The following is a 72,089-nucleotide window of genomic DNA, read 5'->3' on the forward strand; positions in this document are numbered from 1 at the left end:
AAATATATATTTTTTGCTATGCTCTCCAGACCACCTGACAACTGTTCTAATTCTCCTTGTGACTTGTCTATCAACACATCTTTTTTAAACTTCATCATAGTTAAAACAAAATGAAAGTCATGTAAAACTACAGTAATGATGGTATACCAACAAAAAACAAATGTAATGCCCAAAGACAGATGGTAATTTTAAGTGCACACCCAATCATACAGCACACGAGCAGTGTTCACTGAAAACAATGATATGTGTTTACATTGCAATGTGGGGCTAGTTTTTGTAAACATATAAGCATATACCTTCGGGTTACACAATGTAGGCCAATTAACAAACATGATTTATTGTAAACTCTTCAAGATTGTAAACTGCAGCCAAGTAATGCCACCACTGGCTTATCTGAGGCTAAAGTATTATGAAAGAAAATTATACTAAAATCATACTAAAATTATTCTAATTCTAAATATACATTGTATGTACAGTATATCTGATTATTGGGTCTTGATTATAGCATAAGTTCAATATTCTTAATATATGCGCTATAAATATTCACATGCTCATCTGGCAGCACTGGGTGACCAAAGAGCATGCATATCTTACCTGGCCTGCTTTCCGAACACACTGTTTCAAATGGTACAATAGTACAGTAAGTGCACATGACTTCTTTTCATATATATACCGTATATACTTGTAGAACAATACATAATTATATGGAGAATAGATTCCTTACAGTAGTGTGCGTAGATTTTCATACTGCCAGTAGTTTTCCTGGCTGGAAGCAATAGCGTGCGTACAGAATGTGCCGGTCTGCCTGTGACATCATCGGACTGTTGGCTCGGGGCACTGCTGTTCAATAAAGCCACGGGAAGCAGAGGAGAGAGCAATGAGCTCTCAGCCACACTGCACTCCAGACTATAGGGCATACAGGACTCGCACACACTTTCTCTCCACTGCAACCCAACCCAGACAGGCGACATGTGTAAGGGATTAGCGGATCTGCCAGCAACATGCTTGAAAAGGTATGGAGAGTATTTTTTTGTTTATTTTCATAAGTCGTAAAAGTAAACGTAATCAAATACATTAATGTACATTCTTATATATAGTATCGTGCTCAGATTTTCACAATATTAATTATTATTGGCCATTATTTATTATAGGCCACTAGATAAAAAGTATGGCACTAATATAATGAATGCTTGTTACCCTGATGTTATATTTTCACATTGGTAATACTACATGATGTTTTGTAAAATACATAACAAATATATAATTTAGTTCAAGATGTGACATGAGACATAGATGCATGACTGACACCTGGAAAGACACTGTGCACTTGTTATCTCATATAATAATCATAACGTACACATCGCAGTGGTGGGTGTTGTAGTGTAGTTGTAGTGTGCTGATGTACTTTCTCTCACTCAGTGCCAAAGACATGAAACACTGGATTGGAAACCGGTTACAAAAGCCAGACAAAAGTGTCCTCAATGCCAAGAACAGGGCACAGAAGATGGCCCCTTATACAAAGAGGTGAATGCCCTTGTTCCACAGAGGAATTAAAAATAACTTGTGGTAGATGTTTCTTTTGTAAACCCAACACATTCTGCTTGTGTTTATGTAGGGACATGAGTGTGCTTGGCTTTAAAGATTAATTGTAATTAAATACCTGATCAATTATCAAATTATGAGATGGGTTGAACTGATTCTTGTCATCATACATTTTTATGCTCTTTTGTCTTATTTTCTCAGATACATCCTGATCATTTTAATACCCAGTGTTTGAGTGCACCATACAGATAAACTAAAAAATACTTGTTTGATTTGATCTCTAAATACATTTTTTTATTATGTTATCAGACCTGACCTGACCAAGGTACGTAAGTGGGGTGAATCTTTGGACATGCTGATTAATGATGAAGGTGAGTAAATACTCCAGGAACCAGCTAGGGTGTTTATTATCACTGTTTGGTTACTTTGTTCGGTACTTTTAGCCATACAACACATTAATATAGAGCAGGGATCATCAACTATGGCCCTCAAATGCAAATCCTGCCATGGTTTTCTTTTCTCCTGGGGAATTAGTACTGCTGATTGGCTAGACTGTCTTTGCACCTGACTGTCAGGAAAAGGGAGGTGGAAAACCAGGATTTCGCAGCCCTTGAGGATCGCAAGTTGTTGAACCCTGATATAGAGAAAGATGTATACTGTAGGATTTATGGTTGCAATGCACTGCCAAAATATTCTCATGTGACAATTACAGATAATAAACGATTTCAATGCTTTATAACTAAGGTGGGTAAATTAAATAGTAATGTTTGGACAAGCAGACATTCTAAACTTGGAGGACTGTCCAAATGTAAGAATAAAACAATATTTTAAAGTTGGACTCATCTAGAAATGATTAGGAGGGAGCACGTCATACTTGCCTGCTAATAATACTAATAATATTACTGATAATAATTATAATAAAAATAATAGCAACAAGAAAGGTAGCTTAGATTTGATTAGACTAAACAGGGGACAATCCCCCTTGGAATAATGCAGGCTTACATGCCTTGCTCAGGGCCCAACAACTGTGCTGAGCGTATCGTGGCTACACTGGGGCTTGAACTACCAACCTTCTGGGTCCCAGTCATGCACCTTAGCCATTAGGCCACAGGCTGTCTGATAACGGATAAGCCACCCAGGGTCACTTATATGCGATTTGATGTAGTCATGCCAGACAACGGATACCCTTCCTTCCCTGGGATACACTATAGGCGATTGTGCATTGTGTTATGGGGCCAATGGCCAGTCATATGGCACAGTGCAGATGTGATATCAGCCCATGGAGCCCATCGACGCTCCTAAACAGTGCCTTAACAGGAAGAGCCACTCAGCAGTCCCATGGCCGTTTGCTTAAATCTAGGCCTTTGCCTGCTGTGGCTTTTTTATTAATCTGATTATTTTTGTAATTACATTCAAATTCAAATTCCATAGGTAATGAAATACTTTTAAGATGCATGCATGTTGGACATTGAGATAAGACTTGGCCTTCGCTGAGACTCATTGAGAGACTGAGACTCATGACGGCCGTAGAGAGTCTCAAAAGGCCCCGGACGTGCGGGACGTGTCCACTTGCATCACTGGGTGGCCCCGGAGCACCTTCCCCCCGACCCCATACACCAGATTTACTCTGGCAGTCGCTCAAGCATCATTCATGTGGGGATGCTGTTTGAGCGCAATGACCCTCCTGAAGTTCCAGCACATTCCATGGCTCCCAGCCACAGATGTTAGCGCTTGCTCCCATTGTTGACAAGAGAGGATCACGTATAACGCTCATTCTCTCAATACAGCTCCCCACCAGCTAATCAATCAATTTTTCATCACTGGCAGAAGGGCTGGGGAAGCAGAGATGATTTATTGAATTAATCATAATTAATCAGAATGATGAAAAAGAACCTTGTGAAAACAAGCCGTTGGGAACCAAAGTACTATGGCAGTCAAAATGTTTCACTTACTGTAGAAAACATACTGAAAACTTACTTGGCAGTCAAGATATAGTTAGTGCATATTGATACAGACATATGCTAATTTTCTACCATGGGAGCTAACCTAAGTTTCACCCCCATTCAGCTGGTTTGAAGGCTTTTTCACATTTCCTGAAGTCTGAATTCAGCCAAGAGAACATTGAGTTCTGGACGGAATGTGAGGAATACAGGAGAATGACTTCCAAGAAAAATCTGTCCGATAAGGCAAAGGAGATCTACTCTGTGTATGTGGATGTTGAGTCTCCTAAACAGGTAAAATATAACAATGCAAAAAAGAAAAATTCAAACCATTATTTCAACATTTATTTAGTCATAAGAAATAAATGACTAGCCACCGTTTTCAGTCATATTAAAGCTGTTGCTGTGCCATCCATTAGGTAAATCTGGACTCTGCTACAAGGGAGAAGACTGGAAAGAACATGGCGGATGTCAGCCTGTCCTGCTTCGAGGACGCCCAGAGGATGATCTTCCTGCTGATGGAGAAAGACTCCTACAAACGCTTCCTCAAGTCAAGGCTGTTCCTGGAGCTTGTCCAAGGCTCGCGGGTGCCCATCAGTCACTGCGCTATGGAGGAGAGCAGCAAGCAGAACATGTCCATCTTGCTCGGCGCGTAGAGGCTCGGCATGTACTCACAGGCCATCGACAGCCATGCCGCAGACATAGGGTCACTACACCATCAGGCAACTCAATAAAGGGCATGCCAGTTTATGAGACCAGTCTTGACAAGGATTTCATTAATCCCAGTGACAGGGAATCCCATGACAGGAAATGGGAAGGTGTGAGCTTTGCAGAGGGGCTTGTGGGAAATTCCTACACCATAGCTGGAATGCCTGGTGATTTTCTGTGAGAGGTGCACCACACATCAGCTATTAAGAGTGGTTTATGCTACTTAAACTTGCACTAAATAAATGGACAGGGACTCCATTTTGTTTCTGTCCCCTTAATATTTTGGCCCAAAACAAAGGGCTCAAAGTACTCAACCTTCAAACGAACCATGTGCACAAAAAGAGGTTCAGAATCAACATGTAAAAACTAAACAAGCCGCTTTGGAAGATATGTTTAGTCATCTTTGTCATGTGTTTGAGAGGGAAAATACATAGTTTACTTTGTATTGTTCTGTGAGTGCTTATAAGCCACAGCTCAGGTATCGGATTGTACAATATCAATAATATGTACGGTATGATCAGCTGCAGTTTTTACATGTGTATCTTGTGAATGTTTTACATGATTACCATTTACATGCATGTTTGATTGTGTACCTCAATACAATATTCAATGATCTTGTGCAGCCCTCCATTTCTGTAACTTTAACAATCTATGTTATGATGACATACTGCACTTTCTTTGAATTATCATATGCACATTTCACTTTTGTAGCCGAAACTTTAAAATAGACAAATACAGTAGGCTTATACAGTGTGGAGTACTGCCTACAGTATAGCATAGTAGGCAGTATGACATACAGATACTATACTATACTATACTATACTATACTATACTATACTATACTATACTATACTGTATATTTATCAAGGTTTCTTTCTTTACATGAAAGAGATGTGACTATTTTGCTTTCTCTGTTAAATGTGTTGGCTCTCAGTTGTGATAGTAAAATGATTTATTGTAAATATACTTGGCGACCTTGGTAAGAGACCCTACAATGTGGAGCGAAGGTGCTACAGGCCATTTCCCATTAAAAATAAACTATCTACAAATGACAACAATGACCATGACCATTTATTTTTCCATTAAGCTGTTTCAAAGGAGGAATTTGATACATATGAAATATGTGTGAAAATGTCAGCAGCCTTCTTGAACTCCAGGATCATATGGTGGTGAATGTTTACATTCTCATGAGCACATAAGGTTAAAGGGTATGTTTTGATGGTGAAGCAACTTTTTGCTTGAAAACATGGTTGCTACTGTACGATCTATTCATTGTGGTTTAGCTCAATGAAGAGAACCCGATTTCCACTGTTTAGATGAATGTTTAGTAACAAGTTAATGACTTGAGAATGAGAGTAACCTATTCCGACAAAGCTACCCAGTAATGTGTAGAGCAAATCTGCTTTAGCAATACATTCATATCTCTGAGGCTCTACCATATATCCAAAGAGCTATCAACCGCATCAGCTGGGTTACTCAAGGCAAATCCCTCTGCCGGCATGTATAGTAAACCAAATATTTTCAGATTACTTTTTGTGATAAAGCTGTTTCAAATAAAGCTGACATATTGGTCTCTATTTTGTTAAGTAACTGAATTAAAGTGTTGCAAGATCTAAAGCAAATAATATGTTTGTATTTTTTAATCCAAAGCAATTTACAGTTGACCTCTCAGGATTTATGTGGTTTCAACTGTTAACTATTTTGGTCTCTAGTCCTGTTCATGCCTTGCAACTTGAGATTTCAAAAACAGTTTACTGAAGTAGAATAAACATCCCAGATACACTTCACATTTAATGGCACGTACATTCCCAGGATCTCTACTTCTGTTTTACATGTGCATCAGCCAGGGCTGCTCCATGGGGGTCTTTACATTTATACAAATTAATATATTGATCTTTTTCTGTTTCTCATACGCTAGTATGCCTTTTATTCAGTCTATTCTCATGGAATATATGTACCTTTGCACTTTGTAGAATGAAAAAAGACTTAAAAGAAATTTCTAATCCTACAAAAGTGCTCAGAAGTCTATGTATCCCATGAGACTAGGTGGCTTTTACTGGAATTTGTTTAAAAAATATGTCGATGCAAGTATCAATCTTATGATGTTTGTCAGTCCTTGTTAAATTTACTTTGTGGTGAGGTCTAAGTGTCTCAAGTAATGCGTGATGACTCATTCCTCTTTCTAGTCCTGGGAACGACTGTTGCATATCAGTACTAGACAGGGGTTACACTGCAGTTCTATCACAGCATTGTAATGCTTATAACACCTGTTATAAAACAAATCCCATGAACAAATCCCAAGTTAATTCAAAGCTGCAAGCTATCTATTAGACTAGGGTATGGACCTGAAAGTTAATTTGCAAGACAAGCTGAAATCAAAATTCACTTTCTCCTCAATTCTTCCAATTCTTCATTACCATATAAACGTGTCTTAAAGTATACATTCCAAAAAATGTATACAATTGTAATAGTCATATATTTTCACATCCTGGAAAACAAAATCTTACAAGATTGTCTACCAGTGTGTACATATGACTTATTACGTTAAATGTGTTTCAATTTTAGCAAATAATACATATTGAACTCTCTTTGTTTAAGTCACTTTGGTACACCTCTCTGGATATTTATTTTGGTTTCTAGTTCTGTTCCTGCCTTGCAACTTGAGAACTGTTTGCAAAAACAGTTCATTGAAGCAGAATAAACATCCCAGATGCACGTCACACTTAATGGCACATACATTCCCAGAAACTCTTGTTCCACCCTACTGATAAAAACAAACAGCTCAAGCTAGGTTTTGAAACAGCTGATAGGTGGCCGACCAGTTCAGACCAGCTCCATTGTCAACATGGTTTGAATGCAGCAACATTTGGTTGACACGCGATTGGAGAGCGTTCATACCTTTTGCTAAAGACAAAGACCACACTCACGGCCGCTACGTACCGCTTTGCTGCAGTTTTGAAATCAAATATCCAAGGGTGGTTTAGACTTTAAATGACTGAAGAAGAGGTACTTATTCTTAGAAGACGGCCGTGACAACTCCACCGGTTTAGAGTAGTGGTTCAATCTAATGGTGTCACCTTCTGCGTTCAAAAAAAGACATTTATACAATAATATATGGCACTGCTTGCCGTAAATACAACACACTTTATTGAAACTAATCAAGCATGAGGGTCCAGTGGGTTTGGGGAAAGGCAATCTTAATTTCTAAATACATTTTTCTTCATTACTCCTACGTTCTGTTGTTAAATGACGCTACTCTACCTCAGAAGTTCTGGAGAATTTCTCATCATGTTAAATTCCTTAAATTACCACCACCATTAGCAGACAATTCCTTTTAAAACCGCAGCAAAGATTGAGACTGGGCTTTCAGTCATTGTTAAATGTGAGGTCTCAAGAGTCCCAGGTTTTTACGATGCATGCATAGAGGGAGTGATGACTCATTCCTCATTCTTGTCCTGGGAAGGACTGCTGTGTAACAGTAGCAGAAAGCTTCTTAATGCTTATAACAACCGTCAATGAACACAATGTATGGAGAAAATGTAACAAAACATGTTAATAACTGGATAGCTAACATAGCTATCTTGTGACTAAGTGTGACAGAGTATTATGAAATCAGTCACAGGTTGAAATAGTCTGGCATGACTAAAACTATATTATCTTGGTATAAAAGGCATGCTTCAGGGTTTCGTGCAAATGTTAGCCATTCATAGCCCTCCGCGAATGTATCTGCGCGTCATATGCTCGACCCCTAAAGACACTCGCTTGACTGCACATTATCACCATAAATCATTTTTGACGATAAACAATTTATTGTTGTAAAATAAAACGCACGGGTGTGCCACAGGGTCTGCTGTGTTGTTACTTGACACTTAATCAATCAATTAAACCTGTCCATTACAGAATTAGCTCACCTCACCTGCTTTCTTTGGTCTGAATTGGCTGCTGATATTCAGGTGAAAACACAAACCACTGCTTTATCTGATATTTTTATACAGATCACCTTAACATGTTCTTAGGGTTGCCAGATTGGTGGGCTTACCCTAAATACACTGCACTTTCATTGAATCAGCAAGCTGAGCTTCAAAGGAAGAAAATGTGTGAGAATAAATATATTAGATGGGGGATTTGCAGGACTGTGTAAACAGGGGGAATAGAGAGTTCACATCATGCCACAGAGCTGAGCTTTAATGCTTGGGCTAGTAACTTTCACACAGACAGCTTAGGCAAAATAAAAACCTAATGACCTGGTAAAATGGCTATTTTAAACCCTGATATGTCATGACTGGATATGCTTCGCAAATACATGCTCTGGTAATTGAGGCGGTTTAAGGTGAAAATATCTGTAATGGTTCCGGTATTGATGCAATAAAACTGCTGAAAGGTAAGGTATATGTGCATTCAGTTAATGATTAGCCCTTGTTTACTGGGAGTAAATTTGAAGAGCAATGACATCTTTTTTGTTGTTTTGGATCTGTACACCAGTACTGTACATTGTGGGCATTGTACACAATTTGTGGGCATTTTCATCTATATTGGGTGAATTGCAGCCATTTTTATAAATCCTTCCCCCATTTTAGGGGGACCAAAAGTAATTGGACAAATGAACAGGCCTATACCTACATCCTGGCGAGTGTTCTTGATTTGCTGACAGGGTTGAGGGATTTGTTGAGGGTCTTTTTAACCATTGGAAGTAGTTTTCAGTCATCCATTAAGTGGTCTTCTGTGCTCTACTAGGTTGTTTGATATTGGTTACCTCAGCTCTGTGTGTATGCTCCCTAAGATCAATGTACAAACCACCCAATGTTTTGCCTATGTAACTGATCAATTTTTCAGCATCATGATAGGCTGCTTAACAAGCACTGACACTTTGTTCCTCATGCTAAGAGATAACAGTAAGAGATACCATATGCAAATGCCATTTGGTAGCTTAGTTGTGCAAGAACTAATGATGCAATTACACACAGCTGGCCAAGAAAGAACTAAGCAGCCAATTGTCCAGTTACTTTTGGTGCCTTAAAATTGGGGCTCTCAAACCAAAACAAAAACAATGTCACTGTCCAAATAATTATGGACTGTACTGTATGAAAGAAATGTTGTACAAAACGCAAATAGACTGACAGCCGTGCCACCAGTAGGCTGCTCAGTGGACACAATGAATTTTTAAAAACATTAATTTGGTGTCCAGTTTGGGGTTGAACATATTTCATTCCCACCCAAATTTGGAATGGCCAACTATCTTCAACAGCAGACACTTTTATGCCCGGACCTGCCATCAAAGAATGCAGACGTCCCCAGTTCATGAACATGGTGTCATGAGTCTGCTTTTCAACTTCATACACTTACTCTTACTCTTCAAGGGTTCAAGTTGCATCTATATGGTCACGCTAGGACTTGGAACTGTACTGTCCTCTAGGGTCCTCAACGCACTTGTCCCTGGGTTTGATTTGCACTTCACTGTACATCGCTCTGGATAAGAGCGTCTGCTAAACACCTGTAATGTAATATAATGTAATGTAATGTATACGGCTGATCAGAGGAAGACCTGGCAGTCCACTTGCACCCAATTGATCAGCTAGGCTCAGTAGAGTGACTCCTGTCAGGCTGGACCTTTCCAAATTGTAGGCGAGACAATTCCCAATTAAACATCCTCCTATGGAGCAACCGGCCACTGGTACGGTCCGGATTCGATCCAAGATCCTGGTGGTCATCCAAACAAAATATGTTTAAAAGGTATTTTTCCCCATTTTACTGAGGACCCCACGGGAACCATTCACAGACAGCACTGTGGGAACTCCTGATTTATAAAAACTGGCTTGATGATTAAAGGCCGACTCTCGTTTATTTGTGTTTGTTTACAGAAGCAGAATGCACATTTCTGGTAAATTAAACCAATAAAAAAGCATCCATTTCTGCCAAAGTCGTACATTAGCCAGTTGAGTGCCACAAATTTCAGATTATTTGGGATATTAGTTGCCATGTAGAACTATGTGGCCTAATGTGGGAAAAATCCACTAGTGTGGGGACAAGTGGACACAAAGCAGAGAACTGTAGAGTAGAGCCATCCTTCCTTCTCAAGCATAGCTGATGTACAAAGAACTTCCTCGCACAGAATGTCTGTTCTGCGCCCAGCTATGCCCTATGCGTTTGTAGCAGCTGAGGTGAACTTTCCATAAACATTTACTATGATGTCAATTTGATTTGTGAAGTTAGCAGTAAAGGCACGGGTTTTCCGTTTGGCTGTAGAAAACACAGTCCTTCTTCTGCATGTTTACTTTGAACGATGATGAAGCTTCACATGGAAGAAGAAGCTATGAAGAGGCATACTATTTTCAATTGACTTACTAAGTGCATTCAAACGTGTTTTGGAGCTCTATTTCTCCTTTCCAGTCTTTAATTTACAATGAAACATCACTCTGCTCCAGCATGCATTCTACCCGTGCTCAATGCTAGGAAGAGACAACACAGAGATTACATATATGTTAATCACTCATGGGAATGAATAAACAGCACCAGCAATTCAGGCAGTTCTTGTTGCATTGGCAACACATGTCACAACAATCAGTGCTGAATTGAACATGAGGATGGAGTCTTTTGTAGTGCATCAAGGAATGTGTTTATGTGGCAAATTTTTGCGCGTGTGAGACACTCATATCTGTGTCACCATCCACTGCAAATATGACAGATGGTGAGCGGGAAACGTGCCGACTCGTGTGTTTGTTTTTAAATCCTTGGTGACTTCGGAGCGGAAAAAGATGAAAATTAGTTTTCCACTTGGGGTGGGTGGGGTTGGGGTTGGTGGGGAAGGAGAGTTTCATTGCAAATTAGATATTAAAAATGAACGTCTTTGGAAACAAACAGTCTTGAATCTTGCGTGACGTGTAACTGGATGTGCAGGAAGTAACAAGGCCCCTTCACGCCTCTTTGTGTCCTTAGCCGAGGAGTTTAAAGGAGCATTCACCCGGGACGACCACCCGGTAGGAACAGACGCTGTCTCCAAGTAGTTTACTACTCGCTCCATTTCGTGTCCTCTCAGGTCTGTCTCCACTTGAGGAGAAGTAAAGGCAAAGTCACATGGCCCTTCAAATTTGATAAGAGTTTTAGAGCATTTGTAATCTGTGCAAAAATATTATTTGTTTAAATTGGAAGGGTTATATTAGGCATTTGTTTCCCAACGATTGGTTGGGACCCATTGGGGTAACAAAATACACATGACAAGTATAACTTGACAAATAATCAGTGAAATTCAACACTGTTACAGTTTGAAGTGCTTCACCTGTTATGCACAAATCTACATCTGACACATTTAAAAGCACACATTTTTATTGCATATTTGAATAAGTGACAGTTTAATATGGGTCGCAGACATATTCATTCAGTGGGTGGTGGGCTCAAAGCCTGGGGAAGCACTGTTGTAAGGCACAGCTAAAACATGGCTGAGGGGCTGTAACCTTATTTGGTGTCTGTATTTAGGATTCAGAATGTCACCTGCACCATAAAACAGGCCCTTAATCCGCAGCTTGCCAGGCATGTGCAAATCCGTCCGCTGAGAACGACGGACTTCACATGCGATTCGTAACATCGCATTTACCAGCAGCCATGATTCATTGAATAAACAAGGAGGGAATGTTTACTTTGGCAGTGCAGAGATGCTATGAAAGTTGACCCCTGTGACTGGTGCGTGATGTCAATGCAACTTACTCTCTCACAGTTCTTTGACATTCTCATCCCCGCTTCTCTGCCAGTTCACAAAGGTAGTGGAATATGAAAGTGTATACGTATGTAAACAGGTGTGTGCATTTTGATTATTTGCACTGAGACTATTATGTTTCATATGTAGTGTATGCAATAAATCTCTAAGGAATCTCAAGATTTGAGTGAAAAAGCAACAAGATCTCAGGTCACTGTGTCTGCTCTGCGTGTGATGAATAACCTTTAGCTTGGATCAATTAAGCATCTGAAGATAAGGTCAATCATTCCGCTAAGGAAATAGGTCAAACAGGAAAAAAAAGGGTTTTCTGTAGACAGCTGTAAGCTTTCACTCTTTGTGATCATATCCATAGGACATCAATCAGACCGCTGCCCTGATTTCTGGAGCTGATTTGACGGCCATAACACGCGCGATGGCTTTGGTTCCAATTCTCAAAGGTAAAAAGTACATAATAATTGTCCTTAAACTTCTAGCGGGAATAAGATATTCATCCGTTCTCTTCCTGAATTATGGTTGTACATTTTTGGTGACATCCTACCAATGTTTTGGATGGCAAAATCTCACGATTTGTTTTTATTTTCGTTTACCCCATTCAACTTTGACATTCACACCAGGTCTTCCGGCTTGTCTTTCTTGTTTGACATTCATGTGGGAAAAGAGAGATGAATGACCGTTTAATGTGGGGTTGGGGGGTGGTTCCATTCGACCGCAGTACTGTATTTGTGATGCACAGTAGGTTTTTGTGTTACTGTGTTGATGTCAATAATGATGCCAGCCATGGAGAATACAATGATGCACGTCAGACTCATTGCTGGCCACAGAAAGAAAATGACAAAATAACTGCTACAGTTTAATGGCAGCCAAAGATAAGCACTGCCTATCTCTTTATTCCCGTACCACCGGAAACAATTCTAAATCAAACTGTTGCAAATAACTTAACATAGATACTCAAAATTATTTGAGAGTATTTACATAAAAAAATAAATACATCTTGAAGAAAGTCATGTATCAATTCATCTTTATATTGTGGACTACAAGAAATACATGCACATAATGTGTATAATATACTTCTTAGCACTGGCTCTACAAGTCCTTGTTCAAGACAGAGTATTATGAAACACAACTGATTGTACCTTTTAACTGATATTACTTTGACTTGCAAATACAATTGTCATTTACCTTGTTTTTGTCAGCATAGACATTCCAAAATACCACAGAACAATTTATTTGTGCATGGGGATTATTGGTTTGACTGGAAAATAGTAAATATTGCTATTTTATCCACAGGGTAATAAAATTTAATTTAATTTGATTGATTCCTGATTATTTAGATTTCTGACCGGCAGAATTTTTTAAGAAATTCCTTTAATGGGACAAAAATTAGAACTGAGAACAGTGCTTATACGTATATATGTGTATATAATGCTTTATGTGATTAGAACATAATAATAAAATGAATAGTGTTTTATTGAAAATGAAAGCATATGAAGACTTATAATGGAAAATATGAAATAGTTCTGGCTTTCATAGTGTTACAGCATTGCTAAAATCTAGCGGGAAGGGGAAAATTCTATTTTCCTACAGTGAAGGGATTTCACCATGTATATAATCTCTTAGTTCAGTAAGATACTTATTATTACTGTATTAGTAATAATAATAATAATAATAATAATAATAATAATAATAATAATAATAATATTATTATTATTATTATTATTATTATTATTTCTAGTGTACTGGTATTTATTGTCATGAAATAACATACATTTGAGGGTCTTTTTGAGATTATGTGAAGCAGTATTCAAATAATAAAAAATGTCTATGAAATAATAAGAAATGTCTGTGCATTCAGGCAGCTCCTGTGTGCTATATGTATGAAAAAAAAATAATGACAGGAGCTGAATTAGAAAGAAGAAAAATAATCAGGGTCAACACAGTTATAATCTGTATTCAATGTACTACCAAAGTTTAGCTTTGAAAGGCGAAAAATGGCTTTTCTAAATTGAGGCAGGTACATAGAAAATGTTTACTTTGATTGTAGTAAAGGTAAAACTTTCCTCTCAGAAACATTGTATACATTTATATTAAGTTCCACTTATTGCTACTCTTTCCTTTGCACTTACTCTGCAGTGGTAACAATGATAAGAAACCATTACTGCAACCCTCAACTATTTCCACTGATATCATCTCAGCAGGGTCTACTGTGAATTATTGTGTATTTTCTTTCCAGCTTGTGTGTTTATCGCTTATCTATAAAGAATTGCTGGCATCTTGCCCAACAAGGTAGCGCAATGGTTATAGGATTAAACTTAACAGGCCATCTTTTAGGGTCTTGCAAATTTCCAGGGCTGGTCCCCCCTCTCCCCTAATTTGGATCTGTAATACCCTATGTATGAGGTCATTATTTGGGGTAAGTTCAACACAAGGTTGACACAACACTTTAAGAACAAGTACCATTTAAGTGCATTTTTGAAAGGCAAAAAAAAAAAAATTAAATTAATTAAAATTAGCAGGAATAAAAACATGGTGACTTATTCATAGACATTATTCTTTCAAATGTGGTAAAAAAAACCAACAAGTTTAGAAGATACTTCTGAGGAATTTGCATCATTAAAATTCTGACAATATATTCTGCCAAATTAACATTTTCTCATAAATGAAGGAGGGAAAGATTCTTAGATGTTTACAATTCCACTCAAGTCTTAAGGGAGGCTTTTAAACTTTGCTTAAAATGCAGTCAGTTATGTAACCTCATTTTATCAGTTTTATGTTTACTTGTAAATGGACAAAATCCTCCGGCAAGGACTTTCAGAGTACTCATTTTAGTAAGCCAATGAAGGTAAATTTAATGATTTTTTCAGGGGCTCAGCCAGTACCCTCTGTTGGGCTTCGTTGTTACTTGACCAGTTCTTGGTATATGTCTGATCTCAGAAACCGACCGAAGGAATCCTTTTCCATCAGGGCATAGACGCGTTTCTGAGCCAGGTCAAAAGTTGTAGGCAAGCCTGAAACCAGGTTCCTCAGAGTCATGTCCTTGGTGAAATGATCGATGTTCACCTGTCAGTGGGAAAGAAGTGGTTAGAGCAGACTGCACAAAACATTTTGTGCTATGGCATAAAAAAAGATACACACTGAATGTAGTTGCTTTTGAAAGCTACAAAGCATTTCCTGGTCCGTGTCGCAGCTCTAGATTTGATTTGACTGTGCCCCATTGCCACCTAGCAAGTGTGCTGTTTTCCATCAAAGCATGACTGCTGTGTTTTCATATCTATGTTTTCATCTATCATCGCCAGTATATGAGCAAAATCAGAAAATAATATTGTACAAATATTTACTGAGCTCACAAATAGACTCCCTTAAAGGAAAATCCATATTTTTGTAAGCAATGAGATATTTTACTTTACATTGCTCTGGAACAAGATGATTAGCCTGATTAGGTTAATGAGACTATAAATCCACTCTTGTGATTATATGATGGACAACATAACTGGAAAACAGATTTGGGGGCATAATTTAGCCCTTCCTTTAAAAACATATATCCAATATTTGTCTAGATATGTATTAGGAATTATAGCCTGTGCAGACTGTACTTTGGTTACCATACCAAAATTTTAAGGCTATTGTGAGAGTTCAGTTCAGTCCTTGGGAAGATACCTCCCCGATTTGCAGTATTCAGAACAACTACAGGGCAACCGGTAGCATAGTAGTTTAGGTACATGACTGGGACCTGCGAGGGCAGTGGTCCGATCCCTGGTGTAGCCACAATAAGATCTGTGCTGCCGTTGGGCCCTTGACCCAGGCCCTTAACCCAGCATTGCTCCAGGGGAGGATTGTCTCCTGCTTAGTCAACTGCCTGCCACTCTGGATAAGAGCGTCTGCTGAATGCCATTAATGTAATGTAATGCATTTTGTCTAAATTGACACCACGTACCATACAGTGGAATTTTTACAGTACCATTTTTAAAAGTAACATAGGCAGCCAAGCCAACTAGAAGCATCCTCCCTAAGCATTCATCTTGAGCTGGTCTCTGGGCTGCCAGTCACAGACGTTCCACTGGCACGTCCAGGAATTGATTCAACACTTTGGACTACACCACAACAAAAAGGAGCAATGTTTTAGCCGTAGCTGCTATTTGCGAGGCCCACATGAAGCCAGCCTTGAGCACAAACCTCTTTGGGAGCCTCTGTCTGAATGAAGTCCTCATAGATCTTTTTAGCTTTTGAGGCCATTTTCACAGAAGACTTGGTCTTCTTGAAGTCCTCACAAGCCATCCAGAACTGAACGTTCTCCTCGCTGAACTCAGACCTCAGGAAGCTCCGGAACGCAGCCAAGCCATCTTGAGTAGAAAATAATGGCATATACTTAATGACATCTATTCCCTTTGCAACTAAGCAAGCACATGTCATACTGTATTATTAATTTAGTTCTTAATTTTTTTGAAAACCCTCCAAGAGTTAAAACAAACTTTCAACAACCAACTAAATTACTAATATATACATTATTAGAAGGGTATTTCCTACACTCTATGGTCTTTCCTATGGAGTAATTAATTATAAAATATATTATTGATTACGTGTAATTGTCACTGTTGAAGTATAATGTGTGCAATCATGTCTATAAATCTTTAGGATTTGGATAAACATGGTAAGGCCTTCATCCAGGGGGGTGTACTTTGAAGGAGGGTAAACATACCCAGGGTTTACAAAACCTATTTTATTTAGCCATATCACAATGTGGTTATCCACTATAAAGTGCTTTTATATGTTTCAATCCAATAGCCTGAACATAACCAGGTTAGCCATGCAGTGTATGTTGCCATGACACTATACCCCGATTTAAAATAAGTTGTGATAAGGAAAATCCCAGGGTTAGACCTTAAGTTAGCCTGCTAACCCCACAATCTCGCTTTCCAGTACACCCCCAAGTGTATTAACCAAAGACACAGATAAGCTTACTCTTGTAATGCATTGAGAGAAATGGAGACCTTGTGGTCTACTATATCATTAATATCTGTTTTGGTTTCTCTCAGAGAAATTTCTCTCTAGACTTCGGCTTAATGTCTTGAGGTCTTTAGTGGTTAGTCAGATGTCAAGGTCAGAGCAGGGGGATCGAGGACAGAACTGCTAAGATAACGGCCGTGTGGTTGTACTCCCATAAATTAGACCCAGAAAGTCTGCAAAACAAGAATCACAGACACATACTATATACACACACATGCACAGTATGAACATGTGTGTACACATACAGACAGGAGAGCAGGACTTACAGCTGTTTATGAGCACTTTGTCCAAGGATTCACGCCACTGCAGTGCTTCATCAGGGGATGGCCTTTAAAAGAAGTCACAGCCGTCAGTTCAGCTCTGTGTATTATTATGTGGAAGAGGTATGGGGAGTATTCTTATCTCCAACAGTGATAGATTAAGTTGACGGGAAGGCCTGCTGGACTTAAATTCATATTTGTCCCTGACTGCATAATAACTTAATTTAAGTGGCGTTTCTCCTTCATACACTGCAATATATCTAGCACTAGAAATTTGTGCCTGGCAACAACATGTCCCTTTAGTGATCAATAAACTGCTTATCTATCTACTTATTAGGGCCAAAATGTGGATCATTCATTCACTCATTTGTTTAACATTACTACATAATTTATGAAGAAACTGCACCAACAACACAAAAAAAAATGCCATTGTCAATACCATTGATTTTATGACTCATAATACAAATTCTGGCGAAATTCTACATTCCCTGTCAGGTTTACTTTGGACTGGACATTGTGACAAAATGTAACTCAGTTCTAGGTCAAAGCCATTCAGCTATTTAATTGATCGTTTTGAGATGCTTTATCCTGTTTTGCCTTCGGGAGACATTCACGGTGATACAACAGTGTAATTCTGTTGCTGTGGACACATATTTCTCTTGCGCTGCATACGCGGTTTCAAGTCATTAGCATCAACATGCTGGGTCGATTTTCTCTGACAGAGTGCCCTTGACAAGGTCTTGGCCTTTTATTGATGTTTAAATTATGTGTGCCTGGGAAATAGCGTACATAGCCCGCTTATGTAAGCATTACGCAAGTTGATGCAATAGAGAGTATTAGACCGCATGTTTAAGGTCAGTCTGATCATGTTGTTCTAGTGGGACAATTAACCAGCTAACCAGTGCTGTCAAAACAGCGCTAAACTTCTCACACAAACAAAGCATGCAGCTAGTGTTCAATGACTGAAGTTCAATCCAATACCCTCTGGTTTACCACGTGTTTGCCTTTATTTATTAAGAAACATATTCCGAAACATGACATCTCAAATCAAAATAGATTAGTTGCATGGCTGTTCCAGAAACATAGCTTGAGCTGGCCAAACCATGTCAGGCTGGGAGCTGGTCTGAACTGACCAACCAGCTACCAGCTATTTCAAAACCTGTTTTTTTTCTTTTTCAACAGGGCAGCTGAAATGGGTTTTTCTTGACAATTATTACAAGTATTTTTGGTCGCTTAGCCAATTAGAAAACAGGTATTTTGACACTGCAAATGTTTTGGCAATGTCCCTGACTGATGACTTCATTTTTCACATTGTATTTGCAGAAACACCTGCTTTACTGACATTGACACTTCTTTGTTCGTTATGTTGAGAGACAACAGCTGCAGCCTCCAAATGCAAATACCAAACCTTGAATCAACTCTAAACCTTTTGTTAGCTTTCTAGTGCATGAACTAATGATGCAATGACACACTGCTGACCAAGAAAAACTGAGCCGCCAATTGTCCAATTACTTTTGGTCCCCTAAAATGGAGGGACTATGTAGAGTATAAAAAGGGCTGAAATCCCTGCAATGACCCAATATGGACCTAAATATCCTCAAATTGAAGCTGAATTTTAACCTCATATCCACTGCTTCAAATGCAACAAACATTGTGTCACTGTCCAAATACTTATGGACTGTGCTATAGTGGACTGGATAAATTTAATTAGGAATCCTGATAACTTGAAATGAAAAGTTAGCATAATATGTTTTTTTTTAAATTCATGTAATACCTGATTGTACACAGCAAAGTTACGATTTCCTGTACTTGGTTATATAAATGCCAAAACAATTCACGTTCAAACTGACACCTCTGCATGGATGAGATGAGCATTTTATACTTACTGTAGCTGATATTGTTATGGGAATTAATTGACATTAAAACGGTTGTGATTACCATTTTCCACCTATCACCTACCAACAATGCATGCTCAGATATCTAATTAGCACATCTTTTTTTACCAGGCTTGCTTTCATGTAGAGAGGGTAATTACAGATTGATAGGGTTAGTTTTAACACTAGTCTTAAATATAGATCCAGTGTACCAGCACACTCTCATGGGAAACTGAATAGATTCTACTTCTTAGTTGGGGGTTGTTGAAATAAATGTAAGATTGTGCTGGGAAGGGAGAAAAATGGCTTGTCCAGAGAAGGAACACAGTGTGATTAGACTGAGTCTGGCCTTGCTTTTGGATGTGTTTCATACTTACTTCTGTAACTTATCCGGTTTCTTCTCTGGTTTTTCAGGGTAGGGGATGATGAGGTCAATGGCATGTTCTGGCTTCTGGAGCAGAGTTCCCAATTTAGTCTTGATCTCTTTAGCTCTTCAAGAGACATTGGGGTGTGGGGTCAAGAACACAATGAAGCTGATTTAGAAAATGGTGACACATTTTCATGAGCATGAGCATGAGCATGAATAAAGCAATTATCTAACCTTTTCTGGTTTCTGGCCTGTTATAACTCACTGAATTGTTCTATTTATCTTACTGATGTGTAGGTCATTTATTGTACTGCACAATAGTTCCACGGTCTGCATGCAGTATATGACTATGAATAGAAGAAAATTGCATATTGTTTTTTGTATTGTAATTCTGAGAAAAATGATGCATTAAACAAGATTTAACACCACTTTCCACAACAATGGCTGCTTCAAGGACGTACTGTATGTTAAACACACACAAAGTATTATGATAGCTACAATAAAACACACTATTTTTTCTTTCTTATCAATATAATTAGATACATATTTATATGTATTACAAACAGTCATTATCATTGATCATACAGTATAGCATAATGACCTCTTTCAAAAAACAAAACAAATGTATTCACTGAGCCATAATGCCATGTTAGATCCTCTTTGGTAACAGTATTGATTCAGTAACAGCATAATATAATGTACTGTTTTCATCTCCCGGGCTACCATTCAGTAAATCATTGTGGTGATACTGGTGCACACAGTCATGACATGGGTAAACACTTTAAACCACAACATCTCTGTCTCCCACCACTCTCACTGTTTTTTGACGATACCTGTAATTTTGCCGGACTGGTTTCACAGATCTGCTTTATATTATTTCAGTGCTGCTGACCCCAATAACATGATTTCTTGTTCCAGTTTTCACACCTTCTGGGTTGAGAGTCCTGTTTTTTTTTCAGTGCCTTCTCGTGTTATAGCCACTGAGATACAGCCCCAGGGAAAATATTTATTTGATAGAATTTAAAATGTGGGTCACTTCTATACTGTAATTAACACAGTATATTGTTGTGCGTAAAGTCATTAAAACATGTCTTTAGCCTACAATATAATGAATAACGTGTGCTACCAGTGGTAAGTCACTATAATGGAGTAACATGTTTTTGTCACAATAAAATACTATATAAAAATGGATTTGAGTAAATTGCTGCTATTATAAAAATGTTGTAAATTAAATCAAAATAATTAATGTGTGTATTTTTGTGTGTGTGTTAACAAATTCCATTAATGTACCTGAAATGTCCTGGTAATGCGGAAAGTCTCGATTAATGCATTTACCGGTTTTTGTCTCTAGCTCAAGCTTGGGTCGATTTCGTCACTCACACCATTCATGAATGAGAATCATCAAAATATCCATTATCAGCATAAGGGACTGCAGACTGCGTGGGAGACGGGAAACTTTACTCTGCTGAGTAAGTTTAAGAAAAGCTGCTGCATACGCTCGCCATAAGTTCTCTCCCAGAAAGTGGCTCTCCGGAGCGCAACTGTCCTTTTGCGCTGTGCTACATTCGACTGCTTTGTCTGCGTTCGAACCATTTCCCGAGAGAGAGCCGTAAACCACAACTGTCAGGTGTTGTGCTTCGTAGTTTTGATAACAGCGATGGATATCGAATTAATTTTTGACACTAATTAAAGCTCAACATTCATGTTGTCTTAATGCAAATCAATGTGTAACTGAGGAAGGACAGCTTGCTTTCTTGATTTCGGATTCTGCTTTCTTGAGCGCAAACATGTTTAGCCAATTTATTACACATACATTTTATGAACCTAAATAAAAAAGACAACAGTATGTTTTGTTGCATTTACAAAAGTAGTAATGTCCTTCGAAAATGTTTAGATTTAACACTCAATTTTCCACATGCTATGCCCAGCAGCAGGCAATGTACAACTCCAGGAGAACAACATCAGGCATCCTTTGAAGAGTGAAGGGGAAGAATGCGGGACCGAGAGAGGTCGAAACACCCGCGTAATTCCAGCCAAACCAAAAGCCTTCCGAGGAAGGAATAAAAAGGAAACATCTCTCACCTTTCCAGACATGTCTGGGGCAGTGCAGCCAATCCTCTGCACATTTTCTGTAGCCTTCACTCTTTAATATGGAAACCTTTAGTCCCCTACCACCAGAATGGGATACGTAACTTTCATGTATTGCTTTTTTCTCTGGGCACTTGCTGTTATATAGAGATCTGTTTCTGGCCTGGGGCCAGGAGCTCAGCCAATCAGAAGTTGAACTGCAACCACAGGCAAGGGAGTGCGTAGATACTTTTGGCGAGATGCAGGCTGTGCATAATATTTCTGACATCACCATGTAGCTCACATTTTTGGATAAATGACAGAAGTAGACGCACAGTCAGAGCATTGCCCCCTTGACTACACAAACCAGAGACTACCATGTAGTTAGCCAATGACATATTTCACAGGGACTCAGCCTTTCTCTATCTTTGCATGTATGGACATATTATGAGTTATGCATGATAAAATATGTGAATAGCAATCATATCATGAGCTTAGAATAAACTTTCACTTGAGAGTCTAAAGACTGTATATACGTACGTATATACTTGAACAGTGGGACACAAAAGCGATCTAAAAAAGATTTGCTTGTTCAAAAGAAAGTACTAGATGGGACAAAACAGGACTACAAGTAACTAATCCGGTTTTAAATCCATATATCTCTGAAATGCTTCAGCCAGTTGAGAATGGCATCAATGAAGACTGAGCATAATTCAAAATTGACTGAAAATGATCCAGTGCCATTATGGCTTTGCCCCGGGTTATCAGCCACAGTTAATCAATGATATCTGTTGATCTGATCTCTTTTATATCGACATTGCACTCAGAGGACCAGGGGCTTGTGCTGTGCTGTGCTGATTATTTCTGTGAAGCAGAATAACTCCAAAGGAGAAAAAAAGGTAAGTAAGACCAGATGGATGCAGTCAGAATACCTGGGGGCAGAATTAATTTCAATTTGCTAATTGCTTGCAGAAAGGGGTGGGGATTAAGTTGCAACACCCTGGCCAGTAAAGTCTACCGTGCATGTTTACTGTTCTGGCTTGCCAGCACAACTGTGTTATTAAATACCTGTATTATTTTCAATAATATTTATGAACATATATTTATTTTAATTTTATTTTTTTTTTTAAACCAAGATGGATTTCACGCAGGAAGTCCTGAGTCAGTGAAACTATGGGAAACAAATGAGTTGCCCACATATATTCCTGTAAAAAAGAAAAGATCTTGTAAAATCATCTGCCTCTCATAAAGGTTCTTGGGATGCACAGTTAAAAATTTTCCAAAGAGCAGAGACACTATAAAAATGTCAGCTTTTATTGCCTTCACTTGAAAAAACTCTTGCTGAACCTAGCCCATATTTTATTTAACCATGCTGCAGTTTACCCCAAATATGGAAAACCAAGTTTTGGCCAGCTTAGAGATAAAAAATGATGATATAGTACATTGTTAACAAACTATTTTAGTGTCATGAATTCTCTTTTGATATGTGCCACAAAGTGCTAGACCGACAGACTTAGGAGGCAATAAGTTATTGTACAGTAGGAGGGAATTTTCTGTCTAGGTCACTGCTATAGCACAGTGAAGGTCATAGAGATGTATTGGCAGATACAGATAAAAACAAAGAAACTCCTTACTCAGGCAACAGATTAGCAGAGCGAAGAAGCTGAGACTCTCCACTGTCATGTAGATTTGTCCCAAGAAATTATGATTGCCTCAAACTATGCATGATATAATCATTTTCATATCTTAGTCAACAATAGGATGTAGGTGTTACCAAATATGGTAATAATGTATTATTTGTTCTCTGGTGGAGGACAACCAAAGCAGAAAAGCACTATTGCGTAATGGCTGTCACTGGTACATCTGCTCTGCACATGTGCAAATAGTACCTATTAGATGCAAATCAACATTACAACAATGAAGGATCAAGCTGAGCTTGTGTGTCACCTCTTGCCTTCACTTCACCTTACGCTTCATAACCATAAAATGTACATCTATTATGAACTGCATGAGCATACTGTAGTTCTTGTGATTCCATTATCTGATTCAATCAGATGCTGGACCATAGCCATTACATTCTATATTTAGTAATTAATAAGAAAATACTGTTTTTCATGTGAATAGTAGTGCTGTACTGGGTTTGCTTGGACTTCCCTTTTATAACAAATTGCATTGTTGAAGCGATTTATTTTAGTATTTCCTCATGTCACATTTAGATGCCAAAATAAGTCTTTATCATGCCTGTAATAATGGCACAGGCTAGAGATTTTGTCTCCCTCGTTTCTTGGTTTTTGTTCCCAAGCTAAATGATACAGTATGTCTGCCCAAGAAGCCCATAACCATGAGTCAGAAACAAAACAAACAAAAAAAAGAACAAACAACAACAAAAAAATATTACAAAAAACTTGTTATGAAAGAAATATTTTTTTCATTTAAACAAAATTTTGAACACACCATTGCACAAAAGCTTTGAAATACATTTCAAAACACAAAATCACCCCTGGAAAGAATGGAATCTAAACTCTGCAATGTGTCTGCTTTTGCAAGTGTGCAGACTTGATATTACATGCCAAAATGATCTTCTCTGAACATATGGACATAATCTGAGCATATGATCTTGAGTGGATATTATACTTTTCAATTTTATGTATGCATCTCAAGGAGGAAGCTATGGAGCAGGAGTCCGTATATGAGAGCCCTGACTTCAGTTATTGACTGTCAGGGTATTTCTGGTTCAGATCAAAGCTGATCCTGCTTCTTCTTTTGTTGTGTTCCAGCTTGTTCCAAACTTGCTTAAGATGGATGCCTTCCTGGATATCCCAAAATTGTTACTTCCCTTGATTCCTATCCAACACCATGAATTTGACAACCACACGTGGTGAAGATAATATTCGGAAGTGGAAATGCTAGCGATGCAATCTAATGTTCCTACTCAGGGTAATCAGTGGTGCATGTTATTATTGAGAAGTCAGAGCCACATGCCATAGCAATGACCTGCCCCTTTAAAATGACCCCTGGGAAATGTCCAACGTCTCAGTGGTCACAAATGATTGCTATCATAGTCAAATTTTATTGGCTTGCATGTTGTGAGTTCCGAACAGTTTAAATAACTGGCAGTTAATGCATGGCTGCTGGTATTGGCAGGGAGACAGGCTGGGGCACTGTAGACATAACACAGGACAAAGAACAAGATTTAGCACAAGGCAAAATAAGGAAGAGTTCATCTGTTTGTACAGGTGGTGGGGATGCAAGATGAGGAGTGCTTTCATGATCTGATGACAGGTGATGAAGATAAAGAACTGAACAGTTACAACAGTGTATTGCACTGTATATCATGTACTGCTTAAAGCCCTTCATACATATCATGGTTCTGGATAATTCAACCCATTTCACAGACATTTGGTAATGATTATCGGCATATGCAGTCGAATGGTTCTGGCATTATATAATGTTGCATGTGGCCATGGTATGTGTGGGCGTGCGTGCGTGCATGCAGGTGTGTGTTCATGATATTTGATGTTCTTATTTGATGTTTCATTATGTAACCATGGCACAAGGAAAAGAGTAAAGAAAGAGGTTGGAAGTTAGCCGACTGATTTTTTTCATCCTCCACCAGCAATGCCACCTATGCATTAGAGGTGTACACAGCTGAGGCAAACAGATCACATGGGCCCGTTCACTAAGAGGTGGGGGTACTGAGCAACAAGGCACGGAATACCTGGTGCTGCTGTGGTGTTATGCACAGTCTTTTTGTACTGTAGATCTTGCAGTTAGCACTGAGCAGACCTGGGAGATCATTTAATGGTATTTACTGTATAAGCACCTGAAACACCACGCCAAGGTATGAAGATATGATTTAATATTGCATGCATCAGCCATAATCATAGCAAACTAAGAATGTCTGGAACACTATAGTCTGGCAGAACACTTTAATATACACAAAGTAATAAAGAAAAGTAATCAGTAAAGCAGAAACATGCATCGTTTGTGGTTTGAAAACCAACTCAGAAAAAGGGAAAGAAATGTAAGCACACATATCATCCAGGCTTGCTGTGTGAAAATCAAACGTTTCGACTAGCTGTAAAACTGCAAACTGCGTCTCAGTGTGGAGTCTGAACTTTTTACCCCAGAGAATGTTCTCTGCGTCATGCACGACACTCATTATGATACTAACATTTTCATGAATTTTTCCAAAAACTGCACAGCTTCCAATTTCCTGAGGTCACTGTGACAAGCGTGAAAGGAAATCCACTTTGAAGTATAATGATAACACATGTGCCGTTCAGATTTTGGGGCTGCTGCTAGTCTGTAAAACAGTGTGATACTTGGATCAATAGTTGATACATAGTTTTAGATAAAAGCACAACTAGCGGATGAGGAACATGACATCACCACCTAGACATGCAAGTAATGCATCATTTCAGTAAATTAAATCTGTTTCCATTTTCACCTTGGAAACATGTCTGTGTTGTCAACAGCCCCGAAACACAACAAATACCAGTTACTAGGGTCCAATTAATTAATTTCCCTTAGGTCCTTTGAAATCAGATCAAAAGTAATTATCTTGTATTTAGAGGGGAGCTTAAAGTACCATCAAAATTGTTATCCCATTAGCTGACAAGGCAGCTTTGCATGACCACAGAATGCGAGAGGAACTCTGCATTGAATCCATTGAAACAAAGGTTATAACAATGTCACCTGACAACCATAACAAGTTCCATGTATGGTTGAGGGGTTGTCTCACACTGAGGGTAGCAAGTAAGGGGGCTAATAATCAGTCAGGGACAATGAAATTAATTAATTGGTGCTAGATAGATATGTGTATTATTCAAAATACCACTTTTAAAATAAGGGTGGCTGATCAACTCAAACGTAGCACCGGCAATCAGATACTCCAATCTCTGATAACGGATGTGAGAAAGCTGTGAACGGGAAGAAGCCAGTGGGAAATTAATTTGACTTTCCCACAGTGTTGAAATCGCTTACATAAATCAGTTTATTTATAGAGGCCATCTGCAAGGCTCCTGTTTAATAGCGGAAGAATGCATTACATGAAAAACTGTTTGCTTTAATTAAAATTTGGTTTCATTATACAACCGTTGATTTTTATATTTATTTATCAGTGAAAATGAATGGGTCAAAGTATAGGATGATGTTATTCTGAATAGACATAAATCCAATGTAAAAACTGAGCACTATAGGATGAAAGCAATCAGAACTATATATAACCATAATGTGCAGATGGGAAATAAGACAAAGATTAGGACAGACTCATATATGTACATTGAATTTAGATACTATTCTTTCAAGGGAAAAATACTTCACAGATACCCATGGTGTCTCCGGACACTACACCCATAGAACAACAAGGTAATGCCAATGTACATACTCTGTCACGCTCCATCTGTGACATAGTTTGCCTATTGGGAGGTGTTATGGCTACGCCCCTTACCACGGAATCAGATTTGCATCAAAGTTATGAAAGAAGTTATTTGACTCAACAAGCCCTTTCAGACTGAGCTCAAATAAATAAATATGGCTGAGGAAAATATTGATTTCAAGACTAAAATGTGAGTGAGTTTGGAACAAAATATTAAGTACTTTTCTATACCTATGCAAACTATCATCTTTGTTTGATACCTGCTGCAATGCTTTATTTGATACTTGACTTGACACAATCTGATTCTATAGCAGAGCAGCAATAAGCTGCAGTAAGCGATATAGTTGCAACATTCCCAATGAACAAACTACCTCCATGCTAGGTCACTACATCCGCCCTATGTCACTTTTCTCAATGTGCTGTCTGGGTAGTTTGGGAACCCCTGAAACAAATATCTGAGTACATTGAAAGATATTGTCTGGAGTAGCAATTTTGCTATTTGCTATATTTGTCTTGAAACCTCAATTGGTTCAATCAGCCAGTTGTCTATTTGTCAAGGCCCGCCCCTCTCCTACACTCCTGAGTTACTGTTGCTACAGTAGGACAAAACTAATCTCATTAGACTGGGTTTGTCAGGTGCCAGGATTGAAGAACCAATCAGAATGTAGAATTAGGCAGAATAGATGTTATTAAATGACGGGCGGGTCAGGCAGGCAGGGATCGAATGCAATGAAGATAATGAAGTTTGTGTTTGAAATAACAAGTGAAAGTCCAAACATGGGAAGGCAGTCCAAACAGGCTAAGGTACTGCATATAATCCAATAATCAAAATCCAAAAGGCCAAGCAATGTTCAGTAACAGGTAATCAGACACAGAACAGAAGGCAAATCCAAAAACCAGAAGTCAGGGTACACAACGGGAGTCGAAAAACAGAGCAGGCAGGCAGAAAAACACTGGAAAGCATGGTCAAGACATATAACAATCTGTCAAAGAAACTAGGCAAACAGACGAGTATAAATACATAGACAAATGAACTGAAATGACAAACAGGTGTCGGTGCAAGGAAACAGGTAATGAGTAAACTGTTTTTCATGTAGGATGGAGACCGGATCTTCATTGTGTCTGCTGGTATTTGTGGTTTCCTTTCAATCAGCAGCCAATTAAGGCCTTGAGAACAAGGTGTGTGGACTCTTTAGCCAGTTAAAGACTTAGAAATGTATCTCTCGTGCTGAAACACACCAAAAACCAGCAGACTCTGCAGCAATCCAGGACTGGAGTTTGACACCCCTGGCATAGAAAGACACTTCACACAAGGGAAAAGAGGCAGAGATATCTCCTGCGTTCCCATACCTAATAAAGTGTAACTCTTAGCATTTAAACTGAGCTGCTGATTTCGTGATAGTCATCCTCAAGGTTTCCATTACTATAAAAGCTGCTAATTCCTCTCTGCCCATTGAGAATGTGAAAAACGCGGCAAGGGCCTGCTGATTAAAGGTCACGTACGGAACTTGATTGAGGGGAAAATGTGCAATGAGGGAAAGCAGCCAGACTATGTTGTGTAAAACATAAATAGGCATCAGATGTGCGTTGTGTGCCAACCACTTTTGAACCTGGAGTCCATCCGCATTTGTCTTGGCTGAACACTCGTATTTAAGTCTTTATTTTCCTCTGGTAAACACTGCCAACATCTGTGAGGTCTTTGACAAGTAGCTTGATTGTTACAACATGAGGAACAACCTAAAATAAATAAATAAGTAGTACTGAAAAAAATGTATTCATAGACAATGCATCCATATTTTTCAACCATTTACACTCAAACATCATGGCAGCAAACAATTAGTATTGTCTTAAGTTATTTGAGTTGGTTTTGTGGACGAGAAATGGCCTCACTTCAGTAATATGTGTCTGTGTGAACATTGCACAATGTGCAGATTGTGACTGCAGTTTCAGCATAGCCCACAGCCCTAGCTGATCGACATACAATCCAGTTGTGCTCAATAGTGGGTGTGTTATCTAAATACAAATGTATAACATAACCAACAATGTTTGAGCATTGCATCATTGTTTTCTTCCTCGGTAACTGAACCATATACATGACAGTTTGCTTGTTCGGCAAATTAATACTATCCTTTGACACCTTTTTGATGTGAGAGCAGAACACTTTTGGCTAGTGTGACTGTCTGCAATAAGGAGACTCAAAATCAGTTTCATAGTACCAGACGATGTATAAACATTGTCCAGATCCGATGGGGATGTACATTTTCCCAAGGGTAATTGTAAGCCTAGAACCCTTGTTTTTCTGGCTGGCAAGTGTAGTGACCATGCCAATAATAATCGGTCTTACAGAGGATAGTAGAAACATGGTACACTGTGGTTTCTGTTTATTGAAAATAAAATTAGAACATTTGCAGGAGTGAGTTAAAAAACACTACTTCAGTCGCGGCCAGTCATCTGGACATTTAGACCTCAGCACAGGTATGTAACCAAATTTGAATTCACTCTACATAAATCAGAACTCCACAAATCATACTGTATATATCAGTTGGTGTGTGACACCTATTTAATTCATGAATGGCTGCCATGTCATATACTCTATAACTATAGAATTTACTGTGGAAAAACTTTAGGCTACACTGACCAATCACTATATTTTTGGTTTTTCTAAAGGACTGAGAGAAAAAGACATAATGGTGGAAGGGTTTGAATGTTCAATGAGGCACAGGAAGCAACAATAATCAACTTGGGTTTTAGCAAATAATGCAATTAGACTCAGAGAGACTCAAAGCCACATCATAAGGGAACACATAATTTTCAGCAACATCTGGCAAGTCAGCATGTCTACATTGGCCTGTCTACAAGTGCACAAGAAGCAGCTCTACAGGGTGCCAGAAAGAATTCAGAAAGAATCAAAGATCTGAGACATGAATATGTGGATGTAAGTACAAGATCGACTTCAGTACACTGCACACAGTGCAGCATTTTTTCCCAGTGAACTTGACCACACCATATTGACAGATTTTTTGTTTTTTTTTGTATTGGAAATGGATGCTAATGTGATCCCACATGAGTTTATTCTCATCGATGAGGTTGGCTTCAACCTCACAAAGACTCCAAGGTTAAGATTGCTAAGATATACAAAAAAGTTTATTTTATTATTGCCATTGCTTTGTCTTTTCTTTGTAATTATAGAGTTGGAGGTGAGCACTGGTGTACATCCGTGTGTGTGTGCGTACGTGTACATGCGTGTGCATGGCTCCCCACCCAAGTAAATGGCCACCACCTGCCATTGCTACAGATTAGACATGTATGTTATACACTGTGATCCATACTAAATAAAAAAACTAAGCAGCACTACCCATTTCCAAATAAATAAAAAAAACTCACATAAAAAAAACAAAAAACAAAAAAAAAACACCTCTCATTAATGGTATCATAGATACAATCATAATAAGATTTACTTCCACAATAATATCAAGTTCAAAGAACTGAGAGGAAAATGTACTTACTCTTCACATATCTTGCGATAAGTGCCAATTCTGATAATAAATGTGTTTGAAACAAAAACAACTCAAGACCAGATTTTGGCAATTTGATGCATGCTATTTGCTTCGAAATAAGTTCCTTGATATTAATGTGAAATCATTTAAACCGACCAAGACAAGGCTGCTTGCCAATACAAACAGTTGTGCAGCTGCTTGCATATCAGGAAGGCAGAGATATTGCCAGAGCCTGTCATACATTTCAAGCAGCCATTTACATCACAACCCATGTGAATTGGGACCCTGGGATTACAGTCCTTGCGCTACAAGCAGACGCATGAAATATTTGCATCGCTGCCAAGAAGTGCCTGGAAATTATACTCATATTATCTTCTCACCATTTTTTCTGGTTTTTGTTTAAGTTAACGTATCAACTATAACAAACCATTCCTTTTAATGTTATACCCGACATACAGTATATCCATGTGCCTGCACCATAGTTTATGTGAATACTTGATTGTTATTGTATTATTTTACTTATGCTAATCCTATTATATCATGCTGTGATAACAGATATTCTTCATAATTACATATCATGCTATCTTGTTTGACCAGCAATAAAGAAAACACCTGACAAGTTACCTAGTGTTACAGTAGCGACACTAGAATATCTGGTATTTTACAGTATTGTCTGTGCCCTCTGCAGACAACATCAGTTAGCTCATGTTATGTAATTTTAGGTAATACTTCCTCACTATGTTGGGGATATTGTGGAACATTGAAGCACACTTAGTTAGATAATTCATGTTGACAAGCTAACATGTCACTTCATTATTATCTTGCCATTGATTTCTACTTACCTGAACATAAGCTTATATAAACATATACTCACTGAGCACCTTATTAGGTAGACCTGCTATGGTACACCAGCTTGTTAATGCAAATATTTAATCAGGCAATCGTGTGGCAGCAACTAACTGCATAAAAGCATACAGACATGGTTAAGAGGTTCAGCTGTTTCTCAGGCCAAATGTCAAAATGGGGAAGAAATGTGATCTAAGTTACTTTGACCATGGAATGATGCCAGACAGGGTGACGTGACTATCTCAGAATTTTCGTGTTGACTGTTGGGATTTCCGTGCACAACAGTTTCCAGAATTAGCAGAGAAAAACATCAGCGAGCAGTAGTTCTATGGGCAAAAACGCCTTGTTAATGAGAGAGGTCAGTGGAAAATGTCCAGACTGGTCAAAGCTAACAGGAAGGTGATAATAACAGAAATAACCATGCATTACAACAGTGGTATGCAGAAGAGCATCTCTGAGCAAACAACGCGTCAAACCTCTTAAATGGATAGGCTATAACAGAAGAAGGTCAATAAAATCAATAAGTCTAAAAGATAAGTCTAAGAAATACCTAATGAAGTGCTCACTGAGTGTATTTGCCGTCTTCTCATGTCAGTTTCAAATATCTCCATTTTTATATTGTATAAGTTGCTGCCAAAAAAAACTTCCTCAGTGATGAGAAGAGCCATGAAACATTTGGCAAGCAGTCACAGTGAACCCTGTTAAAATCAGACAGAGAAAGATTGTATGCCTTCTTTCTCTTTGTAGTTTTGGTGTGATCACAGATCACTTTCTTGAAATGGTTCATTATCTGTGTGATGTACAGCATCACGATTACTCCGCTCTGTGTATTTGGAAACTGGAAAGCGCCAGGTGGAAATGCTTATGAAAATGAAAGAGTGCAGCGTCTGTACAATAATTTATCTGGACATATTGGCTGCTTCTCATAGCAAAACAACAATTCAGCCAAGAAGGTCTTGAAATGTTTGACTCTTAATTTACTGTGGATACCTGGAGTCTACAGAGTGGCCCAGCCGCAGTAGATTGCTCTCAAAATCCAGCGTATCCACTGTTGGCAAAGACGAAAGGCTGCCATGAACTTACCCCAAAAGATCTGGACTTAGTTGTAATGGGGATTGGGATGGACAAATGTATTAATCCTAGTATAATTCATTTGCCATTTGCACCCAGCCATAGGAACGTTCATTCAACTATCATTCAAAAACCCAAAGATAAATTCGAACTTGATTGTCACTCGATGGATGCGCTGCATCCGTGTCTTTGCCGTGCAAGGTCACAGGCTCACACAGTTTTCCCCTTCCGCAAAGGGCAAGTGGCGGGAAGGTTCCCACGCTTCCAGCGTCAGCTTGGTCTTCTCCCTCCTGTCTCAGATGGATGGGACCAGCATGACACAAGAACTAACAAATTCTGAGGACTCATGACCCTCCACCCCCTACTGGGACGTCCTCAGCTAGTTGTGATAACATACTGCTGGCGCTACATAGCCAATGTTAATGGAAACTATTTTCTATGAAAAAATAAATACAAGGGGATGTTGTCTTCGATACGAAATGTGAGAGAAAAAACCTAATCGGAAATGATTACCTCCAAATTATTCTCTTGGAAGGCTTCACGAACCCAACTCCTAGGAGTATTGGAATACTGCAAAAAGTTCTGAGAACATTGTTCAGCAATACCCCCGGAACAGGAGAATACTAAAAACCACAACGTTTCAAAGAATTCGAGAAAATAATATGAAGAAACGAATTGATGGGATAAAGTATTTGTAAGAAGTCCTGGCCATCAGAGAGAAAACTGAAGCAAAAAACAAAAAGGCAATGTTTTCAAAGAGTAACTCATGGAAAAAGGGATTGATGCATGAAGGTATTGGGGCAAATATCTCAATCTTATCAGAGACAATATCTCAGTGCTCCGGTGTACAGTGTCTGTACAGTATGTGTGTGTGTGCATGCACCTGTGGGACTCATGTATTTGTCCACCTCTCATAGTCACATTAAAATGTTTGAAAAATAATAAAGATAAATGGCAGGCATTTATATAGCGCCTTTATCCAAAGCGCTGTACAATTGATGCTTCTCCATTCACCCATTCATACACACACTCACGGCGATTGGCTGCCATGCAAGGCCCCGACCAGCTCGTCAGGAGCATTTGGGGGTTAGGTGTCTTGCTCAGGGACACTTCGACACAGCCCGGGCGGGGGATCAAACCGCCAACCCTCCGACTGCCAGACAACTGCTCTTACTGCCTGAGCCATGTCGCCCATATAAACAACAACAACAACAGGATGAATAATCTTTAAAAACAATGAACAAATCAAAATCAATGGCTAATTTTATACCTCCAGGTATAAAATTGTCCACCCAGACTCATGGCATACCTGTACCATTTCCAGAAGCACAATTACATTCTCACAGGTACACTCTGCTGCAGTTTTAAAATCAAATGTAAGCTAAAGGGAAGCTAAGACTTTAACTGATGGGTGAAGAGGCTCTTTTTCTTGAGAGAAGGGCAGAACCTAACCACTGATTTTGTGTAGTGGATCATGCACCAGCTTCTCCTGTTTGCAATCCTGGTTAGAAGACCACATTTGTACAATAACATATCAGACTGCTTGGCGTATATGCAATTATTGGTTCCTTCAATAATGACAAGTCGTCCAGGTCCAGAGGCAGCAAAGCATCCCCACACCATTATTCTACCACCACCATCTTTGACTGCTGGTATGATGTTATTACTGTGAAATTCTCTGTTTGCTTTACACCTTTACTCCTCTCAGATTGTTTTGCTAATTGATGTATCTCTTGGTAAGCAGTGGCTCCCATCTTACTACTCATTTTTTTGTCCTGCTTCTTTCTTACTTCAAATCATGAACACTGACCTTAGTCGAGGCTAGAAGGGACATCCTGGATGATTGGTCACTCCACCCTTGGAGACATTGTGGTAGGCTGGCCCTTCCTGGGAAGATTCACCACTGTTCCAAGTATTCTCCATTTGGAGCTAATGGATCGCACTGTGGTTTGGAGGAGTCCCAGCGCCTTAGCAATGACTAAAGAGTAGTCTAGTCAAAGTCAAATAGAGGCCTAATACTACCAAATTGAGATGATGTGAAAAAGCAGTTTCATGCTCAGAAAACGACCAATTTGCCTAGTTCTTTTTCACTTAACTGTACATGCTTCACTTTCAGAAGTGGGCCTTTTGGCACTAAAACGTTTTTTGAAGAAACTGAAGGAACTAAGATACATGAAATGAAGAAGTGTGAGCAAACGCCGCTTAATTATTCAAAGTAATTACTCAAGCTAAGCTTCCACAGCTCTGTCTTAACCCCCTGAAGTAGTATCTATTCCAACATAAATTAAATTAATAATAATAAAAGTTAATGTTAAACATGTTTCATCAACCTTAATTCATGAAGACTGTGGCCAGCACAGAATCTGTGCACCACTGCATTTATTTAAACATAAATAGAAGATGTTCATATGAAATGATTCAGTTGGATGTGGCTACAACACAGCCATTAAAACTAGATCAGGAACAGTCATTGCCCCTTCCAAAATGAGGCTTTATACCTTGAAAGCCAGCAATCCCATAGTGCTGTGTTCCATTGTGTTTGTACACAAAGTCCTCAGCCTTTCAAAGGGGGGATAACAAAGGAAGTATTCAATTGGAAACAGGAACAAAATCCATTTATCCACTCATTTTCTAAACCACTTCGTCAGGGTCTTGGAGGGGCTGGACCCTATCCCAGGCAGACACTGGGTGAAAGGCAGGAATACACAGAGGACAGGTCATCAATCCATCGCAGGGCACACACGCTAATCACTCATTTTCACCCCAAGGAGAATTTAGGCTCTTCAATTTACCTAGCCTGCATGTCTTTGGGCTGTGGAAGGAAACTAGCAGAGAAGGAACATGCAAATTCACACAGAAAGGTGCTGAGGGTGCTGGCATTCAAACTTGGTACCTTCTTGCTGAGAGGTGACAGTGCTACTTTCTCTGAATGAGTTCATGTCTTTTCCTTTGGAGATTCCATTCGAAATAACAGAAATGATTATTTCTCCCTTTTGAGAAATAAGAACAAACTGGCTTCAGATCAAATCTAGGCCTTAAGTTATTGAGACTACGATTTTCATTCTGATTTTTGTCAATAATTTGGGATTGGAGGCTAGCTTCTAGCCAACTTCAATTTGTGCCATCATGTAATATCTGACATGGCAAAGAAACATGGCTGTCACCCAACCATGAAGACCATAAACAGCTCATCCTGGTTTTTGCAAAGACCAAGAATGCTCCCTGCTGACTAGTTTTGGAAGCTGCACTTTTCTATGGGCTAATACTCATTTTCATGTTCCCCAAGAGCATTCTCAATAGATTCAGTAGTGAGAGTGAAATTTTGTGAATGCAATGGACAATGAAAATGAAAGCCTCTTCACAACAAAACTCTATATCTGCTCCGTGAATCACTGAAAAAAAACTTGATATCCCCTACTCTTTTGGGATTGACATTCACAATGCATATAAATGAATGTGAATGGAAAGTTATACACTCAGTGACCACTTAGTTGGTAAACCTGTACACCAGCTTGTTAATGCAAATATTTAACAGGGTGGTCTGAGTATCTCAGAAACTGCTGGTCTCCAGGGATTTTCACACACAACTGTCTCTAGAGTTTGAAGAAGGGCATATCTGCATGTGTTTATGCATTTAGTTGCTGCCATGTGATTGGCTGATTCAATCATTTCATTAACAAGCTGGTGTACAGGACTACCTAATATAGTGCTCACTGAGTGTATGTATGCAAGCTTTCGCAAAGCCACAATTTCATAGGATGTTGTAAATTAATGCAGTTTGAGGATTTTTTCACAAGATGGCACTGTTCTCCTTGCAGGTTCCTTTGCAGAATTGGAGTGGGGTGCTTCTAAACATTGCAATTGCAAGGTTCTATAAAATTACCACCCTGTAGCAGAGGACCCCCATAAACTATTATTCCCTTTATCCAGGCTTAACACACTCATACCATAGATGTATGTTTCCTTTGAACATGGGGGGACCACAAACAGTAGATCTTCTTTCTGCTGATAATGGAGGAGGACACTGATAATATACTATCCAATCAATCCTTTGTGTTTGCACTCAGTAACAATACTAGACATTTTTAACCCTTGTGTAGTCTTAACATTCTGTATACTCCCCTTTTCCTAAGGGTAAAAAACGACCGCCTTCACTAAACCCCATGAATAAAGCAGCTTAATTAAATTGTAAACCCCAAATCTATTTTGCATGAAGAAAGAACCTGTCACTCATCGCAGACTCACACAAACTTCAAGTAGACAAAATCATTTAGGGGGTTTTCTATGCTGTTAAACATAGTGGCGGGTCATTTTCAACCATTAAGACAACACAAGGGTTAACAGGCTAGGTATTAGGTAACTTGATTGTTTTGAGAGGGCTAGACACTATGGTGAGCAGGATGATTGGATTTTCAGACTATCTGGTAGTGTTTTTTTCTGGATACAACTGCTATCTGACAAATAAGGTCCAATATCTTGGGTCGGAGAAGCATATTTAATATTTTAGCTGAGTTCCTGAAAGAAACATGATCTTAAAGCTGCTGTGTGATAGGCCAGACGCAACCAAGGTCCTTCCCTGTGACTTGCCTACTGTTTTAACAGGTGACCAGGGATGATTAACATTCCCCCAGAAGCTCCAATGGCTAGCAGAGATATTGAAGTTTATTAAGCCTCTGATGCCAAAAAGTACTTTTTCCGGTTGTGCATGAAAAGCCCGGGAGATCAGAAGTTTCTGAGATACTCAAACTACCCCGTCTGGCACCAACAATCATTCCACGGTCAAAGTCACTTAAAATAGAGAACATTCAATAACATCCATAATGGATGATCCGTTTTATCTGAATACCGTTTTTTACATATTCCCCCCACTTAAACAGTAATTGTCTTCTCAGCTATTTCTGATTAGTCAGATGTATTACAGTAAATCGCTTCCGTATTGAGTCGCTTCCGAATGTTATTGTCATTGTCAACATGAGGACCAGAGTTGTGCCAATGACAGTCAAGGAAGTCTGTTTGGAACGTCATACTGTTAATGAAATGACAGGTGTGAAGTATATGTAAGCCAAAGCTAAGGGAAATGATTAGACAAGATAAGCCCACAGCACGATGCAGCGTCCAATCCAGCGTGTGTCCTTCACGCAGCAATAACAGGAACACTGATTCCCGCAAACACGCGGTTCCTGTAATCGCCGTCCTCCCCCGCAGCTTCACCGGGGAGTAAAATAAATAAATAAATTAGCGCGGTGCTCAGACTAGGTGCGTGGAGGCTGTGTGGGTTGCGAGCACTCGTATGACTCACTCCGGCCCCTGCCTTCGCCCATGAACAGCTGCTGTTTTCTCTGGAGGTGAGAGCAGAGAGAGCGCTGATTAGTGGTCCCCATGGAGATGCCTCACCAAAGCACTCCCGTTCCCTCTCCTCCGCGGCGTCCCTTTCCAGGAAAAACACCTCGCATGACTGAATACAAATTTACAGATATGTACGTCGCCACAGCTGCTGCCTAAATGCTGAGGCTGTTGTGTGTTCAAATAATGTCAATCCATAAAACGCATTGGTTAGGCTCACATCTTCTATCTTGCCCAGCATTAAACCTGGGAAATGAAAAAGAGTCATGATGTGTGTGTGTGTGTGCTTGTCTGTGTAAGTACAGTATGTGTGGAGATGATACAGGCCTATTTTATATGACTTCAGGTATTACTGTATATTGTAAGTCTGTCGCCTGTATGTATGTTTTGTGTTTAAGTAGTATACACACGTATGCACACATACACTTTCCAGAAGCATGTTCTGTATTTTCTGTACAACCCTATACTGATTTCAGACCATGAATAGTTTAATATATTGTAGAACTGCTCATCATTATGTTAAACTGGCCAAGTCACATGACAGTGATTTCACAATGATATAATTATGGGTAAACAATCACATTTTACAGTACATGTAGGTGATATTCTCAAAATCTCCCCATCTGAAAATATATATGCCACAAACTGAACTGAAGAAACATTAAAAAGTCAAGAGAAGAGGGACAAATTATTTTGTTTATTTTATTTAAATACAATTCTTTTACTTTCGTATAAAAATATAAAAATATTAATCAATATGACATTTAAGTTGATATCAACACAGTAACAAAGAAACAATAAATAATAAATAAATAAGTTAACGAATAAATAAATGCGTACATAAATATGTTGTCGTCATAAAAGTGTGGAAAATAGAATTATTCCATGTGTAAAGTATTTGATATTACAAGCATCCTTCCAGTGAATTATGTGCAAATGCAGTGCTTCTCCAGTGTGTCAAAAAATGCTACAGGAACCAGTTATTCTCCAGTGACAGTCTCGGCATCCAATCTCCGGGGAGTTTTCTGTCTGCGCCTGTCTAGTCCGATAAAAGTTCTTTAGTCTTCAGTCTCCACCGATCGCAACCCTTTGGGACATTGGCCTGGCTGAACCGCAGAGGAGAGGACTTTTACTTTCTGGTCTTCTCGTCGCCGCCCACGCGCTGTGCCATTTTGCGGCTCAGGGACCTGGTGAGCTCGCAGTACATGGCCGACCGCATGAACCGGGGGTAGCAGTCCTTCTCCATGAGGGTATAGACTTTGGACTGCGCCTGGTCGAAGCAGGACGGGCTGGGCTGATCCACATTGTGTTTGGTGACCGCTCTCGTCTCGTGATCGATGTTGACCTGTGACAGGGAAAAAAAAAGACCATTTCAATAATCTGTATACGGACCTGTGTGACGCCATCTTTTCGGCAGAGGACGTAAGAACTGTCGATGATGAGAAAAGTCAGGCCCCATGATCAATGTCAGCCCAAGATAGATGGCTGGTTATTTTGGTGTCTAGGGAGCATCTACTAGTGTGTTAAGCTGAGTCATAAATGCCCTTCAAGCCTCTCCCAGACCATTAAAATCATGTTTATTGTGTCCTAGCATACATATTTCTGTCACCGAGAATGTTAAATAAAGGGAATATGTATTTGAATGATAATCTTATTGTATTTAAGGAGTGAAAATTACCTCTCTGGGTGCATCACTACCAATGAATTCCTCATAGATCTTCTTTGCTTTGGCAGATAGCTTTGATGTGGATGTAGTGTTTCTGTAGTCCTCACAGGCCAGGTAGAAAGCAAGGTTTTCTTCACTGTACTCTGAGACCAGAAAGGCCCTGAAAGCACACAGCCCATCTGTTTCAAAAGAGAGAACGGAACATTAGTCATTAAGCAAATGAAGGAATCACTGTACAATAGCAACGCCTATGACTCATTGTATCGTCATTAGTGCATTTTGCAACCAATTTGCAGACAAAACTGTCATGATAGAGTGGGTTCCTTGTCAACCCAGAGACATGTGTTAGGAATCAGTCTTACCTATATCAATCAACGATTTAAATATTAAATATGATTATATAGATTTGATATATATATATACATATAAGTCCCCATGTCTAGAAGCCGTACCACATACTTGTTTACTGTCAGCAGAGGTCTTAGGATTTGAAATACAGGATTTGATTTATTTATATTAGTCAAAATGCAGGACCATGAGAATGCGCTAGCCTGCATCCGACATGGCCAAGTTTCAACCCAGAATTCGGGCAAGAGGTCTCATAACCCCCAAAGACATTTGAATGTCTGAATATGCTGGGTACACTTACGTTTGTTTGCCAGGAGCCTGTCAAATGATTCTCTCCACTTCATGCATTCTTCTGGAGTGACCCTGCTGCTGAAGAAAGCAGAAAATTAGTTTTATTACCACAACTGCTGTAAAGCTTATGGTTAGTTAACTGTGCCATAAGACATAACAATAACTATGAATAAGGTTATTGACGAGTGGACATTAGAACTGTGTTAATGAATATGTGTGTTATATAACTATGTGCGTTATATGATTATCTCTTTAAGTTTTACCAAACAGCTCATAGAAGTGTCTCCCAGTCTTACCTTAATTTATCCATTTTGTGTGATAGATCTGGCTTCTGGAAAATGCAGCCAAAACGAGCCTTCAGTTCTTTTGCCCTGGGGAGAAGAATCACATTCAACATTTATTCAATTGCACTTATATTTACTGATGTTATAACATAGAATAGTAAAAATTCCAAAACTGTCTTACACTGCTTAAACTTTAAGACACCATCTTCTGTACTTTTGTCAATTAAAATCATTTGAACCGAAACTGCACTTCTGCTCAATATAAAATATATAGAAAGCATTACTATGAATAGAGGAAGTATTAATAGTCTTAGTATCTGCTAGCCAGTAGTACAGGTGAATGCATAAACCAGTGAAGACTGACATACCTCTCCAGACATGTGGTTGGCAGTGATTCTAGTCCTCTGCACATTGTGATTTCAGCGGAGTGAATGGCTGTATAATATATCCCTCAGACTGTTTCGGCTGTTTGGAGTCTGAGCAGAGTGTGGCGGGGGTCTGAGAACAGAGGCTTTATATAGGTCAGCTGGCTCCACGTCAGCTCCTGCCTCAGCCAATCTCTCCGCTGCTGTGGGTGGAGAGCTTTTATTTTTCTTTTGATAATTTTCAATGTTACTTTCCCTCCCTCCTCTTCCTGCCCCATCACCCCCCCGGCAATCCCCCTGTCACATGTTTGTCCGTTGCCTTACTTATGCCGTGATTTATTCTTTGCATGCTTTTCAGTTCTCTGTTAACAGATCCCAGATCTGTCAACCAATGTCGGTAAACGAGTGAGATAAGCAAAATCATTACTTAGTCTTGTATATGATTCCTTTTGTATTAGGTTCATCTGACACTACAAATGTAAATACTAACATTGCAACATGTTTTACACAGTTACAGTGTATTCCACAGAAATCTTTAGTTTAGGTACTCCCCAATACTAGCAGTACTAGCAGTACTACAGTAAATTACTTCATATTACATTACATTCCTCTGAACACCGCACAGAGGATGGAGATCAGAGCCATGCTGATGTCAGTCTCCGCATAGACCCCTGCATCTCTGTGCCCCTCGGGAAATTCATCCCCGATGACAAGAAAGAAGGAGATCAGTGAATTAACCAGAGCAAGGTTGGAAAACCACAGAAGCCACAGCGAGCCTGGGAAAATCCCACATGCTGTAACCTGAATTTGAACCTTGATACAGTAACTGCATTTCCTTATTTCCCTGAATTAAGCTTGCACAGCTGACCTACACTAATGACTTGATTAATTACAGTAGTCTGTGGGAACCCTTGTTCAAAAAGCATTTTACAATTAATATCTAAGTGAACAGAAGCAAACCTGACCTCTGAATGGTACCACCTTAAAGATGACACATTTCTTCAAATTTTAAAGCAAGACTACTTTTATTTTAATTTTTTCCAGTTTCAAAATAATAAAAAAAGTTAGGAAAAGCTTGGGAACCCTGTCAGTTAGTACATTGTAACTCCTCCTCAGGCAACTATAACAGCTTGTAAACGCTTTCTGTAACAGCAATGAAAATCACTGTCAGTATGTATGCATGTCAAGTCGCGTATATCAAAACTGAATTTTTATCTCATATGATATAATACGACACAATAGGTTTTTTCTAGAATTTGAAGTTGACAAATGTCATGTGCTTCCAGGATCCAGGCAGGGGTGCAGCACAAAATTCTGGGCCCTTTAGACCATTTTTAGCCCTTTTGTTTACTATTTTCATGTTTTTCATTGGTCTATTAACCCTATATAGAGTATTAATCCTCCAAGGTTAAGATTGTTGTTTAAAAAACATTTATTTTAATATTGGCATTGCTTTGTCTTTCCTTTGTACCTATAGAGGTTGGAGGTGAGTACTGGTGTGTGTGTGTCAGTGTGTGTAGACGTGTGTGTGTGTATGGTGCCACACCCAGGTAAATGGCCACCAGCCGCTCCTGGGTACAAAGCAGCATCTCTCTGATGGTTTAGAATATGGAGGTATTGGCATACAATGTAGCATCATTAAGAGGGGATGTTTGAATAACATACATGGGGCGACATGGCTCAGGCAGTAAGAGCAGTCGTCTGGCAGTCAGAGGGTTGCCGGTCCGATCCCCCGCCCGGGCTGTGTCGAAGTGTACCTGAGCAAGACAACTAACCCCCAAATGCTCCTGACAAGCTGGTCGGTGCCTTGCATGGCAGCCAATCGCTGTCGGTGTGTGAGTGTGTGTATGAATGGGTGAATGTGAAGCATCAATTGTAAAGCGCTTTGGATAACAGTATTTAAGCATTTTTTTTTCTGCAGTTACTCTTTGGACTATATTTAAATGTGTATGCTTTTAATTGCGTGCATCTTGGATAAAGTATTCCACTTCCCTACTTTTATTTTGGGAAACAGTACAGAGTGAAAGTCAATGAAGCACAAACCTCATTAACTATAATGTGGCTGAATTTTGCTCAGAGTTTGCTCCTGCTGAGAAATCTCCAAATAGTAAGTGAATGGAGTAGAGCATAATGGTATAAATCAGTGAGTGAGATACTGCTACAAAAAACATATATTTAGCTGACGTGAGGATGGGTAGAATGTGTAGAGGATGGGTAGAACGTGACAGGAAAGTGAACCATTTCAATAATTTATTTTTGATTTCCCTTTGTACCATGAATTTAACTTTTATTCAAATAGTAAAATGCAAATAGCACATTTTAAATGAACCACTCATTTACTCTTACTTCAGTAATTGTTTACATTTACTCAAGTAAGGTATTGCTAAATAATACTTTGACTTAAGTATTTTCAGTACTATTTCCACCCCTGAAAATGACACATACCTCCATATACTCCAGAGCCTTGGAGGTGCTGAGAGTCTGACTCATTTGACAGCTCCTCAGATAAAGGGAACCCAATAGAAACACTTTACAGTGTGCTCTCAAGTCAACAAATCAACTGAAAAGAGATTGAAAGGTAGACCACCAATAGGTTTCTGTCAGAAAACATACTAGCATTCAGTTCATTAATTGACAAACCATATTCCTTGTTTGAATATTAATTCCTTCCCCATATTTGCTTGAAATGGAATCGATTCTATAGCCCTGGTTTCAGTTCAGAGCCGCTTCAGGATATGGACTGGCTTGCAAGCCAAGCAATATTTAGACCCACTGAAATCAAGCCAAAAATAAATTGGGTCAGAATTATCTTTAATCGAATCAAATGCAAATATATGACAAGTATGTCTTCCTCAGAAAGGAGGAAGGAGGCTTTTAAAATATAATTTATCTTAGTTAATTTCATATGAAAGCACAATATTTCCAGAATGATACTGTCATTAAGCATTGTCTGATAGCTATTGATATGCTGGGGAGATAAAATCAATAATGTGGCCCAGTTAATTATGTTAAATGAATTACCCCTCCTGCTTCTATCCGTGAAGGAAACAATTTGACTTACATAAAAGATACATAAAAGATGAGTCTAAGGATTCATGAATTTTCACATACTGTCTTCATCATGAAATAGAACTGTATGTGTGCTAAATATTATAATGTTTCCAAATCTGACCTTTTCATTTTTGCATCTCATGTACTGAATCAGAGCTACAAATTGAAATATAATTGGATGCGATTCAGTAAATATTTTTTACAAAACGGCTTTCCCAACATTTTGTTCAGAAATGTGCCATTTCTCATCATAAAATATGCCCTCAAACCACAATCGAAATTGTTCAGAGACTGCAATGACGTACTTGTGGTAATGCAAGAGAGGCGAATGTTGGCCTTGGAGCTCGAAACTACAGGAAGTAAATGCATGGGCAGCCAGCAGAAAAGCGTTAAAACTTCGAGGGATATCATCTTTGGTGGCAAGGTTTACAATATCCCTTCATGTGTGAGCACCATCACACAATCTACCTAAATATTTCAATGGATCACATCTAATAAGCTTGAACCAGCACAGCCTGACATTTTCAGAGCATAAACACAAATACTTATGCAGTCAGTACCCTTGGACTTGGACTGTCTGGATAATGCACAGTTCCCTAGCAACACGATTGAACATTCCCTGCAAGGCAGCAGGGCCCCATTCTTTTCAGTGTCAGATATAATGCCTTTGAAATGCATGATGGGAACTCTGCAGATTGACCGCAGATTGATTGCAAATTGAGGAGAATATTTATTTCATCAATAGTTTGGGATTTTTGAAAATGACACAAAAAAACGTTTTCTGTTCTTATTTGGGGAAGCAACCAGTGACAGGGTATAGTTGAAATATACACCGTTGGAAAACGTATTTCTGAAAACTAAGCAGTACTAGATCCTGTCTGTTTGAAAGGATGTGGAAAGGATGAAATTATTGGTATTTTAACTTGGCCGTATCAATTCTTGAGAACTGAGCCAGCAGTTTCCTGAGCAGGCAAAACCTAATTTTAGAAAGCTTTTAAAAATTATAGCACTGTTGAAAGTTTTCTGAAGTTAGAAGTCATGGGTCATTTTTTCAAAACTTAATGGAAGTATGTGAATGCCTAGTTGCCTGATTCTTTCTTACATTCATGAATGTAACAGCCGTTTTGAAATACTACGGACTACGAACTGTACTATTGTGAGAAAAGCATTTTCCATATAAATTCAAAAGTAAACCACACAAACCATGGAGAAAATGCATTCCAGATGCCACAGTGAAGAAGCATAGCTAGGCTTGCCAATGGTTTCAGTATCTCAGAACGGCCTCCTATATACACTAGATCAAAGTAAAACATTTTGCTTAGAACTTGGAAAACGTATTCATATTAATGTAAAGATAAATTTCACTTTAGCTAAATTGTAGTATTATTATTACATTATACTGATATATATTTTTTAAAGTTACAGATCAACTGAGCCTCAGATAGGGTGGGAACTATGAAGTGACCACAATGATCAAAATGTAACCCCACTGTTATTATCTATTCCAAATAACAGAGGGGTAATGAATAGAAAATCTTGCAGTTACGGGAGATATTTATATTAGAAATGAGAAAAGATGCAAAAAAAGGCTTTCTGTATGACCAATAATTAATGCCTGTTCTAAAGGTGGCATTCTGATGAAATAGAAGTATTGAAATGTGGGAATTCAGACTTGCCTAAAATGATTTAGAGGTGCAGTGAAATGGTAGAATTGGTGGGATGTCATAAAGCATGTAGTAAGTTTAATGTATTTTCAATTTTTTCAAATGTCATATACAGTATACAGCACACACACACACGCACGCGCACGCGCACACACACATCACACACACACACACACACACACACACACACACACACACACACACATGCTGTATAAATTGTTGTAATCTTGTTGCTTTTTTTTATAGCAATTATTAAAGTAAATTTGAAATGTTTTCTTACTGCCTTAGGGAAGAGAGGTGCAGGGTGTTGGAAGGGGAGTTGTTGCGGTACTATATTTTTGTCTGCTGTCTGTAAAAAAAATTGTGATCACAAAACAAAAAACAGATTCATTAAGGCAGGGGTGTCAAACTCCAGTCCTGGAGGGCCACAGAGTCTACAGGTGTTTGTGGTTTCCTTTCAATCAGCAGCCAATTAAGGCCTTGAGAACAACGTGTGTGGCCAATGAAAGAGTTCAAAATGTTTATCTCATGCTGAAACACACCAAAAACCATCAGACCACAGTGGCCCTCCAGGACTGGAGTTTGACACCTGTGCATTCGGGGACTTGTGTCAGAGGAGGCTTCAGATGGTCTCAGACCTACAGCCATGGCACATCTGCACTACTCAGTTACTACCACCGACCGGGAATTTCCCCTCCCTCCCTGGAGGCTGAGGGATCGAGTTGCATAATCTGATGATGGCGACACAGTTTCCTCACCCAAAGGACTGGCCTGGATGTCAGCTGACTCAACGGTTACATGATTTAGAAAAATACCCAACATTGCCTTGATTGTAGTGCTATCAATGTGTGTTGTTCACCTACTTTCTCCTCCTCGGAAGTAGGGCACATTGGACACTGACAAAATTACCGTGCCGTAGATAGGACTATTACCCAGTGGTTTTGTTACTTACATATGTAACCTTTCTGCACAATTTTAAGTCCTCAGCTACATACAAACTATGTGATCTAACATTGATTCATGTTGGATACACACATTTGCTGCATAACTGGTGCTATTTTTACTACTAGTATTTATTAGACTTATTTTTTAGGCTTATTAAGTCTTCTGCTGCTGTAGCCTTCCCACATAGAGTTATGATACATTGTGTGTTCAGAGATGCTCTTCTGCATCCCACTGCTGTAATGCCTGGTTATTTGCATTACTGTCAACTTCCTATCAGCTTTGACCAGTCTGGCCCTTCTTCTCTGACCTCTCTCATTAACATTGCATTTCTGCCCACAGAACTGCTGCTCTCTGGATGCTTTTTTTTCTCATACCACTCTGCAAACTCTAGAGCAGTGGTGTCCAACCCTGATCCTGGAAAACTACTGGGTCTGCTGTTTTTTGTTTTAACCTTAACATCAGCACTCTGTTGAAACCTGGGTAACCAGGTGAAGTAAGTTAACTGTGTAATAAACTGCTCTAATGGATTCATTACGTGCAGAGTAACAACAAAAACCAGCAGACCGTACAGCTCACCAGGACCAGGGTTGGAAACCACTGCTCTAGAGAAAATCCCAGGAAATCAGCAGTTTTTGAGACTCTCTGAAACCCTGTCTGGCACAAAAAATCATTCCATGGTCAAAGTCACTTAGATCACATTTCTTCCCCATTCTGACATTTGGACTGGAAAACAGCTGAACCTCTTGACCATGTCTTGCTTTTTTTGCATTTAGTTGCTGCCACATGATTGGCTGATTAAATATTTGCATTAACAAGCTGGTGTACAGGTCTACCTAATAAAGCAATCCCTGAGTGTATATTAAAAAATGGCAGTGGGGCAAGAACTGAACCAGGGACTAATCCAATCATAAGAGGGCATTAAATGCAGGGGAAATTAGATGAAGTGAATCAGCAGGGTAAGATGACAATCGGGCATGGATGATAACAGAACCATTTATATCAGAGAGCCAAGTGGCCTACATCAAAGGTTGTAGGGAAATCAATAAACTGAGAGAAGACAGAAGCAGTAGGAATTGAGGACAGAGAATTGGTAAGGTAGAAGAGGATTTCCCTTCAATGCTATTTGTATGCAAAGTGGGTGATAAGTGGGGAGGAAAAATATTTAAAGTACAATTTGTCCATGCTTTTGTCTGGCATGGATACGTGAACACAGAAACTGGTGTTTTCAAGAGCAATGTTTTATTATTTTTTTGCAAATTAGACCTTGAAGACACTGTCATTTTTGCATTATGTAATCAAAACATTGAGCAGTTCCATTAGTTCATTATGAAAGCCTATGCATTTTACATTTTTTAATAGTTACATTTTATGGCAACACAATACAATCAGCAAACATCATTATGTCTCTGAAGGGACTAGGGAACTAGGTCACAGAAATATGTTCTGGTCCATTTCCAAGAACCAGTTTAGTTAATATTCATCAAAATAATTTGAGTTCATGCCAATTTCAGTTCACACTTGTGTGAAAGATGATGGTCCAATTAGTCACACAACAATCAAACAACCTTATAGGCACTCTTGAACTTTGATGTATCTTACATAATAGTGATTTATCTTATTCAATGTCCCTCATCTCCATTAGCTTTGCCTCTGTCCCCATGTTTAATATACTTACTTCCAGTTGCAACCTGCACTACCACACATGCATGTACAGACACGCATGCATACACATGCACACACGCGTGCCTACATGCATGTGCCAGTATCATCATTTATTTACATGTTAAGAAACCAGTTACTGCTTCCCTCAAGAGTTTTCAAAACTTGTTACAAACTGAAACAAATTAAAAACATAAATAAACAAACAGGAGAATCGTGGCTTGACATTTTCCTTTGGGCCACATACTCGAGAAGTCATCAGGACAGGTGTGCGTGGGTGCCAGAAGTTTCACCCGGACCGGAAGTTGTGTCTCCACCCGTGGAGAAGATGAAGGCCAGATGAATCACTAGGCTTTTGATCATTCATAGCTCTGAAGGACTGTCGATAAAAGTCTCACTTTCTAAAGGCCAATGGTGTGATAGCACAGCAGATGCCCTCTTTTCATGTCATACTGCACTTACGTGAAAGAGCTGTGTGCTCTTTGTAGGAACTGCTTACCATCTGGTAAGCAATTTGAACACTACATCGGCTTTAATGCGGGTCTGTTTTGGTCCGTTTGAGGTTTATAAGCTGTTATTGAAACCCTTTGGGGACACTGCTTTCATGACTTAATGTACTTCTGTAGCTGTGATTGAAGTTATGTGCGAATCTCCTCAGCTTTGGGATGTGGGTACTACTTAGGTCATCACATGCCTTACTATGACAACACTTTAAATGGCCTTTAGATCAAAAAGAACGGCACACATATATAAATCCATGAGTATTTGAACAGTGACACATTTTTGTTGTTGTTTTAGCTCTGGATTCGGAATGAAACAAAGAATATGAGGTTTAGTGCAGACTGTTAGCTTTAATTTGTGTGCATTTAAATCCATAGTGGATGAACCATGTATAAATGTCAGCCATTATTATACGTAGTCCCCACATACTACAACTTTACGGAACCACACAAGCTTGTGTTGTGCAAGCTGGGCTGAAGCCTAAATGCTGTCACTCTGAGTGATGATTTCCAGTGTGACTATTTTTCCAGCGGAAAAGAAAAAGAAGGATGATCTTCATCAGATATCTGGACCTCTGAATTTCCCCTCTACTAAAATACGGGAACTGACGGAAGGGGCGGGGGGGCGGGGGGGGGGGGCGGGGATGTTTATTCAGTGACACTTGTGACATTGCGGACATTCCTATGACTTTTCTTCTTGATGGACATGTGGGATTTTTAGGAAAGAAAATATCCCTGAAGGACACAGCTTTGAGAATTCATTTTCCAAAAGGGTCTGACCGTAACTTTTGGCATCCTTTTCTGTGGTCATGTGCTTCTGTGGTCATGCAATCTGAGCTTAACAGTGCTGGCCATGGCTGAATGACTAAGCATTTAATGGTCTTCACATCGGAATCAGTATGAAAATACATTCACAATCTGTATGCTGTACGTCAGAGCCGCACCGTCAGGCTCTAGCACCCCCCAAACTCATTGGTCTCAGAAAGTAATTGTGTGATGCTATTTTTTCCTATACTACACATAGCCGATTGCACAAATAGTCTGTAAAACCAGAGCGTCACATTACTGGTTTGCGTCTGGCAGCCGGATGGTGCTGTCTACCACTCATGTTTGACAAAATATCGATGCAGTTGTATTATCTTTGGTTTACGCATTACGCATTTGATAACGCATCCAAAGTAGACAAACTGCACCAAATCTTGCAATCAGAAATTGTAGGCTTAAAACTATTTTTAAATAAATCAAATTTTTATTTATTTTATTTCTGTCCCCTTTTTAAATGTCACCTGAACACCAAAATCGATTAGCAACTGCATTCATGGTAGCTAAGTGTTTGTTCATGTTTAAATAGACTGTGCCCTCCTCTGTAATGTCCGTATTGTCCGTGGTCCCAAACTCACCATGTAATTAATAAAAATGTAAATAAAATGAAACGTTGTACACCACAGAAAAGTATGTGAACCAGAAAACATCTTGACCTTGGCATTTCTTAGAATAATCTAAGCTAGTCAGCAGGTTCATTGAAATGCAAATAGGCTATATCCATGTAAACGGGAGATTCCACTACAACTATCTGTCAACAACAGTTTACCAATGGAAATATTGGATGTAGCTATTTGATTTTAGCGTTAGCTAAATGATAGTGGCTCTATTTTACCAAAGAATATGTGGTGAGTCTGATCAATAGCATACTCCAGCGACACTGAAGCAGATATATTTAGCACATCTATAAAGACTCCAATGTCCGATATACTTTATAATATAATTCAGACAGCCTATAGGGGCGGGGGACAGCCTGTAGCCTAGTGGCTAAGGTGCTTGACTGGGACCTGGAAGGTTGGTGGATCAAGTCACAGTGTCGCCACAATAAGATCAGTGCAACTGTTTGATTGGGCCTTTAACCTCACAGTGGCCCTTGCTTAGTCTAGTCAACTGTCACTTTGGATAAAAGTTTGGACTAAATTAATATAATGTAAAGAGTAAATTGTAGCAAACTGGTGACATGAGATAGATGTGATGAAGCTCAATTCAGCATAAAAGTTAAGTGCAGTGGTCATACACGATTTTAGAATGATATGGTGCTCATCCTTTCAATGGTGTTGGATTCAGGGACAATTGTAAATAAGACAAAATACGAGAAATCCAACTTGCTACTTGTACTGATGGTATAATAGTTGATAACAATTAATCAAATTCTATAGTTTTAATAAATCAATTTCTGACAGAAATGTTGATCATTGTGTCATCAGAACTCTGTCTTTTTTTCAATTAAGTGATTGAGTAAAAGGTGTTAATGTGAAATAAGTGTGATAAATGTGATAGCTTTATGACCCAAACATAGAATGGGAAAAAAACTGTTTTGTACTTGATAGTGCCTCAAGCCAAGTGGATCTATTTTTATAGTGCCTTTTCTCTCTGCCAAATACACAATGTCATGAAACATTAGCATCAGCCAAGTATGGAACCTGACTCTGAGGCTGTGTTTACTTGTTTATTGGAGCGTACACATATCCCTGTAATATTTGTCTCCTTACAACCAAGGGCAACTGAATACGGAATACTTCAAAATTTGGCTTTACATTTTTTTTATTAACAGTGGCATGCTTCCAATAATCCAGAGAATGTCAAAAATGACATTTTTCAAGCCTGAAAATAAAAGTGTTTTAGTTTGACATAAGTTCACTGAGAAGGAAAATGTGCAGCACAATTTACACCTTCATTTGCAGTACTATTGCCTTTTAATGAATGCACATACCACGAATGCCTGCTGTCATGCTCACCGTTTGTAAACCTGTATATATTATGTGAAATGTGAAAGCCAAGTGACTTTCACTGTTGCACACATGGCTTAATCATAGCATATGCCATTGGTTCAGGTTAGAGTAGTTGTCTGGCAGTCGGAGAGTTGCTGGTTCGATCCTACCCTGGGTGTGTCATGGGTGAATGAGAAGCATCAATTGTACAGCGCTTTGGAAGAAGGTGTTATATAACTGGCAACTGTTCACCATACATTTACAGTAGTGGGTTATGGAATATAAAAAGATGCTGTAAATGTAGAGAAAGTTTATGCACTGTATTTAAGTTATTTAATAAATATGCACCTATGCAACTAATCTGAGTGGAATCAAAATGCACAAAATTAAATGGTCAGTTGTTGAAAATATGTAATATTTGCAGAAAGGAAATCAATGTTAATGAACAATAAATTACGTTTTTGGTTATTGATGCTTGGCTGATCTAACTTTCCCTTCAATCTGGTCTAATTAATACTCTTGAGTATTAGACATTGTTGTTTTGTTACACTGGTGTGTTTGAGGCTCATTCTTCTGAAAGAATGCTGTGTGCTTTCTTGGTTCATCCTTTAAATGAGAACTGATTTGACTAATTAGAATGTTCTTAATATATTTGGGATATTCATTATTTGCAGAACTGCGTATTTGTATATATTAAATGTTTTCTTTTTTATGCTGTTGTGTTAATGTGACTTTTGTGTGCAAATCATCCAAGTGTCAAATTCAAACCAATCAGCAGCTTGTTACTTTTTGTTGAATCGCAAGAATTGCAATTATAGTCAAGTAATCAATAACCATAACTAAGGCAAGGTATTTGCCATGGAAAATATGGTAGTCACAGCAAAGTTGTTGAAAATCATGGAAAATCAGAAACAAATGGAAGAAATGAGAGAAAAAATGTTATCCATTGAATTAGTAACCTGAAGTCTTGTACACAGCAGTGGGAAACAATGGAAGTAACATGCACACAACAGTAACAAGTGCTTGAACTTTCGAAAAATCTATGGCCAGTAACCAGCTGCTCGGAACAAATAGCCTATGAGTAAGACACATTCATATGCTGGTGCGTTTACTGGCTTAAACCTGTTCATCTCGGAAAGAAAGAGCATGTTCTTTACCATTACTCAACAGAATGTTTACTAAAAATAAATAATAATGAACCCTTTCCACTAATTTCCACCTATTTGAGACTTCCAGGACTTTTGAAGAGCCTGTTAAATAGCATAGATATTTAATGGTAATAGTGAAAAAGAAGTAATAACATTTTTTCCGAGAAGATCACAGGGAGTCACTGACGTGCATGTGCTTCCATGAAATGGGAAGCCATGCCATCACCCCCATCCTTGCATGTCATCTTCATAAGAAATGCAATGCAGCAGTGACAATGGACCGGCCACAAACAGTATGTTGTCTTTGTGCATTTCTGTAATTGGGAACATTGCCCAAAGTGCACCCCGTGCTCTTCTCCAACAGTGAACTCAAACGTCGTTCATGGGAAATCATTACCATCAATTTTCCACAAATTCATCCCTCAGATTAAAAATAAATGAATTTATTTGGAATCATTCATTTCATGAGAAGAACAGGCTGGTTTGTCACAATAGTCCTTCTGGTTAGAAAGAAACGACTCAAATACGACACACTGTAGGTCATTGAGCGACACAGGGCAAATTACGTCTTCCATTATTTTACAAATGCCATTTCTTCCATGAGTGTTTTTCTCGAGAGCCCTGCATTTTCTCATTAAAATGACAGTATACAGTTCATAAAAATAATTTACCAGAAGCAGGTCTCAATTCAAAGTAATATATAAATTAAATTAATATATAATATATAAATGGAATTGATCAATTTACAGTTAATTGCCGGATTAACAATATGTGTCAAAGTAGCATTTAATTTCTTAATGCACCTATGAAGTTAACATGAAAAGCAGGCATTGAGGTTTTTAAAATGTGGATAAATTTCATATTATTTTGCATTATGCTCAAACGGAAGTGTCATTGCTAGTTTCAGAGAGATGCAATTGTCTTTTTTTCTATCCAAATAGCAAATGATTGTGCGCCTATTTGGGCAGTTTGGTCTTTAAATAAGGTGGGGTGTGTTTATGTGCCTTACTGTCACCAGTCTGACTCTTCTTCATTGACCTCTCTCATTAACAAGGCGTTTTTGCTCAATGGATGCTTTTTTCTTTTTCCCACAATTCTTTGGAAACTCTAGAGACTGTTGAGGGCCTGAGACTGCCTGAAAATCCCTGGAAATCAGTAGTTTCTGAGACATTCAAATCACCCTGCCTGGCATCAACAATCATTCCATGGTCAAAGTCACTTAGATTCTGACAATTGGTCTGAAAAACAGCTGAACCTCTTGACCATGTCTGCATGCTTGGCATACCTAATAAAGTGCTCAGTGAGTATACATGTTCTTCATATAGGATCTTTGAATCGCGAATCTATTCTTAGAGGTCTCATGTCAAAAATCATGCACATTCACTGACTAGCTCTTTCACAGAGATGACCTTTAGTTTTCACGAGACCCATTCCGAATATCAGTCCTCTACATGTGATGGCAAAGGGCATGAAAGGATAGAATCCCTATTTATTATAAAATGGCAAATTCATGTATATTATGCGGTTGCTACTTATGAATAAAGATGTTTTTTGGAAAGAAGTTACCTTACTGAAACAAATATTTTTTCTGTGTACAAGTGCAACCTAAATGATATGGCAAAAAACATCTATCCCTAATTCAGAGGAGACATTTACAGTAGGTTTGGAATCTAATCTGCTTGGCCTTTTTGTTAAATCATTCAGTATCACTTGCACCTTGTACAAGGAGAGTATGTCAAAGCAACATGCATGTTCATGACATTTTCATTAAGTATCATTTTAGCTGCTGTGGTCACATAAATGATATTGAAGTGATTGTTAATGATAATGAAATAAATATAGATTCCTACATTTAAAATCTTTTTTTTATTTAATATCATGCCGAATGCAGGCAAATGTTTTGGTGCCTACAGCAAGGGCACGTGCCATGCTATTTATAAAACCCTTTTAGGAATCCATTTATTCAGAAAAACGTCAGGAGAGACTTCTCTCCCATGATTCACATGCTAAATGGACTTGGTGCTTTAAATATAAATGCGTTGTATTTCAGCCATAATATGTTCAGAGAGTGTGTTTGGAGTGCATTTAAGTCCATTCCAAGTCGACGTAACCACCTTTTAACAACATGGTAAAAAGAAAAGCGTGTTATTTTGTTTGCTCGAACATTGCGCTGTGCTGTGCACCCAATCAAATTTGTTTTCTTTCGTTTTACTCTCATTTTCCTTCTTTCCTTTCCTTTTTTTTGACAGGCCCATTTATTTGAAGCTCTAGTGAGTCCTGTCGAGAGAAAAACAATATTTCATTGGAAGTTGTTTAGTATGGCAAAAATGTGGAAATCCTCAGATTTTTTTTATCAGAATCTTGAAAAGTGAGTGAATCATAAATGATAAAGCTTACTGTGCTTACTAGTTGGCACTATTACGGCATGTGGAAAAAGTATGTTGATTTTTTTTTGGTATAGATTGTTGTCAGCGAGATTTGTCAACAGCAACTCTTGATGATTAAACCCCAGCAACTGAAGGTTAGTATTTTACATTAGTTTGGTACTGAAATGAACTAGCAATTTACGCAACACCAAGAAGCAGTTAAAGACGACATTCGCCAAGGTATAGTCTCAACAAAAGTATAGTTCTCAAAAAAGGCTGCAGCGTTAGTTCGAAAACAGTCGTAGTTTCATAACCAGATGGGATATTTGGTTCCATAGGTATGTCTGACAATAATTCGCAAACCAAAAATATATTTCTACCAAACCGGAAATATGCCGGATGTGCTATAAAAGTGAGCTACGAAAAAAAGTGTAAAAGTGAAAAGAGTGTTTATTCATACTGAATTCATATCTGAATTTTTGTTCTTATTTTGGAACATGATTTTTTGATGTAGAGAAATCGTATCAAGGATTGTTTGAATATGCATTTTATTGCCTGTGGCGAGGTCAGGGTTGTAAACAGTGATACTGACAAAGGGGAGGCTAGGATTTTATTGCTAGCAAAGAGTCTTTTTAACAATCTGGCATTGCCGTTTCAATCTGGCATCGCCGTTTGGCAGATTTATTAAGTCGCATAAGTTTTATTAAGGGAGCGAAGTGGATAGGGTTAAAGCCCATTCATTTATTTAAAGGTGCAATAGGTCATTTTGGACTTCTAACGGTCAAGAGAGGAATAGCAACAACAAAAACCTTCAAACATTACAGTTTATCCCTTCCCCTTCAAACCAGAACAGTTTATCCCTCCCCCTTCGCTGTAAACGCCATTGGCTGTGGTAACTAGAACCAATTTTCAACCAATGAACATGAATTATTGTACAGTTATACAAAGTTTTGGTACAGTGTCGGTCCGTCAACTGTATATTTTGAAACCTGAATTTCAGGACTATAAACAAAGTCAGAGGGTGAGCCAACATGTCAGTGAGCCTTTTTCAATGATAGGAAGGGATTTAACTTGTAACAATGTTTTAACACAAAAATCTTACCTATTGTAAGAGTTGGATTTTAAATCTATATATACAGTAACATGGGCATTTTTAAGCCTGCCTCTTGCACTAGCGGGCAGGCCACTCTGCACTTTGGCTGGTTGACTGACAACAAAAGTACAAGCTGTTGCTCATAGCTGCAGAGGAGGTGGGGGAACGGATACTGCGTGATTACAAATGAAATGGTCATTATGCCCTTGCATCATTCAAACCAATATTAAATCCCATTAATCAGGCTGAGCAGGAAGCAAAGGGGAGGCCTGCAAAAATGCACATTATTCAACTGCATCCCACGTCACCGGAATAAAAGAGAAAAAAAACTAGAAGAAAGCTCGCTGCAGGAGCCGACAGTCTACACGTCAGGAATCAAAGAAAATTGCTTCCAGGAAAGGGGACCCCACAAAGAAAAATGGATGTGAATTCATCCACCCACACAGTCTCCCAAGGACGTCCACTTTTTTGTTGGCTCCAGCAGGCCTTTGAGTGCAGTTTCCATGGCTTTTCAGCACACAGAGAGCTGATTCTCCAGGCGGGTGACTAATTGCACAGGAAACTTCCCTTATAGGTAAAATCTTTCAATTCCCCTGTTCCGTATTTTTCAACATATCTGATGCTACAGCCATTCTTATCGAGAACCACACAAGCAGACTTTAGTACTATACCTTTTCACATCTGGCTACTTTACTGAAGCTATTCAGTTGAAGTACCTTGCTCAAGGGCGTGAAGGAAGCTTTACAACCACAGTTTGCTAGCCACGAGGCTACACGGCCACCCATGAACATTGAATTACCAATCAGTGTTTTGCACCTCACTATTTACAATATTATGTAGCCTCAGCGTTTCCCAGTGGATATTTTTCAGAGGGATATCAAAAGAGCAATTTGAACAATGTGACAAGAGGCGATTAAGAGGAACTCTGGGGAAAATGGGGAGAGTGCAAACATTGCAAAATACAGCAGAATATGTAAGCCCCAATGCAGCTCTGCATTCAGCCAGACAGACAGCACTGGCTTCCCGCTGCCACAGTCTGTTTAAAAAATAGACTGTCTAGTCAATACACTCAGCCCTGCTTATGCACTAGCATGTCTCTCAGTGGTCTGTTCATTTTAAAGTTTAAACTTACCCAAAGCATTTTGACAAGCACTTTGCTTCATTGTGTATTTTGCAGTGACTTCCTATGAGTAAAAGCATGCACTCTGGTGCACAGTGGTCGGGTCATTAATCATTTATCTGGAAGAGATTGTTCAGAGACCGGATGAGAAAATTTGGGCAATATTATTGAATGGTAGATGTACGTTCAAGGCCTCAAAGCTAAACTGTGATGTTCTGCAGAGGTATTCTGATCCATAATTTTCTGACATCAAATAATTTGATGAGGTGGAAGAAAATCGTAACATAATGCGGCCATTCAGCCCAGCAATACTCGCCTTTTCCTACCTACTGATTAGTTTGCCTAAAAAGTATCTTGCATCGTATAAAGCCTGTTCTTGAAACCCCCAGTGTTTCTGCCTCCACTAGATGTCCTGGCAAGCTATTACACCCAGTGACCACACTCTGTGTGAATAAAGTCTTCCTAATATCTGTGTAGAATTTATGCTTTGCTCATTTTTATTTAAAAATGAGCTCTTTTTTTACATTACATTACATTACGTGGCATTTAGCAGACGCTCTTATCCAGAGCGACGTACAACAAAGTGCAAATCAAACACAAGAACAAATGTAAAAGTGGACCTGAGAGGACAGTACTGTTCCGAGTCCTAGTGTAAACATACAGAAATTCAGAACCCTTGAAGAGTACAATCAAATTTCAAACTAGCATACCACAGTTGGCAGCTAGAATACAACAATACAACAGCCAATAAAAACAACAATACCTATACAAGTAACGATATCTATACATAAGTGCCATTACGGTCTAAGGCTAATCACGGTGATTGTGAGTTGGGGAGGGAAAGGTGTAGCCTTAGGTTTTTGCCCCTCTTTCTGCTAACTAAACTCACCCTGAGGAATCGCCTGTAGTTCACTTTATTAATCCTTTTAATGAACAAAAATCTAATCCAATGTGTACCTCTCTACTCTGTTAGATATGGCAGGTTTTTGATGGAGTAAACTAACCTGTTTGTGTTTCATTTTTCCAACCTGTTCATGACATCAGGATATCGTGCCATGAAAAAGTATTTGCCACTTTCCCGATTTCCTTATTGATTTGGATAATTGCATGTTTGTCACACAGAATGGTTTTCGATCTTTATACATTTTATATTAATGTTACACAAGGGGATGCTGAATGAACACAAATGCATTCCATGCGAAGAATTCCATGCTAAAAAACGTGCCAATTTGTCTGAACTAAATCAGTTCTGCAGAGAAGAGGAGGCTCAAATTCCTCCACAGCAAAAGTCTGGAAAAATCATAGGAAGTGCTCTAAAGGGGGGCAAATATTTTTTTCACAGGGGTGATTTGGATGTAAAAAAATGCAAATGTATTGTTTTGTGTTTACTCAGGTTCCCCTTTTCTAAATAGCATGACACTGCGAGAGAACACTGAACCTGTTACAGTGCAACTGTAGTGGTTATAATAGTCATAGTTTTAATTAGGAAATTACAAAGCAGTTCAATATGTCTGATTTGTAGGATGGTATAGTAATCCTGTCTAGAAGTAAACTAGAAAAAGCCCCCTTCCCCATGAAAATAGCCAAGCTTATCTTACAAACAACCCAAATCCCTAACTTTGTGAAAATAGTATGGTTCCCCAGAGACTCATATCATTCTGGGGTAACTGCCACATCCTCTGTCAGTTCGGAAGAGCGCGGACTAGGATGTGCATCCTCCATGAAGCCATTAGCCAGCTGCTGCTTGTTTTCACTCTGCAATTTTGCAGTGAGCTGCCCACACAGAAGCCTTATACTGCAGCTGCTGCAGGCAGACTGCTTATAACCAGAAGAGTCACTCTTGTGTGATGGGGCATGCACTGCATATCAAATCACTTCCTGTCTCTGCGCGTTGGCTGATTGTGGGACTGCAGCAGTTAGTGGCACAGCTAGACTGTGAAGTGCATTGTTACACAAAGGGCTGCATAGTTGAATACAGTGCCCCCCTCCAGTCTTGAAAGTACATGTGTGCCTCAGGGGGATTCAAGCCAGGAACCTTGTGATTAATCCAGCAAAGCTTTCGTGCCCTCATGGGACTGTTTGCCAGTTTGTCATGGACCATTAGATCTACTGTCACCTGTATGTACACACTGGTGAGGCCAGAGCTGGAGTAGGAACAGACTTGATTACTTGATTAAGCAAGCCAAGGACTGTTCAGCATAGGGAATAGGGTGGTCTTTTGTTGTGATATAAATATGTGATCACATTAAACCTGCTTAAAATGTACACACCACAGGGCTGCAATGCACTCTCAAGACAACTGATGCTATAGCAGAACATTAAATGGCAAATGGCTGGCATTTATATAGCGCCTTTTATCCAAAGCGCTGTACAATTGATGCTTCTCCATTCACCCATTCATACACACACAGACAGTGATTGGCTGCTATGCAGGGCCCCGACCAGCTCGTCAGGAGCATTTGGGGGTTAGGTGTCTTGCTCAGGGACACTTCGACACAGCCCAGGTGGGGGATCGAACCGGCAACCCTCCGACTGCCAGACGACTGCTCTTACTGCCTGAGCCATGTCGCCCCATTAAGCAAGAGAGAACTCTTGTATACACTACTGCTATATAATTGTATAACCGGCCAACTCATTACAGAAGGGTGCTGAAATCAATATGTCAGACTCCTTGCATTATACATTGGTGGTTTGCTATTCTCATTTCAGATGAAATGCTCATTCCCTTAAATAAAAGATCTGTGGAAACATTCCCAGTGAGCAAAAGTGGGAATCTAAATGCCTTGAGGGGTGGAAATGTAGTCTGACAGACCTTTTGAGATAAACAGACAAGGTTAATCCCAGTACAGCTCAGATTTTAATCAGACATAGCCTGACTACATCCTAGTCAGTGAGAACTTTCACTCAGCAAACCAAATGGTTTTTAACCGAATGTCTCAATGGCATTTCACTGACGTTTCACCACAAAAATGTTCACTGGGCTGAGATGAATGATAAAGCCCTGGTTTATTACTACATACAGTAAACCACAATAGTTGTAATACATAGCGAGTGAACATATAAAAAAGATTGGATGGACTAATCGGCCTGTTCTTCTCATAAATATTCTTGAACTGCAGAATATTGCATTCCTAACCCAGAGCTGATTATGAAAAATTAGTCATCCTAAATACGGCCCAATTTAATTTGCCATTCCAGACTCAATTCATATTTATCTCATAGCAAGGTCATTGTTTCAGGACTGTACTGCAATTTGAGATTTATCCTACGTTGTTTGTTGTGATAAGTGCAGTATGAAATACATGAGAGAGAAACCCTTATTTATTTCCCTTCACTGTGACATTTCTAAGCTCCTGGGATCCTCTCACTGAATAAAACCGGTCTAATTTCCATGGCACTAATTCATGGTAAGTGAGAGATTAGACCACACGCCCAATTAGTGATGCCCTGACACTGAGGAGAGAAATTTATGGGAGAAGCACCCACGCAGAGCCTGTTCCTGGGAAGAGACGTGGAGGTCCCCTGACGGCTCTGGGAGGCGGGTGTCTCACAGGGTGTCATGATTCATCTTTCTCGGCATCCATTTTGCCGAAAGGGAAACCTGCTTGTTCAGTGTTTGTGTGTGTGCGCCTGTGAGTGTAAGAGTTTCCCACTGACTGAATACATATATCGTGTTTTCTCAAGCAACACTGCTGACAAATTGTATGCATTTTGATGAAAATCTGTTAAACTTTATTTATTCGCACGACCAACGCATTTTTATATTTCTAAAATCTCTTGCACTCTGCCTTTTATGTAATTTCTACTTATACTTATTTACTTTTTTGATGTACTTATTTTGCAAGATTTAACAATCTGTTCTGCTGTCTCTAAATAAAAATGGAACGAAAGCCCTTTTTTATAGTCTCTCCATTTTAGGGGGGCAAAAGTAATTGGACATTGGCTGCTCAGCTGTTTCTTGGCCAGCTACTCAGCTGTTTCTTGTCTTTGCATCATTAATTAATGCACATGAAAGCAAGAAATAAATGTTGATTCTATGTGTGGAATTTGCATTTGGAGTTATTGCTGTTGTCTCTCAACATGAGAAACAAATACATAAGTGTCCATGCCAGTAAAGCAGGCCATCATGAAGCTGAACAACATGAATACATTCATCAAAGGCATAGCTAAAACTTTGTACAAACTGATGATATAACTGATGATATAACTACCATACGCCCTTGTAACCTTTTCTTGTCACCAGTCTTAAAATCTAGTGTTTCTAGGCACAGAAGTGGGGCACTGACATTATTTTGTTTTAAATAGGGAACGAGGGTGACAAGCAGCAGGTATTGTGTTGGCCGTGGATTTTGATTGAGCTGCAATGCCCTGGAAACCATCCGTTGGAGGACTGGTGAGGAGGAGGCTGGCTGCCCACTGTCTGACCTTCCCTGGAAGGCCTGTCCCACGGTCTCCCACGGCAACCTCTCTGTTTTCGCAGGTGCTCTTATTCAAGCTCAGGAGACCGGCTCTCCACATGTTTGCCGGCTCACAGACGAGATGATTACTCACTCTGGGTAAGTCCTCTGATGGAGGTACTGCCCACCTACTGTGAGTCAGGGATGTATTTGTACATTCTAATCACCGTCTTTACATGGCAGACAGGCAGAAATGAGCTTTTTCATTTTTCAAAAGCTGAGCTGGCAACTGTCCTGTGGGAGAGTGTGTGCAGAGAGGAAGATGCCATTGACCATACAGTACAGTACATTACATTATTGGCATTTGTCAGACGCTCTTATCCAGAGCGACGTACAGTTGATTAGACTAAGCAGGAGACAATCCTCCCCTGGAGCAATGCGGGGTTAAGGGCCTTGCTCAAGGGCCCAACAGCTGTGCGGATCTTATTGTGGCTACACTGGGATTCGAACCATCGACCTTGTGTTTCCCAGTCATTTACCTTAACCACTACGCTACAACATATTTTTAACCAGTGTTTCCTACATTTCTCCATTTCTCTCAGCGCGAGTGCTCCTTGGCCAGCTTCACTGATGCGGTAACCTCTGTCAAATCCGGATGGTTACAGACAAGCATCTGTCTGCTCTGTCAGTTATTTTCATTGAGCAGTGTACCGTTTGAACTGTGCAGTTACTGCATCAGAGTTCATACTGTATAGTGCTTAGGGAACTGAGCATAGTACCTGGTACAAGCCGCTTAAGCTTCATTGCTTCAATAAACATCCAGCTGTATAATGGATTGTATAAAAACATGGTGGCTCTGGATAAGGAAGACATGTATATGCTAAATGCCTAAAGGCAAACCTGCAGCTGGCAGACGCAGGCCCAGTTGAGTGGTTCTTGTGCGACACAATGGTAACCATAAATCTATTTAATATTTTACTGTATTCAACGAAATTCATGTATTGTATTTACAAGCAACCATGAATAAAATTATATTGGCAGGTGCCACTAGAGGAGCAGTCAGGTGAATGCAGGTCTTTAGGCCACCAAAAGGGCTATCAGTTTATAGTCATACTTATTGACCAACATGGAGCCACAGCAATGGCTTTCCTCATGTTCTCGAATGCATGGTGAGGAAAATAAACACAAATAACAACACTTTCTGTAGCTGAGCATATGCTATTTCACACTGCCTTTAAGTGTGGTTGTGCCGTATGTAACTATTTACTATAGTACTATACTATACTATAACCATTTCTGGGGTTCACTGTGCAACCGCATTAATACAATCTGCACAAATAGGTTTTGCAATATTGCATAGCTGGTCATAACTCACAGAGTATTATTTAAGCATTAGCTTAACTCTTCTCGTCAGTACACTGATTCATCAGATGAGTCAGCAGTTGCTGTCTCTTCTCTCATTTCCCTTTATTGACTATATTGATTGCCCCATGTACAGTATGTGTCAATATGCCAACATTTTATTGTTGATTGTTTCTGAATGCTATCGAGTGTCTTTAGTATATTATTTCTCTGTGAAGGTTTTATGTTATGGCATTAAGGCATTACACGCATAAAAATTTGTTTATTAATAACTAATCCATTAAGTATACATGCCATTTTTCTTTAAAGGTTGTCAGAAGTCTGCTTGTGTTAGGCATAATGCCCATGCGATTTGCAGTCTTACTGAACTTATTTGTAGATAGTAAATTCCTTCTTGGAAAAAAAAAAGACACACTGTAACATTGCTGTTTGTCATACCTTGTTTGCTGTACTAGCTATTTATAGAATACAAAAACTGTGACGTAATAAAACCGTGAAAAGGCAATACCAGTATATTAAAAAGACTCTCCACTAGTGAGTTTAGATGCTTATCAGCATGTTATTTGCAAAGCAGGGCAATAAGACTTCAGCCTCCCCCTGGCCACATTCCTCCTGGGTTTGCAACCCTCACCACGCCACAGTTACTCAGACAATGAAAAGGCATATTCTAATAATCCATGAGACCATTTTTCTACATCAAAACAATATTACTTCTACTGCTGTAGCCTATCCATGTAGCGTTGGAAGCTAAGCGGAGAGCCAGGGGCGACCAAAGGTAGAACCTTTTTTAACCGACACGCGAACGTGTCAGTCACTAAATCCCAGGGAGAACCGAAATAGGGATACCCAGCTAGGAACAGGACTTCTCCCGGAAAAATGGGAGGAAAGTAAATTAAACAAACCAAACTTAGAAATCGTAAACAGAGAAGTAGCTCAAAAACGGCTAGAGAACGTAAAACAACCCTTAAATAACTAGGGCGATCCAATACTTTGGTACCGTGCCAAATAGCTGGGCACTGAGTGAAAACCAAAAGAAAATACAACCTAGCGAGAAAAGCTAGGCACGAAAATAAAAACCTCGAGGCGCAGCTCGGGACAAAAATGCAAACCAAAATACAACACCGGGGACAACGTCCCTCTACCATCGACTCACACGAGTCCAAAAGAAAAACAAAACCCTTGAGGAAGGCGCCAGCACACACAACACTTCCAGCTGTACGCCTTCCTTACCTTTTAGATATTTCTCCTTTTTAGCAATGAGAGAATTATCCACCAGCACCGTACCTGACTCGTATAGGGTTAGAGTCTACCGGGCGCTTTACCGGCTTTGTGCCAAGGGCGAACGGTTGAACACAAAAGCACAGAAACTAGTCCCTGCTGGTCTTAAATACTCTCCCGGGAGGTAATTCCCCTGGCGTAAACGAGGAACAGGTGGAAACAATAATCCTCGGCCAACTAGTGGCACCAGTGAGAATTACCTCCCACCATGACAATCCACTTAGAGTTAAAATGCATTGTTCAGTGATGCTCTTTTGCATACCAGTGTGTGGTTATTTGCATTACAGTCACCCTCCTGTCAGCTTTGACCAGTCTGGCCATTCTCCTCTGATGTCTCTCATTAACAAGGCATTTGTGTCTGCAGAACTGCTGCTCACTGGAGCAATAATTCTTTGCAAACTCTAGAGGCTAGTGTGTGTGAAAATCGCAGGAGATCAGCAGTTTTTGAGATACTCAAACCACTCTGTCTGCCACCAACAATCATTCCACGGTCAAAGTCACTTAGATCACATTTTTTCCCCATTCTGAAGCTCCTGCCCCATATCTACATGATAGTATGCATTGTACCACTGCCACACAATTGGCTGATTAGATAATTTCCTGAATAGGTATTGTGTAATAAAGTGTAATAAAATGTTCCTAATAAAGTGCTCTGTGTGTATATCATTCAGAGGTTGCATGAATTGACACTTTTATAGGACTAGGCCACCACCCGCTAAATACAGATATACTTGAACATGAGTGGATGAAGCACTCGTAATGTTCCATGCACAAGCTTATAATATCATGGGGTTTAAGATGGACTTCTAACTAGTGTTATTCACAAGTTCTCCTTCACAGACAACTACTAAAAATATGGTTACATTTTCTTTCTGGAAAAAGTAAGGAGCCAAATCTGACAGTTATCTTTTATGGATGAGACCTTCAGCGTTTTCTTCTGTGTGTAAGGAACTCAGACAGCTCTGGACTGTATCCGGTTATAATAAAAGCTAGACCGCAATTTTCATACATATTTCATCCAATGCTTTCAGTTCCGCTGTCCTCTTATCTTGCATTGAATTATTCATGACACAAAAAATATATATTTTCAATTTCTTTCAATTTCCCATGTATCTCTAGCCATACTACATATCTCTCTTACCTTTCACATAACAATGCTTGAGATTAAAAATAGAGCGCAATAAGATAAGAGAGGTACAGAATTTTTTTAATCACATTTTTCATTTATCATCACTCATTATCAAATTTTAAGGACCATTAAAGCCTCTTTCCATTCTCCGTATCTGAGGAATGTTACTAAGCTATTGTTTTATCCCACCTAAATTACAGTCAGTGAGCAATTTATTAGGTAGAACTGTACAGCAGCTTGTTAGTGCAAATATTTGATCAGCCAATCATGTGGCAGCAACTAAATGCATAAGACCATGAAAATGTGGTCAAGAACTTCAGCTGTTGTTCAGGCCAAATGTTGGAATGGGGAATTAATGTGATCTAAGCATCTGTGACCATGGGATGATTGTTGGTGCCAGACAGGGTGGTTTGCAACGCATCAAACCTCTGTGGATAGGCTAAGTGGATAGGCTACAGCAGCAGAATACTTAATAAGTCTAAAAAATAATGTTTCTCAACTCCTGCTCTCCCACCGCCCTACAACCTGTGCCCTTGACCCTATCCCCTCTTTTCTTCTCCAGAGAATCACACCTGACATTCTCCCATTTGTCACCTCCCTTGTCAACTCCTCCCTGTCTTCTGGCTGTTTTCCAGCATCCTCCAAGAGGGCCCACATCACTCTGCTGCTAAAAAAGCCTACTCTGGATCCCTCCATCATCCAGAACTACCGCCCGGTATCTCTTCTTCCTTTTCTTTCTAAAACCATAGAACGAGCTGCTTCTACTCAACTTTCTTCTTTCTTTTTTAACAACAACCTGCTAGACCCCCATCAGTCTGGCTTCAGATCGGGCCACTCGACAGAGACCGCGCTCCTCTCCATCAGTGAATCACTCCATGCCACACAAGCAGCCTCCCTCTCCTCTGTCCTCATTCTTCTAGATCTCTCTGCTGCCTTCGACACTGTGGATCACTCCATCCTCCTGTCCGCCCTGGCAGCAACGGGCATCTGTGGCACAGCCCTGGACTGGATTGAGTCCTACCTCTCTGGTCGCTCCTTCCAGGTTGTCTGGGCTGGTACGGTATCGACACCTCGGCCCCTTGCCACAGGAGTTCCCCAGGGCTCAGTCCTAGGCCCGCTTCTTTTTTCTCTTTACACTCGTTCCCTTGGCCCTGTGATCACTGCACATGGGCTATCCTACCACTGCTATGCGGACGATACCCAACTCTTCATCTCGATACCACCATCTGATACACAGGTTTCAGCCCGTATCTCTGCTTGCCTGAGTGACATCCAGAGCTGGATGGGCAACCACCATCTAAAGCTCAACCCAGGTAAGACTGAAATAATATTAATCCCTGCTAATACCTCTCCCCATCTGGATCTCTCCATTTCCCTCGGGGATAACACACTTATGCCATCACCTTCCCAAATACTCACATGTAACCCCCGTGCTTACTTCCCTCCACTGGCTGCCTGTCATGGCTCGCATCAAATTAAAAACAGTGGTGCTAGCCTTCCAAGCAGTTAAGGGGTCTCCCCCAGCTTACCTACCCCGTCCCTCCCTGCCTCCCTGTGAACCTCAATTGTTGTCTTTCTGTGATTTACTTTTTTGTGTATCAGTATTTTTAGTTTGGCTAGGTAAGCAGTGTTTGGCTAGTTAAGTTTGGTCGCTTTTGCCTTGTTGTTTGTTTGTTTGTTTGTTTGTTGATTTGTTTGTTTAAAAAAAAAAGGCCCTGCTCCTTATCTTTGTTGTACAGGTAGCAGTTGAAATTGTACTTACCTCTAGGGTCTTTCAGCGCACTTATCCCTGGTTATGGGTATGCACTTTGTTGTACGCCGCTCTGGATAAGAGCGTCTGCCAAATGCCATTAATGTAATGTAATGTAATGTAAGAATAGGTCTAATAAATACCTAATGAAGTGTTCACTGTGAATTTCTTTATGCATATGTATTTATTTAGAATACACTGAATCGACCTTACAATTAACCAATTTTCAAAAAAAAAAAAAAAAAAAAAAAAAAAAAAAGATTAAAAAAAAAGGCTGTCTTGGATTACCCATGCCAAAAGTGAGCGAGACAGCCAAAGTCTGCAGAGGAACTGTAGCAAGTTCTCCAGTACGTTGGGAACAACAGACTGCAGGGCAGTGTACCCACAGTACCTGTAAAACATTTGATTCAGTTTTAAAGACAGAGGATTTCATTACCTTTGAAAGCATCTTCACTTTATGGATTTTTTAAAACTGTTGACAAGTGTCTACTGTGACTTTTGCACAGTACTGTATGTTTTATTATTTTTATTTTTTTAATCAATCAAATCTTGAATAATAATGGCCTGGATTCAGTCAACATCCTTAACTTCAGTGTGTTTGCATTGCATTAAATTTATCACTTGCATAAATCAAAGTTAAAGATAAAATTGCCTGAATCTGGCTTTTAAAATATGCTTAAAAAAATATAATAATAATAATAATAATAATAATAATAATAATAATAATAATAATAATAATAATAACATTGGCACTGGTAAGGTGGGCTGATAGTGCAGATGAAGCCCTCACAATGCCGTTGAGTCATTTTTCCCCATCAGTCGTATAAGTGTTATATATGTTAGAGAAACTATTCCCATCAGACAGGACAGCATTACCTATCCTCCAGCCCTGTTTTCTTCCTGTATGATTGATTGAACAGAATTGTGCAATTGTTATTTGAAATGAGTGCTACAGCACTGTCACTGTTTCTCAACAAACACCCTATTCTCAATAAGTACCACCATAAAACTTAGCGTGATAGTAAACTTATCAAGTCCTTGACACCCTTGGGATGGAGTAAGATTTTTATTTTATTTTCTAGTTGCTGAGAGAAGCATAGGATCATTCAGTCTTGCTGCAACATGTGCTGATTTTTCCTTTCACCTTGGAGTCAGCTATGAATTCACAGCCAAAGTGATTCAATTGAGTAATCAATTGCTTTAAGGGATCGGTTTAGTGCCCAGTAACAATGAAATCCTTCAAAGCAAAAGGGAATACTACTGGCTTAGTCTAAACATTTGGAATCACAAGTTTTTCAAATAAAAACTACACTCATATTTTATTTTACTTGCACTGTAATAATAGCTTGACTGAACAAATAAAGCATTTCTTTGCATTTTTTCCCCCAAAAAAGATCAATGATTTATTAGATTAGAAAACCGATGGAGAAGGCGCTCACAGTTCTTCATAAGTGAAGCAATAAAAATGAAAAAACTAGAATATTCTCTGACCTAAAAACCTATGATATAAACATTACTCTCCTGCAGCATGATTCACTGTATTGTACTTAAGCAATGATTATCAGAAACTGCAGTATTATGTTCATTTTTTATTAAAATCTATTAGTACATTGACAATATACATTGATCCTCAAATGACAAATCAGTCAAGTGCTTTTCCAGTGTCTTTTACTATTAACCATATGAGTATTCATGCAGTTGGTATGTATCAACAGTGCCCCCCGGTGGCAAAGAAAACAAAAAGTAGCACGTGGTTCAAGAAATCCATTTTAGTCAGTCAGTTATCTTCTTTCGATTTTCTGTGAATTTTACAATAATTAAAAATCATTCAGATTTTTAAGCTCCACTGATTTAACTAGATTTATCTCTATGAATGGGCATTCATGATTTGTGGCTAGGCTTTTAATTAGATTAATTAAAAAACAGTAATACTGTTTCATGCATTTTTTTCTTGCAGTTTCCATTTTAAATCTGACATCAAGCAGGATAAGCATGCCAAGAGGGGACAAATGAAAGGATTTTTAAAAACACATCATTTTATCTATTTTATGAGTGAGCTGTGTAGGTACAACACTAGTAATGAATCTCATCTCCTTTTCAATCAAAATGGTGGAGGCACACAGTAGATACACTATCAATTCCATCGTATGTAAGAATCATAAAAGACCAATGGTAAGCAATCTTTCTAAGAATACTCATAGAATGCTTCTGCTCGATTTCCTCTGCGCTTGTGCAATCACACTAAGCTTAAAAAATAAGCGAGCAGTGTTCAAAATGGACAATAAACAACAGCTTAATTGGTTGCTCTCAGAATATAGTTGGAAACACACTATAAAAATAAAGTTCTCAGACATACTTTGAAAGACAATGGGAAGACTCAACATGGTGGCTCGTAATTAGGTTCAGGACTGCTCCCCGCTGACCTTACACTTCTTGCTGTATCTCCCCGATAAACAGGGAGGCTCAATCTACTGCTCGGCACTTCGCTGTGTTCTATTAGAGGAATATCTACTCTTTATGGGGATGGGGAGAACCGTCTAGGATAGATAATAACTCCACCCAATTAGTGTAGCAATCTGTGGCAACGAAAAAGATAATTGCACTTTCTGCCGTGGGGAAATGAAGAAGTACAGTCAGCCCCTGAAGTTGCTTCATTGTTGTTGACTGCGATGTGGCCGGTGGCTTTTGCACTGCAGGAAATCGATGAATTCTTTATTATAGTTCGACACATCATTATGAATTTGAGGTCAGAAAGCATTATCCAGGATCCAGTGTTTCTGAGTGCTCCCTGCAATGACTAATGAAAGCACTTGAAAAGCCAATGTCAAATATCAGTGATCTATGGCCACGAAAATCTCTGGACATTAGTCCCTATATTTTCCTGTTCCATGGACTGTATGGTCTCTTCTGAATGCCATAGTATATACATAGTATATATTTATTTTCCAGACATCCCTAATGTTTTTTTTGTTATCCTCCATACAATTTCTCTCTGAGGGTACCTGATTGTTCTATTTGTATGGCAAAAATAGTCTTTCTTTAATTCAGAAAACTTCACTTCTATAAACCTTTAAAGGATTCAGGGAATCTTAACATCCAAAAGGTAATATGCTGAATTCGCCACGGCCAAATTGCACAATTAGTGTACTAGAACCTTCTGGTGGTATTATTTTCGAATGGATTCCACTGGTGGCACTCAAGATAAAGACAGTATGATTACTTTCACAGAATGACTTTCATTCGTCGCAATTTTCTTCCAATTACCTGTATATTTTTCAGATATAATAATTTATAATATTTTTTTATTTATTTTTTTCAAGTCAAATATGTCATGAACGGAAGTGGTGACTCAAATGTGTGGACATTTTAAGAATATATATGCATTTGCTTCTTCTTATATGAAAGGAATGGTTGCTGTTTCTTTACTGGACATCTATACCCCCCTCCTTATAGCAATGCCAGTCATTACAGACTGATAGTGATGTAACCTTTTTATCGCCCCACAAAGATATAATTTTATAGTTTTTATCAAAATGATTAACATGTTATATGTAGGTGGAGAGACAGAGATTAAAACAGAAGGAACTATAGCTATTCATTATTGGTGGACATTTGATGATGGATGCTTAATCAGCATCCCACTGTCACTAATATCTTTTGCAATAAATAATGCATTTCCCTATGTGCTATAGTTGTTGTATATTCAGTAAATAATGAGGAATTTGAGGTATTCAATGTACTAAATTCAAATTGGAGTGCAACTAGCAAAGATTCAGTAAGTGTGTGAAAATGCCATTACATTGTCACTATATTTTACAACTATTTTGTAGCTTTATTTATTGCTTACCCCTTTTCATGTTAAGCATGCATTTCATGCTCACATATTTTTAGCTGTAACAATTAGTGAATAATCACAACTACAACAAGAGCATAATAATTACTCACACAAACACATTTACATGTTATTATCCTATGCCTTTCTCATACAGGCTGGTGTATAGTTTGCAGCACAGTGATGGCTTCTGTTGCTCACATACCTAGCTAGCATTGCTCATTCTTGCACCTATGTCCACTGCGCCTAGGTGTCAATGATTTGACGGCACCATCAATTAATATTTATAATACTTATAATAGAATTCTGTGGTCATGGATGAAGCTTTCAAGTTAAACTAAGTTCCCCTAGTGGTTTGCAAAATAAAATGGCACAAAAAAGAACCACCATAAATATGCATAGTTTCTCATTTTAATTTTTCACAGTAATGAGTGCCATCGGAGTCACAACGCACATTTTAAATCGATGCTAGATTCTTACCACCAGTAGCTGCTGGCACTCGTGTTTCTCGTGCTTCCCGGAATAATAGCCAATTAACGATAAACAGTTACCCTAACTGGGTAACGATAAACAATATAAATGCATGATATATGGTGATTGGATCTATACTCACAGAAAAATACACTGATAGAATCCACCATGACAGAATTAATTTCACCTGCTCCATGTCCCCCAATTTTGGAAGCTTACCTGCCGTACAGGCTATATTTATTAATATAATACAATGCGCTTGTGAATCTGTCTGTTGTCATAACGCAATGTAATGATGGGTAACAGAGTGGCTCAGTCAGTGAAGGTGCTTTCTGTGAATGGCATCTGGCCCTGATGTTGCCAGTTCCAGTTCTGGGCTCTTTCACAATCTCGCTAACACATGAAGTCTGCAGCAGGAGGTTTAATTACGCAAGGATTCATAGGGTTATTGCTGCATTAGGGGCCCCTAAATAATCACCAGACAGCAAAAGATTATCAGTAATTGTCACAGAGAGATGCACCTGTCCTCCAATCATTGTAAACTCCCCTGTGGCTGTGGGTGTACTGTTTAAAATGGCCGCCAGTTCATAATCGTGTGCACTGGACGGCTGCACGGGTTTTTGTGCCAGTCAGCTGCCACAAAAATATAACGGGCAACCCTCTTGGAGCCCATGAAAAGTACAGAGCGGTAAGAAAAGTTCAATTATTCATGAGCTTAACCAACAGCAGGTTATTTTCCCATCTCTCTCATATTCTCTGCGCCCCTTTGTGATGGCGAACACCTGTGCCTTTACCCTGTTTGCTTGTGAAAACAGAGACAGATCTAGTTCCCAAAAGCTCAATTCATAATCCTGTCATAAACATTTCATCACACCTGCACACCCTCTGCGCACCCCCTCTGTGCAGGCAATGCATCAACGTGGACCTTATTACAGGTGACTTTCCTCCCTCTGCTGTAAGACTCCTGGTTTTAAAACCCAACACGATCTGTAAGGCCCTTAAGCCAGCCTCCC

General features: G+C 39.2%; 3 protein-coding genes across 4 annotated transcripts; 1 reads left to right on the forward strand and 2 right to left on the reverse strand.

Moving 5' to 3' along the window:
- The first annotated feature begins 857 nt into the window (after positions 1-857).
- Positions 858-5,248, forward strand: LOC133128713 (regulator of G-protein signaling 4-like). The gene is made up of 5 exons (XM_061242433.1): positions 858-1,013; positions 1,420-1,524; positions 1,852-1,913; positions 3,610-3,776; positions 3,902-5,248. The coding sequence occupies exons 1-5, from the start codon at positions 970-972 to the stop codon at positions 4,136-4,138; spliced, it is 615 nt and encodes a 204-aa protein (XP_061098417.1). The 5' UTR covers positions 858-969; the 3' UTR covers positions 4,139-5,248.
- Positions 5,249-12,742: 7,494 nt separating this feature from the next.
- On the reverse strand, positions 12,743-21,598 carry LOC133129142 (regulator of G-protein signaling 5-like). Its single transcript, XM_061243002.1, has 5 exons — positions 21,483-21,598; positions 19,411-19,524; positions 17,166-17,227; positions 16,069-16,235; positions 12,743-14,955 (listed from the first exon to the last, which is right to left on the reverse strand). Exons 1-5 carry the CDS (start codon positions 21,524-21,526, stop codon positions 14,794-14,796), a joined length of 549 nt encoding a protein of 182 aa, XP_061098986.1. The 5' UTR covers positions 21,527-21,598; the 3' UTR covers positions 12,743-14,793.
- Positions 21,599-38,292: 16,694 nt separating this feature from the next.
- On the reverse strand, positions 38,293-40,675 carry LOC133128681 (regulator of G-protein signaling 5-like). Of its 2 annotated transcripts, none has more exons than XM_061242398.1 (5): positions 40,562-40,675; positions 40,206-40,280; positions 39,920-39,984; positions 39,283-39,449; positions 38,293-38,949 (listed from the first exon to the last, which is right to left on the reverse strand). In XM_061242398.1, the coding sequence occupies exons 1-5, from the start codon at positions 40,603-40,605 to the stop codon at positions 38,734-38,736; spliced, it is 567 nt and encodes a 188-aa protein (XP_061098382.1). In that variant the 5' UTR covers positions 40,606-40,675; the 3' UTR covers positions 38,293-38,733. The 2 variants fall into 2 exon arrangements, with proteins under 2 accessions (XP_061098382.1, XP_061098381.1); XM_061242397.1 differs by having other exon boundaries at positions 39,920-39,987.
- Between the last annotated feature and the right edge of the window lie 31,414 nt (positions 40,676-72,089).

Source organism: Conger conger, chromosome 5 (assembly GCF_963514075.1).
Source record: "Conger conger chromosome 5, fConCon1.1, whole genome shotgun sequence".
NCBI classification, from domain to species: domain Eukaryota; kingdom Metazoa; phylum Chordata; class Actinopteri; order Anguilliformes; family Congridae; genus Conger; species Conger conger.

Bases quoted from the DNA above. Each gene is read 5' to 3' on its own strand.
- LOC133128713 (XM_061242433.1), top strand. From the start codon at position 970: ATGTGTAAGGGATTAGCGGATCTGCCAGCAACATGCTTGAAAAG. The intron at 1,014-1,419 runs GTATGGAGAGTA...TCTCTCACTCAG, and splicing joins CCAGCAACATGCTTGAAAAG to TGCCAAAGACATGAAACACT. The intron at 3,777-3,901 runs GTAAAATATAAC...GCCATCCATTAG, and splicing joins ATGTTGAGTCTCCTAAACAG to GTAAATCTGGACTCTGCTAC.
- LOC133129142 (XM_061243002.1), bottom strand. From the start codon at position 21,526: ATGTGCAGAGGATTGGCTGCACTGCCCCAGACATGTCTGGAAAG. The intron at 19,525-21,482 runs GTGAGAGATGTT...TGTCTCTTGAAG, and splicing joins CCCCAGACATGTCTGGAAAG to AGCTAAAGAGATCAAGACTA. The intron at 14,956-16,068 runs GTTTGTGCTCAA...TCCCACTGACAG, and splicing joins AGACAGAGGCTCCCAAAGAG to GTGAACATCGATCATTTCAC.
- LOC133128681 (XM_061242397.1), bottom strand. From the start codon at position 40,605: ATGTGCAGAGGACTAGAATCACTGCCAACCACATGTCTGGAGAG. The intron at 40,281-40,561 runs GTATGTCAGTCT...TCTTCTCCCCAG, and splicing joins CCAACCACATGTCTGGAGAG to GGCAAAAGAACTGAAGGCTC. The intron at 38,950-39,282 runs GTAATTTTCACT...TCCCTGTCACAG, and splicing joins GTAGTGATGCACCCAGAGAG to GTCAACATCGATCACGAGAC.